The 72,089-nt window shown below is 39.9% G+C and overlaps 1 protein-coding gene across 1 annotated transcript; it reads left to right on the forward strand.

The window, feature by feature from the left end:
* Positions 1 to 5,929: 5,929 nt before the first annotated feature.
* LOC120514883 (butyrophilin subfamily 3 member A2-like) lies at positions 5,930 to 55,270 on the forward strand. The gene is made up of 4 exons (XM_039735518.1): positions 5,930 to 6,010; positions 12,221 to 12,264; positions 40,179 to 40,505; positions 54,978 to 55,270. Exons 1-4 carry the CDS (start codon positions 6,000 to 6,002, stop codon positions 55,115 to 55,117), a joined length of 522 nt encoding a protein of 173 aa, XP_039591452.1. The 5' UTR covers positions 5,930 to 5,999; the 3' UTR covers positions 55,118 to 55,270.
* The last annotated feature ends 16,819 nt before the right edge of the window (positions 55,271 to 72,089 follow it).

A 72,089-nucleotide genomic window follows, 5' to 3' on the forward strand; every position in this document is an offset into this window, starting at 1 on the left:
GGCTCGGCTTCTGATGGCACATAAAAACTGTAAACATTTGTAGCCTAAATCGACCTTAATTAGAATGTTTTCTGATCAGGTCAAAGCAGATTTATTTGTGATTCCAAATCATTCATAATCTCTGGACACTTTTTATATAGGCAAATATGACAGCATATAATGCATAAAAAACTTTATCACAATGTTCACTCAGAGAGTAATCCTACCTGCTCCCTTTGAAATGAAGGCTTTATGGCTGCTGCTTGGTTCTGGCTCTTCAACTTGGGATGGAGGATGCTGCTGAGGGGCTAGAGGACCACAAAAGTGTCTCATTTAGGTGGCATCAGTGTCACAATAAGCAGTGCTCTAAACGAAATACAGCACTGCCTGCAAATTACTGTTTATGTTTATAAATCATGTAAATTAATTATGTGGCGTTAGGGCATATAACATAGTCTGTGTGATATGAACAAATGCTTTGCAAATTTGTAGCTTACTTACTTTTTTCACTGTCTCCACTTAGACTTTTGCTCTCAAACCGAGGGTTTTTATTTAAAGGTCACTCAGTTTTGCACATTTGCTTGTGTCATTTACAAGTGCCTTCCGTTTTTTTGTTCTCGCCTTTTCTGCACCACCTTTGCTTTTTTTTATATCCATCCATCCATCTACTCTCGGGCGTCTCAGAGGAATGTAGCTTGGTAAATGCAGATTCACTCTACTATAAGGATCTGGGTAACAGGCAATCAGCTCTACACTCCAGCCTCCGTGTGATTAGCTGGTTGTGGTCACATGGCCCATGTTAAAGCAGATTACACAGTGAGCGCTGGCTGGCTGGCTGGACCTGTGAGTGCAGAAGCAGTAGGTGCCACGTAGTATGAGACATGTATGTTGATTCTGATTTAACACCGGCCCTTGCGGCCCATAAATCCAGCTGACCCCCAGAATTTTCCCGTTTCTCCAGATTAGCCACTCCGGGCCTGGACACAGCCTTGAATCGGCACAGCACTGTCAACGTCGAAGACGGAAGGAGGGATCTCTGTTACTTCCTAGAAACCTTTGTACAAAAAGATGAAGCATCACCAATACAAACTTAAGCCTTAATACAGTAACATACAGTTTATCTTGATCTCCTCGTTCCATCCATTTTTATGAACAAGATACATTAAAGTCAGCTTCACTGAAAGTCTTTATTTATCTCGGAAACATTGCTTAACTTTAAACATTAATCAGATCTTATTGTATGCTGTTTTCTCTTAATATTACAACAGCTTATTCAACTTTACAGCTTATGAAAAGTTAAATACAGAAATTAATGAAGCAATTGCATACATAGAAATAATTTTGAAATAAAAGTAATATCACTTTGAAGCAACAGCCCTTGCTTTTTATAATGTGTCAGTACTGAAATTTTGTTTTTTTTTTCTTTCTTTCTTTCTTTTGGTTCAATGCCCACATACTATAGAAGGCCCTTCTTATTTAGATTACTGTATGTTGGTATTTTGCACTGTAGATCTGAATTCTCATTTGTTAATTTAGCCACTGTTCTAAACAGTACCTAAGGATTTTTATTATTGCTATCTATTATTGTAGAATAGTATTCTAAGCGAGCTTTAAAGAGAGCTTTTTTGTATTTTTTAATACTCTCTGTCCATGCAATTTGAAAGACATGTAGCTTTGTTGTTTACAAAATGAGGCTCAACTAAGTATTGATGTCATATCTCTGTTGGGGTGCCCAATTTATGCACCTGTCTAATTTTGTTATGATGCATATTGCATATTTTCTGTTAATCCAATAAACTTACTACTGTTTCCTTAAGGCATGTCATATATTGAAAGGAAGTTGCTACTTTGAAAGCTCAGCCAATGAAAAACAAAAATCCAAAGAATTAATAGGGGTTCCCAAATCTTTCATATGACTGTATATATTTTAGCAGACGGCTGGGGATCCTGCCCAGCCAGGATGCCGGGAAGGACTGGGAGAGGGACAATACCTCCCCTGGTCCAAGAGAGGGCAGCCGCCCTGGTCTGCATGGTGACCACGGGATCAGAGCTTAGAAGTTCATCCCTGTTGGGTCCCATGGCCAGCGCCAGGAGGTGCCATGAAGATCATGGAGCCTTGGAATGCAGTACTACTGCCACACCAGGAAGTGCCATCAGTGGATCATCAGGAAGCACCTGGAGCACATCCGGGTGAGGTATAAAAGAGACCGCCTCACTCCATTCGAGGAGCCGAAGCCAGGAGGCAGAGGACGGAGCTTGCAACGGAAGGAGTGGAGGCAGCCAAAGAGAAGAAAAAGAGATAGAAAAAGGAGACATTGTGTGTAGAACTGTAAACAAAAAATGTGTGTGTTTTGGGACATTTGGCATCCGTTTCTGTGTCCAGGATTCAAGTTCCACAATATATACATTAACAAAAACATTTTTCTTTGATTTAGCCCTCTGCTTCACAGTTTAAAATTACAAATCAAACAATTCAGACATCATAATTAAAGTGAACATTTCAAGCTTTCATTTAAGGGCATTTGCGTACATTTCATTCATAGCATGTACAAATGACAACCATTATACTGTATCACTAGTGGCAGGAGCACCTATATAAGTGGCAAGCCTGCAAAATTGCATATTTTTCCAAGTAGTGCAGTGAAAGCTGAGCAGTCTTTTAAAGGATAACAGGCCATGTAAAGAGCAAAGAATTCATCCATCGTGGCGCTCGGCCGTGATGCTGCATTGTTGTCAGATATGAGATGAGAAGACCTACAGTTCATCTTAGTCCTTACTTTAAAATATTACTAAAGTTTGTAGCCTTTGAATTGTATGACCTTAATATCATCATGTCTAAGTAAATGTGGGCAGGGTCTAAAGAGAATGCTGACAACAGGGGCGTCATGCCTTGCCATATCAAAGTGCCTCATCTGCAGATGGAGTCTATTGGCTTTTGCTGTCAAATAATTTTGTCAGTGACCCCACACAAGAATACTGCCAAAGACCATGTGACCAAAAACTTTGCAAAACATACAGCACATACTCAAAATGTAACTCATGCTTATATAATAAGTAGTGCTTGCACAGACTTTTGGCAATAATGCTGCATGAGGAAACTGCCAAAAATCACATGACCAATATTTGCCAACTGCATTGCTAAAGCTCAATTTGTAACTCACTCTCATTAAATGCACTCAAAATTTGACTTGCTCTTGTCAAATGCACTAAGAGATGTAACTCACAGTTGAAAAATATGTGGTATGCAGGCAAGGCCTTTTGGCAGTAGTCAATTTCTATAATTGGTGTTAGTTATGGAAGAAGCCACAGCAGAGAACTGAGGAAAGGGATTCGGGTGTGGTCATTGTATACCACAAACACCTCCACCCATAAACCCCCCAGCGAGCACTGCAGTATTAAAGTAAAATAATACAATTTATCCACTGTGAAGCCAACCCGGATACACACAGGCAGGACATAGGTTTAAACACAACACCCGGTTTATTTACAATAAAGTGTGCACAAATCATCAACACCACAACACACAGTTCAGTCCCTTCCTTGCCACTACTCCTCCACAGACTTTGTCCTCTTCCTCTTGACTCTGGCCCTGAATCGAGTGAGGCAGCTCTGTTTATTCAGATCCCAGGAGTGTTCCAGGTGGTTCATCACTATTACCTGGAATCACTTCCAGGTGTGCTGAAAGTCTACAATAGGGCTCTGCTGCTTTCCCTGGCAGCCCCCATGGGACCCAACAGGGCTGCACCAAACTCCATCTCCTGGCATGGCCTGCAGAATTCAATGATACCATAGCTGCCCAAGATGGCTGCCCTCTAGCATCCCAGGGTAGGCATTGCCTCACTGATTATCTCTCCCTCAGTCCTTCCATACTCTGGGCGTCCCGGCTGGGTAATAGCCCCGGCCAGCTGCCACACCACAAACAAATAATAAGCATATACTCAAAGTAGTTCAAAGTTCAAGGTTTTTATTCAGTCAGGTTTACACAAGAAAACATGAAATTTGCCTTCTCAGCTGCATCCAGTAACAAGACAGAGATTAAATATAACAAACAGAGACAGGATGGGTTAAAACCTAAGTGGAAAATTCTAAAAAATATTTGCATCATTTGACCAAATTTGTACATTTGACCAGAAATGGGACATTATACATAAGAAAAATTCTAATACCTCTGATATTCCTTATTAAAAACATGTATGCAACTAGAGAGAAAGGTATTTCTGAAGCAATTTGTCTGAGTTTTCAAAGTGACTTTGAAGTTGGTGACCCCTGATCTAGGCAAGTTCCTAAATATTTATATTCAGTCACTATTTCTACCATGGATGAACATACAGAGTTCTTTCTCTTAAAGTTAGATTAAGGTCATTTTTATTACACCAATTTACCAAACTGTTAATTTGATTTAAATAATGTCTTACATTTCTTTACAGATATTTGTCCTATCACCACGGTCTTATCTGCATACTTGATAATGGAGCAGTGGTCATTGTCCTGTCTCAGGTCCCCTGTGTAAAGCGTAAATAGTAATGGAGATAAAATGCTGCCTTGTGGACATCCTGTGTATGAATGAATGACTTTTGAAAAAGTATCCTGTACTTCGACTGTCTGTGAACAATTTAAAAGAGTAATCCTGAATTCATAAAGTAATGAATGGGTTAACATTCATACTCAGTCAGTACAAATCAGTATGAATAGTTGCAAGGGCATGCATTAAAACCGGTAACATGGAAACCAAGAAAATATGTCATGTTTACCTCTGTCACCAGTCACAATAGTTTAACTGTGTATTATGAATGATGATGCGAGAATATTGCAATATTTTCATTTAAAAATGAAATCCGTTTATGGAGCAAAAATGTCATCCAGACATTATCAGCAACACCCTTTTGTCGTATCAGTGTACGTGAACAAATGAAATTCTCTCAGGAAGTGATGTTAGTCAATAAGTAACAGTTCATTGGACAGTGTAAAGCACCTTAAAAAAAAAAGTTAACCGGCCTTCGTAGTTTGTGACATATAATATTACGTGACATATGGGGTTTTACTATTTATACTATTTATTATTGTAATAACAAAACTAATATAATAATAATGACAGTTTACAAAGCTACTGACGATAACTTTCTCCCTCCCTTTCTCTCTCTCTCTGTTAAACAGTGTGTGCATCAAACTGGTATGTGTCTGTGGCACCAAATCCTAATCCTCGATAAGAAGGATGAGGCAGACCAGAATTAAGGTAGGAAGATCTCAATTAACTGCTGAACGATGCAAAGCAAAGAATAGTTGCAATGGTTTTGTAGAACTTAATGTTTATTTGAAGACAAATATTTATGTGTGGTTTCTGAAACAGAACAAATACAATAACATAAAATAACTCACAAATAAAGGCTCAGAGAACGCTAAACAGGTAATGCTCAAAATGGTCAGTGGATGGCAGCAGAAATTAACACAGCGCTATGACGTGCTTTCATTGACTAAAGGTACTAAATAAAACTTACGAAATACGTTAGCGCTGTACAGACTCAGACAAATCAATACTTAAGCAAATATTACCAAGTCTGTTTTCTTGAAGCTCTTATATATAATAAAGAAGCAACATTTCTGAATGTACTTATACAATCCTGAACATTAAATTGAACACACCTTGACACAAAGGGCTGTCTGAACTTGTCAGCAAAACAACGTTACGAGCTTTACCATTACTTGCAGAAAATTATTTCTATTAAAATAAACAGCAAAGCGTGACTTAAATCAAACAGAGGCACACAAAGTCAACAAACAATAGAATAAATGCAAGTGCGTGCAGACTCCCGAAAGTACAGCGCATTCCGCATACCAGATGCAGAAAACAACACGTGCACACGCTCATGCATACATAACGCTTTGAGCGTGATGACGTAACAAACAGCGTGCTCTGACTTTTTTACACTCCCCCTCTTCCTGTGTATTTCTCTCTTGTCAGTATTTCAGATGTCCTTTTCGGGCCTGCTGAGTCGACCGAACTACGCCTTCGTCTAATTAAAATGCCTGGAAGGTATGTTGTTCTATTTCTGAACTAGTTGCAGTGTACTACGAACCCATTCCAGTAATCGTTTGGCAAAGACGCGCAATCATATATTATAATTAAAACAGCAAATAAATGTCATTACATGTTGAACAAGTTAAAAAGAAGTGTCAGGTGACGAAGCGTGTAGTTGATGTTATAAAAGTTATTGGCAAATGTGGTCTCAGCTTCAGAGGTGATAAAGAAGAGGCTGCTTATAGCTTAGAAAACATTGCTGTTAACCATGGAAATGTCCTCGAACTGATTTTAGTATTAAGCAAACATGATATTTGCCTTCAGCAGCATGTAAATGCCTGCATAGAAAGTAGCACGAAACTGGCGAGAAGGGCAGAGGCTCTATAGTTACCTTGCTGTCTAAGGACATGTTCAGCAAAGTTGTGAATGTAATCTGTCAACTCATAAAGAGAACAATAGCAGAGGAAGTTAGACAGGCTGGCATGTTTTCGCAGGATATCGGCTCTGAAGACCAGTGGTCTATCATATTTAGCTATGTAACGGATGTCATCCATGAAAGGCTGATTACCATAGAGAAGTGTAAGTCATCTACAGGGCATCATATTGCAGAGATCCTGAAAAAAGTGTTGCAGAAGCTCAATATTAACATCAGCACATGTGTGGGCAACTCAACATAATATGCAGGGTCAGTAGTATCAGGGGTTTCTGCCCTTCTCTTCCTCTCAGATTCATGTATGATGTTATCTGACATCTTTGAAACCTTGTCCTTAGAGACAGAACAGGCAGTGTTGTGGAAAGTTCCTCCCTCTTCTCACTGCTTAACGAAATAGCAGTTTTATTCAGAGAGTCATCCAAGCGCATGCAGAATTGGGAACAGATGAGTCAGGACACACACCACAGAAGACTTTGGCCAATAGATCACACAAGGTGGTGGGCTAAGGATCAGGCACTAAGCAGCAAAGTATTTGGGTTTTTTGGGACTCCTCACGGAGGCTTGTTTTTAGAACTGTTTTTGACTTTACATACCATTGTAGAGGACAGGGCACAAAAGCCAACTGTGAGGGCCAAGGCAAAGGGATTCATAGAAGGCCTTCTGAAGTATGAAACAGTGCTTACTGCTCAAATTGTCCTACGCATTTTTGAGCAGACATCTCCTTTATCAAATTACTTACAAACAAAGGGAATGGATATTATCACAGCTCAACGATTGTTTGAAGGGACAGAGGACAGTCTCAGGAACAGTGCTAGTGGACTTTGAAGGAGTTAACTGTGCAGCAGATAAGTTTGTGTAGTGAGCTTTGAGAAAGCTGCAGGAGGAAGACGAGTGTGAGCTGGTGGTACAAACTGCCATTTCTGAGCGAAGGGTCGGAGAAAAGAAAAAAAATGCCAGGGGAGCTTGCAGAAGATGAGCCAATAGCATCAGCTATCACTTAAAATTACTTTTTTACTAGTAATAAATTGGATTTCATGTTCCTGACAGAGACTTGCCAGCGCGATTCTGATTTTACTAATCTGATAGAATTGTGCCCTGAGGACTGCTCTTTCATTAGCAAACTGCGGCACACCGGCTGTGGAGGTGGGATCGCCATGGTTTTTAAGAAGTTATTTTAATGTCATTCTGTTCCTACCATTTCATATGAGAGTTTTGAACTTCAGATTGTTAAAATTGGGCGTGTAACCCCAATATATTGTATTTTAATGTATCATCCACCTGGTGTGATTAGTCTTTTTCTTGCTGGTTGTCAAGATTTTGTATCCACCATTATTAAGCTGGATAGAGTAATAATGGTTGGTGACTTTAACATCCATGTAGATATTTCATGTAGTGTGGCTTCTTTGTGTGTATCACAAACTCTTTTAATTTTGTACGTTGTTGGCCCTACCTATAGTGGGGGCATACATTCAATTTGTTTTTTTCTTATGGAGTTATTTTGAATGATGTTACTATTTGTAATGTAACCTTTAGTGATCATAAGTTTGTTTTGTTTGACTTGTCTTCAAATTTAGAGCTGTCACCCTGTGTTAACTCTAGGTATACTTGTTTCATTAATGAGTCAGTGATAAATCATTTTGTTGATTTGTTTGTGGCATCTGATGCCGGCAGTAATGTTGATAATTTTGTGTTAGCAGTTCAATGTTTTAATGATCATTGTACTGATATTTTGAATAAGACTGCTCCTCTTAAAATCAGGCAGCATTCTGTTAACCACTAAGATCCATGGATGAATGACGTAATCTTAGGCGTTCCTGCCGAAAAGCGGAGCGCCTATGGAAGTCTACTAATCTGGAAGTTCATCATTCATTCTTAAAGGATTTGCTTGCTTCTTTTATTTCTTTGGTTAGGGATGCCAGAACAGCTTATTTTTCTAATCTTATTCAGACTCACAAGCGTAATCCCAAAGTGCTATTTGATACTATTCACATTATTTCTCCATCTCAATCTATTACTCAGGTTTTTTCTAATAGTCACTGTAATAATTTTCTTACATTTGTTATTGGCAAGTTAATGTTGTTCTGGCTAATATTGTTCCCGCTGTCTTACCTAGTGCTCTCATTCACTCATGTTCTGAGTCTTTTGTGTTCTCCGAAGTTTCACTTTCAGATCTTTCTGACTTGCTCAGGAAGATGAAACCTTCATCATGTCCTACTGACCTGTTGCCAACATCATTAATGTTAAAATCTTTGAGTTTTATAGGTCCGTGCCTTTTGAATATCACAAACTGCTCCTTGAGATCTGGTGTGGTTCCATCGTGTTTTAAACATGCTGAAATTCAAACGCTGTTGAAAAATCTAATTCTGATCCCTCCATTTTGAGTAATTACAGGCCAATTTCAAAACTGCCTTTTACTGTCAAAGTTTTGGAAAAGTTGGTTGAACAGCAACTGTGTGCCTTCTTAGAAAAGCAGCAATTCTTTGATTCTTTTCAATCTGGTTTTCAGAGGCGACTTTCTACAGAAACAGATCTTCTAAAAGGTTTTAATCATCTTTTAATTGCTGCTGATGCAGGCAGGTGCTCTGTGCTTGTACTGTTGCCTGTATTAGACAAGAATGGGAGAGCATTCCTATTTCTAAACTTGAGAAACTGGTCTCCTCGGTCCCCAGACGTCTGTTGAGTGTTGTAAGAAGAAGGGGAGATGCCACACAGGGGTGAAAATGGCCTTGCCCCAACTTTTTTGGGATTTGTTGACACCATGAAATTCTGAATCAACATATTCTTCCCTTAAAATGATACATTTTCTCAGTTTAAACTTTTGTTCCGTGATTTATGTTCTATTCTGAATAAAATATTAGAAGTTGGCATCTTCACATCATTGCATTCAGTTTTTATTCACGATTTGTATAGTGTCCCAACTTTTTTGGAATCCGGTTTGTAGAATTCATTTTAAAGTTTTGTTACTTACTTTCAGAGCTTTGTATGGCCAAGCTCCCAAGTACCTAACTAGTCTGCTCCAACGCCATAAAGCTTGTCGGACTCTCAGATCTGGGCAGCAGGACCTTCTCATTGTTCCACGCACTCGGCTAAAAACCCGTAGAGATCGTGCATTTCAGTCTGTGGCACCGAGACTATGGAATAGCCTGCCTTGTGGTCTGCGTGGAGTCGAGTCTGTTGATTCTTTTACAAAACAACTGAAAACATTTCTTTTTTAAATAAGCTTTTAATCAGTGCTGAATAGTTCCAGTTTGTTTATTTATTATTTTTATGGGTATTGTTAATGTTTTGTTTTAACTGTTGTATTTGTACTGGATTTGTTGTTCAGCGCACTGTGACCTTTTGTCTGTGAAGGGTGATATATAAATAAACTACTACTACTACTACTTACTTCACTTTTAATGTACACAATGTAATTTTCTACACTGTGATTGACAATATCCATATCGGACACACTTGAGACATGGGCCAGATATAATCAGCATCTATAGTCCCAGACCACTTGGCCACAACATCTGCAAGAAGATACGGATGTTCTGTTGAAGAGCAGCTGGATATTTAGCACCAAGAATCCTTTTTGACAGGTGTAGATGGGATGCAAGAGTCTGTGAGTGTGAATAGGGATGAGCATTGCATCCAGTGCACCTACAATGCCAGGGATGGCTACATTGGCATGAAAACTACTATGCTATCTATCTATCTATCTATATTGTGATGGGTGGCCACGGCCATTACATGGCCAGGACTCCAGCTGGATGGAGGGACTGGGGCATAGAGTATCCACAGAGCACTACCTTCCCCATGACATTATAGAGCAGCCTTCCTGGGCAGTTGTGACACCATGGATTCCTGCAGGTCACACTAGGAGCTGGAGTTTGGTATTGCCTTTTTGGGTTCTGTTTGGGCCACCAGGGGGAGCTGCTGAGCCCAGAAGTGGACTTCGACCACACCTAGGAGTGATTCCAGTTAACACTGATGAGTCACCTGAAACACTCTCAGGACCTGCTTAAAAAGAGCCACCTCACTCGAGCAGCCAGAGTCAGGAGTAGGAAGATGAAGCTTGGCAGAGGCAGAACAACGAAGATAAACTATTGTGTGTAAGGGACTGTGCTTTAGAACTGTGCAGTAATGGTGGGAATGAGGGAGAATAAATAAACCGTGTGTTGTGCTGCACTTTCATCTATACCTGTTGTGTCGGGGTCAGTGTGGCTGCAGTGCCCCTGGTTTCAACAATACATTTAAGACTATATCTTTTTTGGTTTTCCCAAAGTTGCCAAACTATCAAAAATGCAGCATCCATACAGAGTAAGGTAAAATAGCATAGTCCAGTAGGCACAAGGCATCAACCAACACAGCAACAAATTATATGAATACAATTATGTTTATATGCACCAGGTCTAATAATATTAGTTGTTAACAAACAGTATGTACAGGACATAACAAGAAACAACCAGACAATACAAATAACCTTATTACAAAATGGTTAGTAACACTGAGTTTTAGGTGCAGCTTCTTTAATTTTGGAGCTGGTCAAGGAAAAGTGTACGATTTAACCATTTAAAATACTGATGGACCAAAACTGTAATATCTTATTTGCTGTTATTTTTTTGATTCTTCACTTGTGTATATTTGCTTTGTCATTGCTTTTTCTTGTAAGGCTTAGTGGGCATTTCATTCATTCTTTGTCTTAATTTAATTTATTTGTAAAATCCACCTGCTGCATTTTAAAGTTTTATGCCATGTACATGGGAAACACCATTCCTTTGTTCATTCATTTGTTCATTCAATTCAATTCAGTTTCTTTTTGTATATTGTTTATTTCTTTCATCCTTCAAGGAGTGTAGGCACAAAGCACAGTGACAATTTCCCCGGTGAATATAATTACAAACTTCACCAATCACTAATTACATAATGAGTACACATAAAGACATGGATTTGTTTAAACACACAGGAAAGCAAAGAAGTTAGAAACTGACTGACATAAATGCAACCCAACAGCCCATTAACATTATTGTTGAATTTGTTAAAAATACAACAGACAGTTATGAAAGGCACTGTAATAAAACTAGATAGATGAATAAAACCAGTTTGTCTGTAGAAATGAATCACTGGAAAGTCTCATCATTGTGTTATGACATTGGTACAGGGCATCTTGTCTCTCTAGTCTTACTAATCGCTGCACCCTCGGGAGAATGTGTGCTCATCAATGGCAGTCATTTTCTAACCCATGTAGTCCTGAAGAGGGTCATGTGGGGTGCTAAAGCCTATCCCAGCTAGCACAGGGCACAAGGCAGGACAGGGCACCAGCCCACCGCAGGGCACAAACACACACACACACCAAGCACACACACTAGGGACAATTTAGGATTGCCAATGCACCTGTCCTGCATGTCTTTGGACTGTGGGAGGAAACCCACACAGACACAGGGAGGACATACAAACTCCATGCAGGGAGGATCCGGGACATGAAACCTGGTCTCCTTATTGCAAGGCAGAAGCACCACCATTGCACCACTATTCTGCCCTCATCTATGGCACATTTATGGTATTTTCATGTTATGTCTACTTTTTGGCCTTCCAGACAATTAAGTTTACTTGTAATTTAAGACTCTGCTTCTGTGAATGCAGTTTTATAATGTGATTAATAAACTGTTAAAATCTTTTTGATTATAGGTTCATCTAAAGAAGAATAAGTCATTAGGTATAAAATGTGAAAGGTATTTTCAAAAAGTTATTTAGTGATACTTACTACTGCTTTAATAACATTTTACATTTTTTCTGTCTTTTTTCAACAGATGTCTGAAGACGCTCCTTTTATTGATGGTGAAGTTAGTATATGGTAAGAATTATATTCATATTTCAACTTTCAGAGCTCAGTGCATTAAAAGAAAGCTCACAAATTGAGTGACCTGTGCACTGCACTCTGTTTGAAAATAGCTACTGTAGATATCTAGATCAAATCAAATCAAATTTTATTTGACAGATGCAGTTAAACACACAGAGCAAATTTTGTGAAATACAAAGTTACAGAAGTTATTTGTTAAAATCCTTAAATGTCATATTAGAGGTAAGGGTGGGAGTTAAAGAAATCTCACCTTTTCTTGTGTGCCTAATAAGAGTTCAGTACTTTCCAATTTAAAACAAAAACTATTTATGCCAAAAAAAGGTTTCTAACACCTGGTCTTCTATAGTTAAGCATTTACTTTGAAGAAGTGGTCTGCTACTATCTAAAACCATGGAGTTGGACGACTGGTAGCAGTTACCATAATTCAAATTTATGCTCTACTTAGCAGCACTCCCTTTATATTAGTGTGGTTATCTGACCAGATGGGACAGCATTCTGAGGTTTATATTTATTTTCCTAGCAGGTGCTTACTTCTAAAAACAAATTCCAAAAGTGGTCAACATAGTTGAGTAAACATCAGTCTTGGGGACTATTTGGGAACAACTGCTACAGGGCAAGTGTATAAAATTGATTATTATAGGTGAAGAGCTCAGAACAAAATGCCAGCCAGTTACAATTCCAAAATTACAAAACCTAACAGCTGATATCAGTCAGACAGAAATTCACCAAACAAGAGAGTCTTCAAATGGTTCTGAAACACATTGAGGGGATTTAAGTCTTTGAATGGAGGTGGGCAGCACATTCCACCCGCCAGGAGCTACACATGAAGAATCTGGTTTGAAATTTGATGCCACACAGAGGGGGCATCACCAGAGGCTGTTCATTAGCAAGTCAGTGTTGGCGAGAAGAAGCACAGGATCTCATAAGTTTCTCCATATGTATAGATGCTGACCCACTGACTATAGCGAGCATCAAGGATCTGAGCGTAATTAATGCCACTACAGGATGCCAGTGTAGAGATTTGAAGAGAGGAGTGACATGTACCCACCTCAGCTGGTTGAACACCAGATGTGCTGTTGCATTTGGAATCAGCTGTAGCAGCTTGGTGTTCCTGCCAGCAGAGAGTTACAGTAGTCCAGATGTGAAAAGACCAAAGCCTGGACCAAGAGTTGTGCTGTATATTCTTGCAGTGGCACTGGTTAGTTAGGCTGCAGCTCCTAAGAACTAGTGATGAGCGAGCATGCTCAGCTGAACATGCGTTCGGCTCGAGCATCGCTATGCTCGGAGCATGGTGCTACTCGAACGAGCACCACATGTGCCTGTGTGCCATGCTCAAGTCTCCGCCCCACACGTTTCGCAGGTTGGAGACAGCCAATCAAGGGGCAGGTAATTACTGCCCTCACTGTAATGCCAGTAGCCATGTCAGGTGCTGGCATTACAGTGATTGGCTGGCCAGAACACGTCTTCTGGTGCTATATAGCACCTGATACCGCGTGTTCGGCTCAGACAGAGACAGGGAGAGACGCGGATAGGCAGGGACAGATTAGTGTGCGCAGACTTTCACAGCTCTCACATTCAGCAAAGACCCAAAAGTCCTTTTAAGGACTCTAGTGTGTGTTTGACAGTCTGTATTTTAGACTACATTCATCTGGGCACAATATACTGTGCATGTTCTGGGCTTTTTTGGGACATATACAGTCGGACATCAGAAAAATTTTCTGTACTTTAAATTCAATTTAATCTGGGACAAATATACTGTCCATATTCTGGTCTTTTTTTGTCACATATAGTGTCCTGAAACAGTGGCTGTAGTCACATTACATTCATCTGGGCCTAATATACTGTCCATAATCACAGTCTGGCATTAATATGAATAAGGTGAACAATAAGGGACAGGGAAGTGGGCGTGATGCTGATGGTGCACGCATAGGCCATCAGAAAGAAACTGTGCCTGCTGCCAGTGCACCAGAAAAAAAAAAAACACTGTACCCAGCTTCATGTCCAAGTTAGCTGGGCAACGCAGGACAACACTGTCCAAGTCGGGCCAGTGCGAACAGTTGGTCGGTTGGATTGCTGAAGATAATGGTTCCAGTCGTTTCAGCACCACCCTCTCTTCCACCAGGTCCAGTCTCTGTAGCCAAGAGCCTGGTCAACAAAAAAATCCTCACTCTTTTCATCCTTCCTCCCACCATGTAGAGGCTTGCCAAACGAGTGATCCCACACTCGGATATTCTGAGGAGCTCTTTACAGTGTTTTGACCAGCTAAACTCGGGCACTTGAAAATTTGTTTAGAGCCATCCCCGGGCACCTCGATTAATTTTTTAAAGGGCAGTCACTGAGCACTTTCCTGAATGTTTTGGGAGGTCAGTCACCTGCAGGCATCCTAATTTTTTAAGCGAGCTAACGCAGCATTTTAATTATTTTTGGGGTAGCCACTGAGGCATGCATTAAATTTTTAGAGCGCATCACTCGGACTGCATGTAATTTTTTAGGCCAGCTCAATCGCCTATGAATGTTTTAAGGCACTACCGCACCGTTTAAAAGTTTTAGAGCGCACTCAACTCGCCCCACTTTTTTTTAAAGGCACCAAACGCAGGCACTGCAAAAGTTTTCGCAGTAACGCAGGCTTTTTCGTGAGGGAAAATGTTTTAGAAAGGCAGCTATTTCGGCCCCCTTTGATTGTTTTGGGGCGCCGTTTTTAGGCACTCCTTTTTTTAAAAGGGCTGAACAATGCCCCTTTTAAGGGTTTGAGGTCATCAACTGCAGGCACTCCCTTAGAGAGCGCCATCCCCCAGGCCTGCTGAATGTTTTAGAGCGGCAACTGCGGGCCTGCATTAATGTTTTAGGGGGCCCCTAAACCGAGGCACTCTTTAAGTTTTAGGTGCCAAAACCGGAAAACTCCATTTTTTTAAAGCGAGCTCCCGCAGGACCCCTTTAATTTTTTAGGGCCCAGCTGAACAGCATGCCTTAATGTTTTGAGCCACAACCCGCCACCATTAATGTTTTAGAGCCAATAACGCAGGCACTGCATTAATGTTTTAAGGTCCCCAAACTCGGCATTTTATTAATGTTTTGAGCGCAGAAAATAAACCCCTGATTAATTTTTAGGGCGTAAACTTGCGACCCAAAATTTTTAAAATCACCCAACAGGCACTCATTAATTTTTAAGCCCCAGCTAAACTGCAGGCACTCCATTAATGTTTTAGGGCCACTAAACTGCAGGCATTTAATGTTTTAAACGCACTCAACTGCAGGCACTCCTTTAAATGTTTTTTGGCGCCAGCTCACTCAGGCACTAAATTAATTTTGGGGGGCAGCCCAACTCAGCCTGGGCCCCTTAATGTTTTAAAGAATGAAAACCCAATCCCACTGCATTTAATGTTTTAAGCGCACTAACCGGACTCCTTTAAATTTTTTGGCGCACTAAACGCACACTCCATTAAATTTTTGGAGCGCATCAACTGCAGGCCTGGGATGAAATGTTTTGGGGGCCAGCTCATCAGGCCCCTTTTAAATGTTTTAAGCCACTGACACTACATTAAGGGAGCGCACTAACGCACCCCTTTTAAATTTTTTTTAGAGCGCACTCAACTGCAGGCACTCAATTAATTTTTAGGGTCATTTCAACGCGGGCCCTCGAGTAATGTTTTGAGGCCGACTGCAGGCCCCATTTTAAGTTTTAGGCCCCACTCACCTGCAGGCACTCAAAATTTTAATGTTTTGAGCCGAAATAAACTGAGGACCAATTTTAAATGTTTTGAGCGCAGCTAACGCAGGCCCCCGCAATTTTTTAGGGGAGCCAACCCGCATTTTTAATTTTTAACGTTTTCCCTACCTCCCTGAGGCACTGGCATAAAATTTTTTGGGCCCACCAACGGGCAGGCACTTTAAAATGTTTTAAAGGCCCAGTAAAGGCACTGATTAATTTTTAGACTAAACCTCACCTGGGCACCCCCCTTTTTTTTTTAAACCACCCAGCTAAAGAGGCACTCGCAAAATTTTTTTAGGCCACAAAACCGCGGGACTCAATTATTTTGACGCCAACCAACCGGGCACTGATTAATTTTAAAAGCCACCCCCGCGGCCCCGGGGATGTTTTGCCCCGCTCAATCAGCACCCTGAAGTTTTAACCCCAGCTAACCCGCAGGTACCCAGGGCCAGCGCCACCCCCCGCAGCAACAGTTGTTTTAAGGCAGCTAAACTGGGGGGCATGTAAATGTTTTGGGCAATTTTAAACTCATTTTAATTTAAGGGGTTTAGAGCGCCACTACCGCGGGCACTATTAAGTTTTAGAGCGCACTCAACTGCAGGCACTCCATTAGTTTTTTGGCCCCCTAACGCACCCTGTTTTAAAGTTTGGGGCCCTACCACATTTCGAATTTTTTTAGAAGCGCACCAACGGAACACTTCCAAATGTTTTAGAGGGGGCAGCCCAACCCACCTCTTGTAATGTTTTGGGCATAACGAGGTTTTATTAATGTTTTAGAGCGCCACTAAACTGCAGGCACTCACATAAATTTTGACCCGAAACTGCAGCATCATTTTAATGTTTTAGGCCCCTTCAACTGCACCTCATGAAATTTTTTAGAGTCAAAAACGAGGACCGGGATTAATGTTTTGACCCGCCACTAAACGAGCACCCCAAATGTAAGGGGGGGGGTTTTTAGAAACTCAAAACTGCAGGCACTTTCATTAATTTTTTTGGGCCCAAACTAACCAGGCACTCATTAATTTTTTGGCCCCATTCAATTTGGGCACCTAATTAATTTTTGGGCGCCAAACCCTCGGCCCCTTCGCAAAAGGGCTCACCACACAGGACTCATTAATGTTTAAGGCCGCACTGAGGACTCCAAAGTTTTGGGGCCAACTCCCCCAGGCCCCCGATTAATGTTTTAGCCGCCAGCTAACGCAGGACTCCATTAATTTTTAAGCCACTCACCCAGCCCCAAATTTAATTTTTAAAGCTCACTATGCAGGCCCCGGATGTATTTTAAAACGCCACCCAACTCAGCACTCCAATTTTTTGACCCCACCCAAATTTTGCAGGTTTTTAAAACCCACATTTGTAAATGTTTTGAGCGCCACCAACCGCAGGCACCCATTAATGTTTTAAGGGCCACTAAACGGGGACCCCATGAAGTTTTGGCCCGGAAAAAAGAGACTCCATTTGGAAGCCACTAACTGCGGCACTCCTTAATGTTTTGGGCGCACCTAACGAAAACACTCCGAATGTTTTAACCCGCCAGTACCGCGGCCCTGCTAAGTTTTGAGCCAGCTACGCAAAAATTCGAATAATGTTTAGAGCGCCAGCTCACCGCGGGCACTTAATAATGTTTTACCCCGGGAGCTAACGCAGGCCCCTAAATTTTTTGAGCGAAAAACTAACGCAGCACTGATTTAATTTTTAACCCCATTTCAACTGCAGGCCCCAAAATGAAAGGGTTTTCCCCCTTTGGAAAGTTTAAGCCATCTCAACTGCAGGCACTAAAATGTAATGTTTTGGAGCGTCACAACTGAGGCCCGATGAATTTTTAGGCAGTAACTGCAGGCCCGATTAATGTTTTAGACGACCCCTATGAACCCTCAAATATTTTAAGCCAGCTACCGCGCCCCTCCTTTTAATAGGCGAAACTAACGCAGACTCAGTGTTTTGAGCGCAACTCGCAGCCCCCATTTAAATGAAAGGCCCCAACTAACGAAACACCGTAATTTTTTAAAAGGCTACCAAAAATCAGGCACTCAAAATGAAAATTTTGGAGCCGCCAGAACTGCAGGCATTCTTAATGTTTTAGGACCCGAAACCAAACCGGGGATTTGCGAAAATTTTTTGAGCCCCCCCTCCCTGCAGGCACTGCATGTAATGTTCTAGAGCGGCAACTGAACAGCATGCACCGCATTTAATGTATCAGAGCCGCCTTCTCAACTCAGGCACTCACATGTAATGTTTTAGAGCGTCAGCTCAACAGCAGGCACTCTGCATGTAATGTTTTAGAGCGTCAGCTCAACTGCAGGCACTCGCATGTAATGTTTTAAAGCGTCAGCTCAACTGCAGGCACTTGCATGTAATGTTTTAGAGCGTCTGCTCAACTGCAGGCACTCAAATGTAATGTTTTGAGCGCCAGCTGAACTGCAGGCACTCGCATGTAATGTTTTAGAGCGTCAGATCAACTGCAGGCACTCGCATGTAATGTTTTAGAGCGGCAACTGAACAGCATGCACTCGCATGTAATGTTTTAGAGCGTCAGCTCAACTGCAGGCACTGTCATATAATGTTTTAGAGCGTCAACTCACCTGCAGGCAATCGCATGTAATGTTTTAAAGTGTCAGCTCAACTGCAGGCACTCGTATGTAATGTTTTAGAGTGTCACCTCACAACTGCAGGCTCATCTAATGTTTTAGGCACTCACATGTAATGTTTTAGAGCATCAGCTCAACTGCAGGCACTCGCATGTAATGTTTTAGAGCGTCAGCTCAACTGCAGGCACTCGCATGTAATGTTTTAGAGCGTCAGCTCAACTGCAGGCACTCACATGTAATGTTTTAGAGTGTCAGCTCAACTGCATGCACTCGCATATAATGTTTAGAGCGTCAGCTCACCTGCAGGCTCTCGCATGTAATGTTTTAGAGCGTCAGCTCAACTGCAGACACTCACGCATGTAATGTTTTAGAGGGTCAGCTCAACTGCAGGCACTCGCCTGTAATGTTTTGGAGCGTCAGCTCACCTGCAGGCACTGTCATACAATGTTTTAGATCGTCAGCTCAACTGCAGGCACTCGCATGTAATGTTTTAGAGCAGGAGCTGAACAGCATTCACTCATGTAATGTTTTAGAGTGTCAGATCAACTGCAGGCACTCGCATGTAATGTTTTAGAGCGTCATCTCACGTGCAGGCACTGTCATATAATGTTTTAGAGCGTGCACTCACATATGTTTTAGAGCGGCAACTGAACAGCATGCACTCGCATGTAAAGTTTTGGAGCGTCAGCTCACCTGCAGGTACTGTCATGTAATGTTTTAGAGCGTCAGCTCAACTGCAGGCACTGTCATATAATGTTTTAGAGCGTCAGCTCACTAGCATGCACTGTCATATAATGTTTTAGAGCGTCACCTCACCTGCAGGCACTCACATGTAATGTTTTAGAGCGACTGCAGGCAATGTTTTGGAGCATCAGCTCACCTGCAGTCACTGTCATGTAATGTTTTAGAGCGTCAGCTCAACTGCAGGCACTCGCATGTAATGTTTTAGAGCGTCAGCTCACCTGCAGGCACTGTCATATAATGTTTTAGAGCGGCAGCTCAACTGCAGGCACTCGCATGTAATGTTTTGGAGCGTCAGCTCAACTGCAGGCACTGTCATGTAATGTTTTAGAGCGGCAGTTGAACAGCATGCACTCGCATGTAATGTTTTAGAGCGTAAGCTCACCTGCAGTCACTGTCATATAATGTTTTAGAGCGGCACTTCACCTGCAGGCACTCACATGTAATGTTTTAGAGCGTCAGATCAACTGCAGGCACTCGCATGTAATGTTTTAGGCGTGAGCTGACCTGCAGGCACTCGCATGTAATGTTTTAGAGCGTCAGCTCGACTGCAGGCACTCACATATGTTTTAGGCACTTGAACAGCATGCACTCGCATGTAATGTTTTGGAGCGTCAGCTCAATTGCAGGCACTCGCATGTAATGTTTTAGAGCGTCAGCTCAACTGCAGGCACTGTCATATAATGTTTTAGAGCGGCAGCTCACTTGCAGGAACTGTCATATAATGTTTTAGAGCGGCAGCTGAACAGTATGCACTCGCATATAATGTTTTAGAGCGTCAGCTCACCGCAGGCACTGTCATATAATGTTTTAGAGCGTCCGATCACCTGCAGGCAGTCACATGTAATATTTTAGAGCGTCAGCTTAACTGCAGGCACTGTCATATAATGTTTTAGAGCGTCAGCTCAACTGCAGGCACTCGCATGTAATGTTTTAGAGCGTCAGCTCAACTGCAGGCACTGTTGTATAATGTTATAGAGCGTCAGCTCAACTCAGGCACTCGCATATAATGTTTTAGAGCATCAGCTCACCTGCAGAACCTCGCATGTAATGTTTTGGGTGTCAGCTGAACAGCATGCACTCGCATGTAATGTTTTAAAGCGCTCACCTGCAGGCACTGTCATATAATGTTTTAGAGCGTCACTCACCTGCAGGCACTGCAATGTTTTGGAGCATCAGCTCACCTGCAGGCACATCATATAATGTTTTAGAGCGGCAGCTGAACAGTATGCACTCAAATGTAATGTTTTAGAGCGGCAGATCAACTGCAGGCACTCGCATGTAATGTTTTAGAGCGTCAGCTCACCTGCATGCACTCGCATTTAATGTTTTAGAGCGTCATCTAAACTGCAGGCACTCGAATGTAATGTTTTAGAGCGTCAGCTCAACTGCAGGCACTGTCATATAATGTTTTAGAGCGTCAGCTCACCTGCAGGCACTGTCATATAACATTATAGAGCATCAGCTCAACTGCAGGCACTGCATGTAATGTTTTAGAGCATCAGCTCACCTGCAGGCACCATCATATAATGTTTTAGAGTGCCAGCTGAACAACAGGCACTCGCATGTAATGTTTTAGAGCGGCAGCTCAAGTGCAAACTCTCATGTAATGTTTTAGAGCAGTCCAGCTGAACAACATGCACTCGCATGTAATGTTTTAGAGCGTCAGCTCAACTGCAGGCACTGTCATGTAATGTTTTGGAGCGCCAGCTCAACTGCAGGCACTCGCATGTAATGTTTTAGAGCATCAGCTCACCTGCAGGCACTCGCATGTAATGTTTTAGAGCGGCAACTGAACAGCATGCACTCGCATTTAATGTTTTAGAGCGTCATCTCAACTGCAGGCACTCAAATGTAATGTTTTAGAGTGTCAGCTCAACTGCAGGCACTCGCATATAATGTTTTAGAGCGTCAGCTCAACTGCAGGCACTCGCATATAATGTTTTAGAGCGTCAGCTCAACTGCAGGCACTCGCATGTAATGTTTTGCAGCGTCAGCTCAACTGCAGGCACTCGCATGTAATGTTTTAGAGCGTCAGATCAACTGCAGGCACTCGCATGTAATGTTTTGGAGCGTCAGCTCACCTGCAGGCACTGTCATATAATGTTTTAGAGCATCAGCTCACCTGCAGGCACTTGCATGTAATGTTTTAGAGCGTCAGCTCAACTGCAGGCACTGTCATATAATGTTATAGAGCGTCAGCTCAACTGCAGGCACTCGCATGTAATGTTTTAGAGCGTCAACTCAACTGCATGCACTGTCATATAATGTTTTAGAGCAGCAGCTCATCTGCAGGCACTTGCATATAATATTTTAGAGCGTCCGATCACCTGCAGGCACTCACATATGTTTTAGAGCTGCAGCTGAACAGTATGCACATGCCTGTAATGTTTTAGAGCGTCAGTTCAACTGCAGGGACTGTCATATAATGTTTTAGAGCGCAGCTCAACTGCAGAGCACTCATGTAATGTTTTAGAGCGGCAGCTCAACTGCAAGCACTCTCATGTAATGTTTTAGAGTGGCAGCTGAACAACAGGCACTCGCATGTAATGTTTTGGAGCGTTAGCTCAACTGCAGGCACTGCATGTAATGTTTTGGAGTGTCAGCTCACCTGCAGGCACTCGCATTTAATGTTTTAGAGCGTCATCTCAACTGCAGGCACTCACATGTAATGTTTTAGAGCGTCATCTCAACTGCAGGCACTCGCATGTAATATTTTAGAGCGTCAGCTTAACTGCACGCACTCTCATGTTATGTTTTAGAGCGTCAGCTCACCTGCAGGCACTGTCATATTATGTTTTGGAGCGTCAGCTCAACTGCAGGCAGTCGCATGTAATGTTTTAGAGCGGTAGCTCAACTGCCGGCACTCGCATGTAATGTTTTAAAGCGTCAGCTAAACTGCAGGCACTCGCATGTAAGGTTTTAGAGAATCAGCTCACCTGCAGGCACTGTCATGTAATGTTTTGGAGCGTCAGCTCACCTGCGAGCACTCACATATGTTTTAGAGAGGCAGATCAACTGCGCACTCGCATGTAATGTTTTGGAGCGTCAGCTCACCAACAGGCACTGTCATATAATGTTATAGAGCGTCAGCTCAACTGCAGGCACTCGCATGTAATGTTTTGGAGCATCAACTCAACTGCATGCACTGTCATATAATGTTTTAGAGCGGCAGCTCAACTGCAGGCACTCGCATGAAATGTTTTAGAGCGGCAGCTCAACTGCAGGCACTCGCATGTAATGTTTTAGAGCGGCAGCTGAACAGCATGCACTCTCATGTAATGTTTTAGAGCGTCAGCTCACCTGCAGAACACTGTCATATAATGTTTTAGTGCGGCAGGTCACCTGCAGGCACTTACATATGTTTTAGAGTGGCAGCTGAACAACATGCACTCTCATGTAATGTTTTAGAGTGGCAGCTGAACAACATGCACTCGCATGTAATGTTTTAGAGCGTCAGCTCAACTGCAGGCACTGTCATATAATGTTTTAGAGCGGCAGCTCAACTGCAGGCACTCGCATGTAATGTTTTGAGCATCAGCTCCCCTGCAGGCACTCGCATGTAATGTTTTAGAGCGGCAACTGAATAGCATGCTCATATAATGTTTTAGAGCGTCATCTCAACTGCAGGCACTCGCATGTAATGTTTTAGAGTGGTAGCTCAACTGCAGGCAGTCGCATATAATGTTTTAGAACGGCAGCTGAACAGCATTCACTTGCATATAATGTTTAAGAGCGTCAGCTCACCTGCAGGCAACTGTCATGTAATGTTTTGAAGCGTCAGCTCAACTGCAGGCACACGCATGTAATGTTTTAAAGCGTCAGCTCAACTGCAGGCACTTGCATGTAATGTTTTGGAGCGTCAGCTCACCTGTAGGCACTGTCATATAATGTTTTAGAGCGTCATCTTAAGTGCAGGCAGTCGCATATATGTTTTGGAGCGTCAGCTCACCTGCAGGCACTGTCATATTATGTTTTAGAGCATCAAATCAACTACAGGCAGTCGCATGTAATGTTTTAGAGCGTCAGCTCACCTGCAGGCACTCGCATATAATGTTTTAGAGCGGCAGCTCAACTGCAGGCTCTCGAATGTAATGTTTTGGAGCGTCAGCTCACCTACAGGCACTCGCATTTAATGTTTTAGAGCGTCATCTCAACTGCAGGCACTCACATGTAATGTTTTAGAGTGTCAGATCAACTGCAGGCACTCGCATGTAATGTTTTGGGCGTCAGCTTAACTGCAGGCACTGTCATATAATGTTTTAGAGCGTCAGCTGAACAGCATGCACTCTCATGTAATGTTTTAGAGCGTCAGCTCACCTGCAGGCACTGTCATATAATGTTTTAGAGCGTCAGCTCAACTGCAGGCACTCGCATGTAATGTTTTGCAGCGTCAGCTCAACTGCAGGCACACGCATGTAATGTTTTAAAGCGTCAGCTCAACTGCAGGCACTTGCATGTAAGGTTTTAGAGAATCAGTTCACCTGCAGGCACTGTCATACAACGTTTTAGAGCGTCCGATCACCTGCTGGCAGTCACATATGTTTTAGAGCGTCAGATCAACTGCAGGCACTCGCATGTAATGTTTTGGAGCGTCCAGCTCACCTGCAGAGGCACTGTCATATAATGTTTTAGAGCGGCAGCTCAACTGCAGGCACTCGCATGTAATGTTTTAGAGCGTCAGCTCAACTGCAGGCACTGTCATATAATGTTATAGAGCGTCAGCTCAACTGCAGGCACTCGCATGTAATGTTTTAGAGCGTCAGCTCAACTGCAGGCACTCACATGTAATGTTTTAGATCGTCAGCTCAACTACAGGCACTCGCATATAATGTTTTAGAGCGTCCGATCACCTGCAGGCACTCACATATGTTTTAGAGCTGCAGCTGAACAGTATGCACATGCATATAATGTTTTAGAGTGTCAGCTCACCTGCAGGCACTTACATATGTTTTAGAGTGGCAGCTGAACAACAGGCACTCGCATGTAATGTTTTAGAGCGGCAGCTCAACTGCAAGCACTCGCATGTAATGTTTTAGAGCAGCAGCTGAACAGTATGCACTCGCATGTAATGTTTTGGAGCGTCAGCTCAACTGCAGGCACTCGCCGCGTAATGTTTTGCGAGCATCAGCTCCCCTGCAGGCACTGGCATGTAATGTTTTAGAGCGGCAACTGAATAGCATGCTCTCGCATATAATGTTTTAGAGCGTCATCTCAACTGCAGGCACTCACATGTAATGTTTTAGAGCGGTAGCTCAACTGCAGGCAGTCGCATATAATGTTTTAGAACGGCAGCTGAAAAGCAGGCACTCGCATGTAATGTTTTGGAGCGTCAGCTCACCTGCAGGCACTGTCATATAATGTTTTAGAGCGTCATCTCAACTGCAGGCACTCGCATGTAATGTTTTAGAGCGGTAGCTCAACTGCAGGCAGTCGCATGTAATGTTTTAGAGCGGTAGCTGAACAGCATGCACTCTCATATAATGTTTAAGAGCGTCAGCTCACCTGCAGGCACTGTCATATAATGTTTTAGAGCGTCAGCTCAACTGCAGGCACACGCATGTAATGTTTTAAAGCGTCAGCTCAACTGCAGGCACTTGCATGTAAGGTTTTAGAGAATCAGTTCACCTGCAGGCACTGTCATACAACGTTTTAGAGCGTCCGATCACCTGCTGGCAGTCACATATGTTTTAGAGCGGCAGATCAACTGCAGGCACTCGCATGTAATGTTTTAGAGCGTCAGCTCAACTGTAGGCACTGTCATATAATGTTTTAGAGCGGCAGCTCAACTGCAGGCACTCGCATGTAATGTTTTGGAGCATCAGCTCACCTGCAGGCACCATCATATAATGTTTTAGAGCGGCAGCTGAACAACAGGCACTCGCATGTAATGTTTTAGAGCGGCAGCTGAACAGCATGCACTCTCATGTAATGTTTTAGAGCGTCAGCTCACTTGCAGGCACTGTCATATATTGTTTTAGAGCGTCAGCTCACCTGCAGGCACTTACATATGTTTTAGGGTGCCAGCTGAACAGCATGCAGTCGATGTAATGTTTTAGAGCATCAGCTCAACTGCAGGCACTGTCATATAATGTTTTAGAGCGGCAGCTCAACTGCAGGCACTCGCATGTAATGTTTTAAAGCGGCAACTCAACTGCAGGCACTGTCATATAATGTTTTAGAGAGGCAGCTCAACTGCAGGCACTCGCATGTAATGTTTTAGAGCGCAGCTCAACTGCAAGCACTCTCATGTAATGTTTTAGAGTGGCAGCTGAACAACATGCACTTGCATGTAATGTTTTAGAGAGTCAGCTCAACTGCAGGCACTGTCACGTAATGTTTTGGAGCGTCAGCTCACCTACAGGCACTCGCATTTAATGTTTTAGAGCGTCATCTCAACTGCAGGCACTCACATGTAATGTTTTAGAGCGTCATCTCAACTGCAGGCACTCGCATGTAATATTTTAGAGCGTCAGCTTAACTGCAGGCACTGTCATATAATGTTTTAGAGCATCAGCTGAACAGCATGCACTCTCATGTAATGTTTTAGAGCGTCAGCTCACCTGCAGGCACTGTCATATAATGTTTTAGAGCGTCAGCTCAACTGCAGGCACTCGCATGTAATGTTTTGAAGCGTCAGCTCAACTGCAGGCACACGCATGTAATGTTTTAAAGCGTCAGCTCAACTGCAGGCACTTGCATGTAAGGTTTTAGAGAATCAGTTCACCTGCAGGCACTGTCATATAACGCTTTAGAGCGCCTGATCACCTGCTGGCAGTCACATATGTTTTAGAGCGACAGATCAACTGCAGGCACTCACATGTAATGTTTTAGAGCGTCAGATCAACTGCAGGCACTCGCATGTAATGTTTTGGAGCGTCAGCTCACCTGCAGGCACTGTCACGTAATGTTTTAGAGCATCAGCTCAACTGCCGGCACTCGCATGTAATGTTTTGGAGCATCAGCTCGCCTGCAGGCACCATCATATAATGTTTTAGAGCGGCAGCTGAACAGTATGCACACGCATATAATGTTTTAGAGCGTCGGCTCACCTGCAGGCACTGTCATATAATGTTTTAGAGTGGCAGCTGAACAACAGGCACTCGCATGTAATGTTTTAAAGCGGCAGCTGAACAGCATGCACTCTCATGTAATGTTTTGGAGCGTCAGCTCACCTGCAGGCACTGTCATATAATGTTTTAGAGCGTCAGCTCAACTGCAGGCACTCGAATGTAATGTTTTAGAGCGTCAGCTCACCTGCAGGCACTGTCATATAATGTTTTAGAGCGGCAGCTCAACTGCAGGCACTCGCATATAATGTTTTAGAGCGGCAGCTGAACAGCATTCACTTGCATGTAATGTTTTGGAGCGTCAGCTCAACTGCAGGCACTCGAATGTAATGTTTTAAATAGTCATCTCAACTGCAGGCACTCGCATGTAATATTTTAGAGCGTCAGCTTAACTGCAGGCACTGTCATGTAATGTTTTAGAGCGGCAGCTGAACAGCATGCACTCTCATATAATGTTTAAGAGCGTCAGCTCACCTGCAGGCACTGTCATATAATGTTTTAGAGCGTCAGCTCAACTGCAGGCTCGCATGTAATGTTTTGGAGCGTCAGCTCAACTGCAGGCACTCGCATGTAATGTTTTAGAGCGTCATCTCAACTGCAGGCACTCGCATGTAATGTTTTAGAGCGTCAGCTCACCTGCAGGCACTGTCATATAATGTTTTAGAGCAGCAGCTCAACTGCAGGCACTCGCATGTAATGTTTTAGAGCGTCAGCTCACCTGCAGGCACTGTCATATAATGTTTTAGAGTGGCAGCTCAACTGCAGAACCTCACATGTAATGTTTTAAAGCATCAGCTCAACTGCAGGCACTCGCATGTAATGTTTTAGAGCAGGGCTATTCAATTACAATTTCAATTGGGCCAGATTTTCAAAGCAATAAATTTAGCTGGGCCAGACATTTTCACCAGCCAGTAAGCAGCAGGTAATGACAAATTTTAAATCAACACAAATTAATGTCTTTAAAAACAAGTAATGTTTATTCCTTATTTCTCTTTTACATTTGGTCATCTCACTTCTGAAATAAAAAATAAACATTTTGCTCACATCTGACTCAGGCAAATCTCAAAGCGCATAAAATCAAAATGTGCACAGTAATAGTAATAACATTTGTCTCCCTTTTGAAATGAGATCTATGAAATGTTTAAGAGCAAGGCATCAGGTATGGTGTGAAAGTAGATTGGTATATTTATTTTAGTGATTTGTCTTCAAAATGTCTTTTTACAGAGTTCTTTGTATCAAGTAATGAATTATTAATTATAATTATTACTATTATTTTTTTTATCTTATTTTTCTTGTTTCTTTGTTGATAAGCTCCCGTTGAAGAATTTATTGGTAACAGAACATATAGTGCATACACCAAAACAACTGAAGTAACAACTAACAAAGTGGCATTTTTGATATGGTAAAATGACTGTAATACACTTGCAACCTTAAAACGCAGACTTCATCACATTGCTGTGTGTGACAAAACATTAGGCAGGTGACTGCTCACACATGTTTACTGATGGACAGGCTGGCATTTTGCATGGAGTATGTGTTAAATCAAAAGAGAAACAGCATGCAAAGATGCGCGAACACAAGGAGATCAGTGACAATCGCACTTTAGTGTGACTGCATGAAATCAGAAGGGACTACTGAATTCCACGGGGCACAGATATCTTCAAAACAAGGGACCTATCTAATAGGCAGAGGAATTTCAAATGTTTTGCATGCCTACTTTTTGTTTTGATGACCAGTTGCGTTATATTCAGCCCTTCTTTCATTATTCTGGCACAAGTGTAACCAGTCTCTCATTGAAATTCACCATTTGGAATACACGGCCATCCCATTAGCAGCACCATGTACTTAGAAATATTTTCCTGCATGCGTGTCCAAGACTTTATTTTTGCCACAACTCCTTTACTCCCAGCGCAGGATATAAACTAGCCTTTATGTGGCTCAGGGATATGCAAGGAAAAGCCCATACTGACACATATGTTAACAAAAAATGGTCTTTGAATCTGTTACAATATAATTTGTTTAAAGTTTCAATGATTTCATTCCCAAATGGTGAACTAATCACCAAAGCCTATTTTGGTTGAATTTGGGATCAATTTTAGTTGCAGTCTGGAGCTCTGGTGGGACCACAGGCTGGGCCACTCAGCAGTTGGTTCTGGGCCACCATTTGAATAGGCCTGTTTTAGAGCGTCCAGCTCAACTGCAGGCACTCGCATGTAATGTTTTAGAGCGTCAGCTCACCTGCAGGCACTCGCATGTAATGTTTTAGAGCGTCATTTTTCCTGTAAAATTGATTTTTGGGGGTTTTGGGCGTGTTTTTGTCAGTCTTTAAAAGTGACGTACAACTCGGACAAACTGAGAGTCAAGATGCATCCAGACATCGTCCCCATTCTGTTCCTGGTCCATTTGGGTGGTGTTTCTGTCACTTTCTGACCTTTTCAATGGACCAGGCACCCTCCCTCTTCAGAGCAGGGGTGCCTGGTTGTCTCCCATTGATTTACATTATACTCGGGTGCTCGGTAGAGCACACGGACATCGCGATGTGTTCGGACCGAACACCCGAACACCCAAACACTTTGGTGCTCGCTCATCACTAATTTTACTGTGTCCCTGCTGGGTTGTGTTTTCAGTCCTGCAGTCCTTCCATTATGACATCCAGTCTAGGAAAGAACTCTGTCTCCATCCTGGTCATGATGCCTGTGTGTCCTCTGTGGCATTTACAATCCTTTATCACAGAAGTACAAAGTTATACAAATTTAAATAACTGTACTGAAAATTGCAAATTTCCTTCACTCAAATACTGAATGAATGTTTATTTTTAATGAAGATGATACTGCCCCAACTTGAATTTTATTAAAATAATTTGTTATGTCTGGACCAGGAGATAGATAAGTAAATGAAAAAAAAAGGGAGAGCAGAAACATAAGCATCTTAGTCAAAACAAGAGACAAAATATGTGATCAAAAAGTCAGAACCAGGAAATGATAGAGCAGAAGTATCTTTTACGGAGAGTAATTTGAAAAGGGTTTTTTAATCCATAATTTAGATAAAGAAGTGAATTCCTGAAAGACCTTGTATCCTATCACATCATCACTCAACAGTCACAATAAAAACTTTTATAAACAATTGTGGGACAATATGCTGCCGACTACAATTTTTTGAGAGGGAGAAGTAACAAATCTTTGTATTTTTCAATTTTCCTCTGAATATCTGGATTATTTAAAGCTATTGTTCACCTTTCCACAAAATCAGGAAGTTTTTCCCACTACTGAAACCACTGGTTAATTCTTCACATTTAGGAGGTTCTGTGATTGCCAACTAGTGTGTACCTCACATTTCTTTTCATATGATGATAGTCATTGAAACAGTTAGATTGCATATATTACAACTATTATTTAAACATTATCTACATACAGTTACTACTACTAGAGGTTTACTTACCCAGTGACAACTTTTAACACAACTTGTCCCTTTCTCTAATTAGTTCTGCAATTCCAAATTTACTTTTCACTTTTCTTTTTGTCAACAGCTTCCTGCATTTTCCTTTACAACACCTTGGCTGGAAGTGACACATTAGTTAAATCTGTTAACATGCAATCGAGGACATTTTAGCTACTGTAAGTAAGTAGCAAGAGCAGACAAATAATTGTAATGTAACAAATGACAAAGCTACTCCAAAAACACAAATAAGTACACAGTATAACCAATACTAAGCAGTTTGATTCATATTGAAGTTATTTACACGTGCTTGGCATAGCCTTGTCATCAGAGTGTTTTCCTTTTAGACCCCGTTTCAATGCCTGATTGTTTAATCTTCCTCTTCCCTAATGAGTAACATGACAAGCATCATCCATAATACTGTTACAGTTGGCTACTTCTCATTTATCTATGAACGATAGGTAGAAAGCACCACTCCAACAGCAAAATCTTTGTCTCGCAAGATTTAGTTAAATAATTCCATTAGTTTAGAACAGGCGTGAAATATGATGGCCATTTGTTGTTAGTTTCATATGCCAATATTATTGTTAACTATTTTTGAAACCAAAACTGTTAGAGAGGTCTGTTATATTTTTCCTGGAGATGTAACTTGAAAGATATAAAATCTGATTTTTTTTTTTTTGTCTTATATAAACAATCTAAAGATATTTTTTTGTATTACAAAGTCTTAGCATTACTATTTCTTTATAATGAAAGAGGGATATAAGTTGTTTTAGAATGTACTGTATTAAAAATCTCTTATTGAGGCGATAAACATGATATGTTAATTCAAACTGAGTTGTTCCTGACTTTAATTTCTGTTACAAGGATAAAACTAAACTGTTCGACTAACTACTTGTGGTATAGCGGGTCCACAGCTCATGTTAAAAGGACCAGTTTTAAATTAAATAATTGCTGCACTCGTGGCTCAGCGTGAAGGTGTGGTGTGTTTGTGGCTGATTGGTTCCTGGGGAATTCGTGATGTGGGCGAACCTCACTTAAGTGCACAGGTGAGAAGTCGTTGGCATCCGTAATTGTTCCTGGGAGCTGCTGATTGCCACAGCTGATCCATGTCCCCGTGATATATAGAAGTGTGAGGCGGCTAGTAGAGGAGGAAAAGGAAAGAAAAAAGAAAGAGACGGAAGTTGCAAAGAAGAAGGCGTCAGGAAGCAGGGAGACGATAGCCGGTGCGAGAGCAAGTGAGCGAGCAGTCTCGATGGAGAAAAGGCAGACAACTGGGAGGTGAGCCCCTGTAGTAGACTGTTTAGCCGACACTCGGTGGGGCTGAAGGAAGTGGTCGTTCCAGTTGAGCTATCACGGAGCTGGAGTGACCGGTATTGAAGACGACTGGCCATCGAAAGGCAGCGACAGTCGTGGAGGCTTTGGACTGGTTTAGCCCCAGTGTGAGAACCCTGGCCGCTGGGGAAAGAACCCAAGTCTCGGTTTGGATTAGAGCCCGACACAGCCAGAAATCGGAGGGCTACTGGACCAGAATGGAAGGCAGCTGCACCTGCGGGTAGGGTGACTCCCCTGTTGTGAAGCCCGATGGGAGAAGCAGGGAAGCCACCAGGTAGAAAGAAGGCACTGTGCTTTGGGATTCTAAAGAGTCTGCTTCATGCCATTGTTTTAACCTCATTGTTTATTTAAAGATTTTTTCTATTGGATTTTAAACTCCACTTTTCACCTCTGTTTTTACTGGATTATTTATTTAATGACATATTTTGATACACTGCACTATTTATTTGAACACTTGTTTTTGTTGGTTTTAAAATAAAAGCACTTTGCACTTTTACACCATCCCCTTGTTTCATTGTTATGCCTCACTGCCAAGCTCATCGGTGACATTACAAGGGCTCCTGGTAGCAAGATGGGAGCGTGGAGCAGAACCTGCATCGTCACACTTCTCCTTATATCACATTGCTTTCTTCAGCAGGGTGCAAACCTGGTCATGCTGCAGTGCTGTGCCTATTAATGTATCAATTACTCATTTACACACCTTTACAACGCATGAAGAGTTGCAACTTTAGATTGGGTACTGCAAAAACATTTAAAACTAGTGAATAAATTATTTATAAAAATGCACAAATGATTACAATGGACAAATTGTTTAAAACATCTACGATTCATGAATAACTGAATTGAAAACATGCAAAGTGTGAAAGCTGGCAAACATTCTTGCAGTGTTATAAGCAGGCCAGAACATTAAATGATCAGTTTTAAAGACTGTACGCTCATAAACCACAGACTTGCATATGATAAACACAACACGTGTAACTAATATTTATAGACATTTGTCCCTAATCCGCTAGACCAAGAGTTCCCAAAGTGGTCGATATCGACCCCCTGGGGTCGATTTGAACATTCTAGGGATCGATAGTTTCAAAAAAAAAATTTGGGGTCGACGACAGCAAAAATAGACCCCCTTACTACTGCTGTTTGTTTGTTACTTCAAAATATCTATGATTCATAATTAAGGAGTAAAATAATTAAAAACGCTTTTTGATAAAAACACATTACAAACCAAACTTGCGAACTAAAAGATAAAACGTGTCATTAAAAGAGTCACACATAAGAATTCATGAAAATACATGTAACACAAACATGTCTGTGCATTGTCTTATTGAACGTATCAAAGCAAGTGTGGGCATGAAAAACCGTTACATGTCTGCACTTACTCGCGGTGGGATGAGATGACGGATATTCGATATTAGCAGAATCCATCAGTCTTGTATGGTCATGCTTTCATAAAACACTATAAATTGGTTCGCTTGATATGACATGTACTTATTTGTGATTTAAACTTTAAATATAATTATTTATTGTGGAGCAGTACTATGAAAAAGAAAATTAGAGGACACAGTTTATTTATTTGAGTTTGAACAAAAATCTTCTGTTTTAAGTAAGTACATACTTTATTTTTTTTTTTTTTTATCACAGAGGCTGTGAAATTGTTTGTTAATAAAAGTTTTTATTCAGGTTTTTCAGATAATAATATGACTGAACCAAAAAAGAAATGCAGACAGTACAGCTTGGACTATTTGTACTTATTTTGAATTTACATATTTATTTCAAAAATGTCAAAAATGTAAAAATAAACTCTGCTCGTATTTTTTTGCTTTAACTTTCGTTAGCACAGGTTTCGAAATTAAATGTTGCACAAGATAATGCCATATTCCGTAGTCCTTTTATCTTTTTCAATCAATAATTACAAGTAATTAAAATGAAAAGTTTGATATCTAGTGAAATATTTAATATCGAGTACTATACAAATGTATTAATTTGAGTAAGTAAAGTAAATGACTAGGGGGTCGACGGTTTTAAAAGTTTTTGGTAAAGGGGTCTGTGGCCGAAAAAAGTTTGGGAACTCTTGCACTAGACATAGTGAATGCAGTGTTAACATGAGTAATGTGCTAACAAATGGTAAAAAAATGCCTTACTGACCATTTGCTAAATCACTTTTAAATGTTTAAAAGTACATTACCTAATGTATGAGTTATCATTTAGTAACATTTATAACTATTTGAATGAACATGAACTCATCATCTGTTAAAACATTACATAATGTTTGTTAATGCTTTATTGATGAAAGTTATATAAAGTGCTACCAAAAAAGTCCCCTGTTATTTATTTTTCCAATTTTTGGTTGCCAATTTCAGTTTAGTTCTGATTGGTTTGATTTCTGGGTTCGACCTTTACTTACTGTAACTACAGTATGTTTATGTCCAAATCCTGTTCACTAAATATATATTAAGTCAGTTCTGCACTTCCGAGACTTTAAATATGGCCTTATTAAATGTTAAAGCATTAACCAACAAGACGTTTTCCATCAATGATCTTATTAGTGATAGAAAAATCTTTTTTATTGCATTTAGTGAAATGTGGTTTAGCTCTGATGGTGCGGCTGTTTTAATCGAATCTGCTCCTCCAAATTACAGCTTTACTCATGCGGATCGCCAAGGTAAGAAAGGCGGCAGTTTAGCAAACTTTTACTCGAGCCGGTTAAAGTGTAAAGATGTTTGCTTTGGTACATTCAGGTCCATTGAGTATCTTGCCATTGTTATTCATGGAATTTCTCAGTCTCTAGTATTGTTATTTTAATACTAAAGTGAGAGCTGCCGCTGACATAGACACTTAGACAGTTAAAAAATCCTCTAGCACTGTTACACCATGGAAAACCCAAAGAATGTCTAATCTAAAGAAAACATGTCATAGAGCTGAGCGTAAATGGGGAAAAACTAAACTGATTATCCACCATGAGATATTGAATGCTAAAATAACAGAATTGAGAGGTGGTGCTACTTCTCTAAAATTATAAATATCAACGCTGGTAATCCAAAGAGTTTTATTCTTTACTAATAATAGTCTGCTAAACCCAGGTCACTGAGTGGAATGCCACCAAAAAATTTCCAGTGAAACTTGCGAGGCTTTGTCTGTATTTTTTAATCACAAAATGAATAATATTAGAAATAATATAGTACATCCACCCAATACTGATCCTCCCAGTACTCCATTGTTAAACAAATTAAATTCTTTCACCAGGATAGATTTAACCGATTTATATAAAGTAATTTCTCAACTGAGACCCTCCACCTGCGTTGCTGACCCAATACCAACAAGTTTTTTTTCAAAGAAGTTTCTGATGTGTTAACTGAGAGTGTTCTTGGCATAGTAAATTCATTATTAGATACGGGGGTCTTCCCAGACTGCCTTAAGACTGCTGTAGTTAAACCCCAGCTCAAGAAAAATAATCTCGACTCCTCTGGTTTTGAAAATTTTAGACCCATTTGTAAACTGCTTTTCTTAAGTAAAGTTCTGGAGAAGGCAGTCATTATGCAGCTAAATACCTCAATAAACCTGCTATTCTTGATAAATTTCAGTCGCGTTTCAGAACAAATCACAGCACAGAAACTGCACTCGTTAAAGTAGTAAATGACTTGCGGGTAAATGCACACAGATATTCTTATAAATCACTTTAATCAGCAGGTGGGCCTCTCTGGCAGGGTGTTAAATTGGCTTGAGTCCTACTTGACAGGTAGAAAATTATTTGTTAGTTGTGGTGGTGATTGTACTTCAAAGACACATGATACTCTATATGGTGGTCCACAAGGCTCTATCCTGGGTCTGCTGCTCTTTTCGATCTCCATGCAACAATGAGGCCAAATTATCTCAAGGCATAACTTGAGCTACCATAGCCATGCTGATGACACACAACTGTATTTATCAATAGTGCCTGATGACCCCAACTCTCTTGATTCACTGACCCCAATGTCTCACTTGTGTTTCTCAAGAGAGGAGTAGTAATTTTCTTTAAATAAGGAAAAGTCAGAAATCTTAGTTATTGGTGAAAATGGATATAGTGAGGGTATTAGAAATAAACTTGAACTATTAGGCTTGAAAGTAAAGACAGAGGTAAAGAATTTAGGGGTAACTATTGACTCTGACCTGAATTTTAAATCACATATTAATCAGATTACTAGGACAGTATTTTTTCACTTAAGAAATATAACAAAAGTTAGACCTCTTATAACATTGCAAGATGCTGAAAAATTAGTTCACGCTTTTGTTTTCGGTCGACTAGATTACTGTAATGCACTCCTCTCAGGACTACCCAACAAAGACATCAATTGATTGCAGCGAGTGCAGAATGAAGCTGCCAGAATCTTAACTTGGAAAAGAAAATCCAAACACTTCACACCAATTCTGATGTCACTACACTGGTTACCTGTGTCATTTAGAATTGACTTTAAAATACTGCTTATGGTTTACAAAGCCTTCAATAATCTGCTCCATCTTATATTTCATAATTTTTGACATCTTATATTCCAAATCGTAACATTAGATCTTCAAATGAGGGTCTGCTTAGAATTCCAAGAGCTAAAATTAAAAGAAGTGGTGAGACGGCCTTCTGCTGTTATGCACCTAAAATCTGGAATAACTGACTGACAAAAATTTGCCAAGCTATTATGGTGGAACGCTTTAAAAAACTGCTAAAAACACATTAGTTTTACATGACTTACTCATAACTTCATTTTAGTATAACCCTGATATTCTGTATATGCATTTAATTTTCTTATTTTTTTTTTCATGGCTCCGTAATCCATACTAATCCCTACTTTCTCGGCTGTTCTTTTTCTGGTTTTCTGTGGTGGTGATTTGCGCCACCACCACCTGATCGAGGCACCATGCAGTTCCTACATTGATGGATTGAAGGCCAGAGCTCTACATGCCAAAGATTTTTATTTTCTTTCACATGAAGCCTTTTTTTTTCTGGTCTCCCGGCAATTGGACCTTACTTTATTTTTTTTAATTAGAATTGCTTAATTTTTTTCTATTTTTTTTCTTTTTTGAATTTTTATCAAGTTAAGCTCTTTGAGTTCCATCATCTGTATGAAAACGTGCTCTAGAAATAAATGTTGTTGTTTCACCCCAAGTCAGTAAATCCATGACATGAAGATCACAACTGTAGTAAGAGATCAGGTGAAGAGCTTAGCAGTACAAGAGGTACTTGGAGTTGAACCACTGTTTATTTCAAGGCATCCTTTTATTTGATACTAGCAAAATACCGCTTCGCAACGGAGAAGTAGTGTGTTAAAGAAGTTATGGAAAAAAAAGGGAACATTTTAAAAATAAGGTAACATGATTGTTAATATACAGTAATTGTTTTGTGAGTGTTATTGAGTGTTGCTGTCATCAAGGATTTGATTATCATTATTTCTTTCAATCAGGTTCGTATTTGTAGGATGTGTTGTGTTCAAGTTACATTCCGTGTTTGTCAATCGTTGTAAAGATGACAGGTTTCATTTATCGATTCATTTCTTACTGCATCAATAAACAGCTTGTCTTCCTCTTTATCTGAGACGTGACACACTGCATGCACAGGTTTTTTTTTACACTGTCTTCCTTTAGCGGGACATTGACTTTTTCCACCGTTTGCTTTGTTTTCGCAATAGCTGAACTTATGAATATGTTTGTATGTATCAGACACTTCATACTTTTTTACTGCCTTCTCAATTGTGTAATTCGGTTTTTGTTCAGCACTCTTTGGAACGGTTGCTTTTTGTCTGTGCACTGCATCAGTTCACGTGAGCCGCTTGGTGTACATGCATCGAAGCTTCCCAGCTGTGCTGGTGCCATCTCGTGTTATGTCCAAGGCTATATTTAATGTTAGCTAAGACCCGGCACTTAAAAGTTTCTCTCGCAGTTTTGCTGAGTTTGTGGCAAACACCACCCTGACAATCTCATCTTAATCTGCATAAGCACAGTCCTTCACCCGTGAATATTTAGCAGCAGTGTTTGTATTGGATTGCCGCTGAGGGACGGCCTTATATGGGCAGGCACTAAATTACTTGGGAGGCGTAACACGGCCATCGAGCAGAAGTCTATTATAGTATATGGACGAAAAAATAGGTTCCAGTTGTGACCATAACATGTAGAATTTCGAAATGAAACCTGCCTAACTTTTGTAAGTAAGCTGTAAGGAATGAGCCTGCGAAATTTCAGCCTTCTACCTACACGGGAAGTTGGAGAATTAGTGATGAGTGAGTGAGTGAGTGAGTGAGTGAGTGAGTGAGTGAGTGAGTGAGTGAGTGAGTGAGTGAGTGAGTGAGTGAGTGAGTGAGTGAGTGAGAGTCAGTCAGTCAGTCAGGGCTTTGCCTTTTATTAGTATAGATAGGCAAAGTAGTAGTTATTCCATCTAGATGTCTTTCAAAGTAATGCATTTTACCAGGAGACAACCCAGAGACACACCTAGGACATGAGTGATGCTATCTTTAGGATGTCCTTGGAACTGGAATGTACTGGTAGGTGTTATAAAACCTCCCATCGGAAACAGTAGGTAGGTGTGAGGTGATTTGCTCTGTTGACCTTTGCACTGCAACCATTTTCAAGATAAGCATTTTTATTTTCTTCAGAGGATTATGCTCCTAATGACAACAGCACCACACTATGGTTACCCACATCTCTCACTGCCCCACATATCAATCAAAATCTTAAAACAAGTATTGATGACATCAGTAATTTATCAAGCCAAACTAATGTCATTTAATCCTGCATACTGCAGAAACATTTTGTCCAAAATGCCCTTTTGATTATTTTGTGTAGTATGCACTGTTTTTTGTTATCCATTATCATTTACTGTATTTTGTGGAAACCACTGTTCAGTGCCATAAAACCACCTTAAAAGCATTTCCATCATTATAAATTCCCCTGGCCAACTCAACGGGATGGTTTATTAGACTGGTGCCCTGGCAGTGTAGAGGGTAGCATTGCTGCTTCACAGATCTAGCATCCCTAGTTTCTTTTTTTGTTTTCCTCCCTGAGGGCATAGACGTTAGATGACTTGGCAATTAAATATTAGCCCAAGTGTGGTAGGATGTGAACAATTGCACAAGTGGGCTCTGTTCTAGACTGGTGGCCTCTCTACGGCTATTTATTATCCTTACACCCAGGGTTTATGGGACAGGCTCTACCACAGTTGCCTCCCTGTAGGCTGTCATTGACTATAGGGTAGAGGGGTGTTGTGAATGGTGTGTTTGTTAGTTGTGTTTGTTACCTCATCCACACTGTCTGTGTGCCTGTCTGGTTGCTATGTCTCAGTCATTCCAAAAGATGGCGCATCGCAAACATTTTTAGCAATAAAATGCATAGCTGTTGTCACTCCAACAGATGGTGCATCACAACCATTATAACTTGCTCTTATGAATCCCATGAGGTCTACGTTGATTATGTAGATTTTTGTCTTAGGCGGGTAGCACAGCTTGTGCTTAAGAGTCAGTGAGGGAGGTTAAAGACACACCTCAAGTAATCTGCCACATTCAATGGGGAAAGACAGTGATTTACCTTTTTAAAATGAGTTAAGAAGTGATACTGAAAGATTGATGTTATTATCCTATATTTTTGGCTAAAGCAAGCAGGTTTAACTACTGTATTTGTACAGCATGTGAATAAAAGTGTCTACAAAATAACATGAATGTTGTTACCATATTTTATTGCTAATGAGTTGTCCCCTTGAACTTTGGCAATCATCTATTCAATATATAAAATACAAGAGCTGGTTGACCCCTTGGTGATTCTTGTGGGTCATACATGTATGTGAGATCAAAGATTGGGAAGAAGGAGTCAGGAAGATCGGGGTCTTGGTGCCAGAGATCATGGGCTTCAGCATATAACCAAATGCCACTGTAAATTCATGGTGGTCACAAGCTGGTAAAGTTTAGACCTTGATTATTCTGTTTCTGTTGTTGTTTATTAAGAGGACACAAGCCTGCTCCCCTCTTCCTTTCAACCAAAGACAAGTAGTGAGCAGTGATCTACTTTTTATTACCACAGGGACACCATGAGTCCACTGTGACCAGGGGAACAGACCAAGGACACCAGAGGAAAAATTGACTAGTGCGCACTGCAGTCCAATTGGCATGGTACTTCAGTGGTAGGTCTGACACTGGTTGAGGCCAGGTCCAAAATGAACACCTCCTTCTGGGTACTATCTGTTTGTATGGCATTCTGGGTGGAAGGGGGTGGAGCTTTTTCTGGGTGCATTGTAAGCAGAGAAAAAATGGTTCATGCTAGCACCCCCAGTCACCCCAAGATGGTACTGCTTACCTTCTCAGAGCCTGGGAGGTGTCCCACAGGCATGCATGCATAACACCACATGTTTGCAGGGAAAGTTATACTGCCAATTCAAACAGAATTATCACAGGAATGAAGATCGTTATTGACTTATTGTAGCAAAGGACCACTTTATCTTTAGTATGTTCAGGACTTATTGTGTTCACTCCGGAGTGTCGATCAGGACACTGGTAAATGATGCAGAGAATTCCACACAGCAGCTTACATTGAAACTGAACTCATTTATTTTGAGATATATACCTGTATTCGAATAGTTATAGGTGTATTCGTATGCGTGGTCTACAATAAAAAAAGAATGCATAAAACGTATTGATAAAGTACCAAAAGTCCACTAGATGGCAGTATTACTGAAATTAAGCACTAGCTTACGGCAGTATAGAATCTAAATCAATAACGTAATCAGTACATGTAAACGACTTTACATCTTAACATATAAAAAATATAAAATACAAGTAAAATGCAAACGACCCCACCTCTGGTCATCAATGCACACTTATCTTAACTCGGTACACTGCTGATTCTTACTTATAACAAACAAATGCGGAATTGACTATTGCGGCACTCGTGCACCTTCTTCGCTTTTTTTAACATCCCATAATAGACACTCTCGTGCCTGCTGGGAGGTGCACCTTTTAATATGATCCGTGTCTCTTTATAATTGATATCTCTCTAACACTTATTTTTATGTATTTTTTTAAGGATTATCAGGAGATATTGTCGGAAATGTTGGAGAAAGTTCAATTCTTCCTTGTGTTTCACAAGACTCCAGTTCAGGGAAGCAAGTAAATCTGCAAGAAATTAATTTTGCATGGAAGAAATTACCAAATACTGATGTGCTTGTTTTCTCAGAGGGAGAAGAGATTGTAGACCCTGGGTATGCAGGGCGTGTTAATCTATTTAAGGATCAACTAGCTCATGGAAATTTTTCACTGTTGTTTTTAAATATAAAGAAAACAGATGAAGGTGATTATAGGTGTTACCTGCCTCAAGGACAACCATCACAGGATATTAAGTTCACTGTTAATGGTAAGTAGTATAATCAGAAATAAACTGTGGAGCCATACATGCATAAAACTATGAATACTTGTTTGTCTTATTGGCATATTGAAAAAAATGAGAAGGGCTGAAAATATCAGGCACACTGAGAAGTATGCCTTAATAAAAAAACATGTTAGTTTGAAGAAAAAACAGTCATGTGACCTAAAAAACATGTTGCACAATGTACGAGTTATTTGTGGTGCAAATCTCTCATTTGCTCTGATATGTTTCCAGATAATGTAAGTACCGTATATACTCGCATTTAAGTTCTCCCGCAGATAAGTCAGGGCTTGATTTTACCGTATAATTTCTGATATTTTATAATGTCAGTTGTATAAGTTGAATGTGGAAAACTCACATTATTGGTCCAAGAGATTATGATATGCTAACGACCACCTGAGAGAGAAACCACGGAGCACACGGCCTTTTTTTCTATGTGGGTGTGGCAATGCGCTGTTTCACCGCGTCCTCCTAACCTCTCTCTCACTCACATATTGTGCCTACGTAACCACACGGTAATACCCGAACTATTCCGAAGTGACGTTTGCACTGTTTCGTGTTTTTTGTATCTCATACACCTTTATCGTATGAGCATCCCTTATCTACTATGGAGGGATATTTCGGACAAAATCAAATAAATAAATGCGTAAATAAATAAAAGTACTGTGAAATGTGAGCATAAATAAATAAATGTGTCATGAAATGAGAGCCTAAATAAATAAATATGTCATGAAATGAGAGCCTAAGTTCCAGATTGGCCCCATATGGGATAATGATGGATACCAGATGGGTCACAAGAGGGAACCTTGTGAGTAAATACAATTGCCCACATGGGTTTTATGTGGGGTAGAGTGAACTTCAGTACAGGGTACACATAAGCTCCTGCAAGAGTTCTAAGTGGTCATTTCAAGGGTGTCTTGTGAGCTGCATGAGCTTTCTTGTTTTACAGTAACCACTTCTAACCCCCCCTCCCAAAAAAAAAAAAAATAGCACAAAGAGCCCAATCAAAAAAATACAATTAATATTGTTTATTACATATACTAATAACAAAACAACTAAAAATAAATTACATTCATTACAGTAGTATATACACTTCAATATTATTTACATAATGTATGTATTAATTAAATCATGCAATAACCCTAACTATCACAAATTTAATTAAATAAATTATTTGTATGTAACAATGTTTAATAACAAGTTAATAATAAACAATACCGGAAGATAAAGGTAAACATGCATAAAACAAAAAATGAGAAAAATTCTGCAAAACACAGGGATCCACATTCGTGCTGCTCGAACATCCAAAAAAAAAAAAATACAGTTTGTCAAGCTTGGGCACCTAATTATATCTTTAATAAAAACAAAATCGATCTTATTTGACGTCTAAAATTGTACATTATCCACTTGTCTATCCTGTATAGTTTTGACAAGCTCTTCAGAATGTCTAAAGGAGGAGCAAGAAAAAAAAAAAAAGAAAAACCTCAGTTATATTGTGTAAGTGTGCCCTTAAAAAAACACAAACATATAATGGCCTTCTCTTTCTTCCAAGTCACTAATATAAATAGTCAAAGATCAAATTGAATGGCTATAAATCATTACATAAAGTCTTGCTCATCAGGTTCGACTGTTTTTTAGACTCAAAATCACATTGCACGTTAATGCAATATAACAGATTTTTAGTTAACTATTTGCTTGACCTATCATATTTGCTTAACATTTTAATTTATGCTTAATCTTAATATTTTAGAAGCTTTTAATTACTTTTTATGGCTCTTTATGTTAATTTGCTATTCTCTATGCTAATATAAAAATTTTCCTTCTACATTCCTCCCTTTAGAGGCTTAATCAAGCCTCAGCATCTAACCTGATTCCAAAAGAAAGGCAGGGGATGTTGGTTCAATTCTTCTTTGGACCCCAATACGGACCCTTCACAGTTCTTCTTAATCTTCAACACCCATACCCCTCCTCTGGTGGCACAGGAGCCAAGCATCACCCCCTTCAATCAACTAAGAGGAGTAAAAGACTTCCTGGCCCAACCCTAATAGTCAAAAATATGCATAATCAATCACAGTGCAGATAATATTGAATAACAAGGGAATATAACATAATCCATGATGGTTACAAAATAATACAGAAGGCTTAAAATAATAAAACAATTGTCCATAATAATCGGTTTTTCTTCGCTTGGAGAAATATATTTCCAGTGAAATAATCATTTTTTCTTCAACCCAGGTACTTTGCGCACCGTAGAGGTTCACCTCCCTGGGGAGCGGTTACTAGCACTTTACCCAAGTAGTTTCTTCTGGTTTAGTATTTCATTATCCACATTGTCATCAAAAAGAGAATAAAAATCTGTAATTGAAGATGTCCACGGCTCAAGACCTTTATCACATTAATCCAGCAATTTTGTGGACAGTAGGTGTCAATCCTCCCTTCGGAAGACATCAGCACTACCTTCCAAAATGCAAATCACTGGTTCATTTTTGAAGTCACATTCATTTCAATTTCAATTTCAAGGGTTATACCCAAGCTTCTCATTAAGGATTCAGATCTTCAGAGATGTTCAGACTTCATTTGGCTTTTTAATTCACAGACCACACATTCACCACTGTATGTATAAGACACTCCATCTCATATGGGCCAAATTATTACTTAATTTCACTAATTTTACAATACATATACTTAACAAGCCATAATGTGAATCATTTGACCCATATCGCCATCAACATGCTAGCCTAAACTGTATCATCCTATTCTAATTCAAAGGTTATGAATGTTCTGACCTATAGTAGGTGTCTCTTATTCCCAAAATACTAGTTATGTGTGTTACCCCATGAGCTATTATTCTTTTCAATTAAATAAATGTACCTAAATGTTAAGCTCTACATTATTTGTTATAATACTACAATTAATAACCTAGAATATCTAAACTGGACTGGACTGACCCTAACTAACACTGATGGAATGCCCCTGCAATGACAATCACTTAACAATCTCTAATAGATCCCTTATGTTATAGTAGATTGATTCTGATTAACTTTACAAATAACAAAATCATTGGTCCTTAAAGGTAACTTATTATCTCATACTAAATATCAGAAGGCATATCAAAACATTTATCTAAAAATATCTATTCTTAACCACTTTTAATTCATAATAATCATGTTCATTAAATACATATTATTTAGGAGTCCCTATATTCTGTTTTACTTGCAAATAATTAGCTTTCCCTTCTATAGCTTTCATAACTTTATGGCTCAAATACTTTTAATTAAAAAGATGTTACTAGTTGTCAAACAAGTGAACAGTCAAAGTAGGCTCCGGCAAGAACATTGAACTCTGCAGAGTAAAAGTGTGACAGATTTTCTTCTCTGATAAGAATTAAAGCAGGTGTTGCGGTCCAATATCCCAGGTAAAAAGGACCCAAGTAGGCAGATGTCATCTATGATTCGGAATCCACGATGATCTTTTGGGCTCAAACATCACCAGCACAGTTGAGCTCTTGGCAGCAGGTATCCATGATGCCTGGAACTGGAATCGAAGTGCGTTGTCCAGTAGTCAGCTGATCGATGGCCTGATTCATGACTTGATTCCCTCTTTGGTATGGCTGGGTTCTCCTTGGAGTCAGATGATTAGTTTAACTGCAGACCTTCATCACAGCCCAATCTCTGGTTCAACTTCAAATGCTGTCATCTACGATGTACTAGGAAAAAACAGCTTTCACCTGCAGATGTAAAGACTTAAAAACGCTCATTTAAATAGTCAGCATATTAATTCTTCATTGGTAGCTACTTATGGATCCAAAAATAATATGTCATAAGATGTCAGATCAGTTTCGTTGGGGGTACCCCTATTAAAAATATTGCTAACAGTGAAACAAACGGTCAGTTCAATCCAGTCTGTGCTTGTCTGAGTCAGTGTGCCTTTAAACAGTCAGAGTAAAATTTAAAATTAATGAGCACAAAGTTCAAATTTTCCTTTATAACTGTTTCCAGTTTGGCTGCGATTGCAATTTCCACTCAATTAAAAACATGTCCCAAGTCATTATAAAAAATAAAGTCGATCTTAATATATAACAAGAAAAATGTACTCAATCATAAATCATTACAAAAAATTGGTCCCAATAATATTGGCATAATATTCAAAGTATCTGCACTTGTTCCATAATGATTGAAAAATAGCTCAAAAATTAAAAAATGGTTTCAAAATTTAAACTGGTTTCAAAATTAAAAATTTAAACAAAATTAAACTTATTTATTATATACCAATCCTTCCCCACTTATTGACACTTGTTTCAATATTGCTGTTTTTATTTTTACAGGTAGAGGAGATGTGGAGCAAGAGGATATCTGAAACTGATCCCATTAATATAATTATTGAATAAAAGTCAAATTTTATAGCTCCCTTACAGGGAAGACAAATACGTCCAGGGATAGAGAACAAACAGAAGCAAAGAGAAGGTTGAGTATTTATTAGTTAAAGAGCCATGCTCTGTGGAGGTTGGTGTAAAAAGCTAGAAGACTTCAGTCAATTATAATAAATTTGTCTTAGTGTTCATTGTACCCTCCCTTATATGATCATCAAGTATACCAGCAACCTCCAGAGAACATCTCATAGTTAGCATAGCAAGCAGAGTCAAAAAAGAAATCCACAATCTGGACGGGTAAATTCTTAATCTTTTTCCTTTTTGACAATAAATATAAAAAAAACAGTTGAACTCCACATTTCCTCTCCCATGTATCTAATTATAAAGCATTGTTCTAATGTGCAAAGTCCCAAAAACATTTTTCTTTTTACACAAGATGCTCATATTTGAGTATATTTGGACCATATCTAAGATTAACAAGGTCAGTGAAGTAAAATATTTTATCCCTTCCCACTCAAAGTCCCTTAAATTATTTCAAAGGTTATTTAGCAGCAAAAATAATCTTGGACTTCATCTCTAACCCCTTATAACTTGTTATCTAAAAGCTTAAAGTCTCTATACATGCACCCTAAGTATTTCTTTTTTTTTTTTTTTTACTAATTATTTAATTAAAGTACCACATACATTTGGATCTTAGCTTTTAGAATCTTAATAAAATGTCTCATTCAATATTTCATTAATGCATCAAAAAATAGAAAAGTGAACCTTCCATTAGCTTTGTTGTGATACTAGTATTCCACTCTGTTTCACACAAACATGTCAATGTTACACACAGAGGAAATGGGGAAAGAAATCAATATATCAGAATGCCCTATAATGCAAAATGTGCCTTTATTTATTTACTATGATGTCTTCTTTAAAATTAACACATTCCCACCCATTTTTAGAATGAAGAACCCACTTCTTTGTCAGGTAAATTTTCGAACTAAGGAAGTACTTTAAATCTATTTCAGTTACATACACTGATTTTCTTTTCCCCATAACCTTCTGTCAAAGACACTTGATCTCGCACATTCTTTCATTGTTATCTTTCAGATGTTTGTTACACGTTTTTCAAAATGTTAACTCCAAAGAGCACAGTCTGTTTTTCTTCTTAGTTAACCCCCCTTTTTCTCTCTTTTTTATAGCATATTTTAGCATGGACCACTGTCTGGACTGGAAACCATTGTTTTTCTTCAGATTCATTTACTATTTTAAAGAATGTCTCCTTCAATTGAATTTTTATTCCTTTTAATTCAAATCCTCCCTTATATCAGAGTCTGGCCAGTACTCAAATGAAAGGGGTTGCTCATATAGTATCATGCCTAACCTGGAGACTTTTTTGCACCACCTGTTCATATTTTTTTTAAATTTAGAATTAAGAGCTCTTTTAACTTCAACAAACATTTACATTCTCACCCACATTAATATCAATTATTCCATCCTCTCAAACAACGTCACGTTTTTACACACACTCTCAAATACACTGAAACTTATTTAACATGCACACATAGGGATCCCTTTAATACACTATATAACATACATAAAATCACCCAAACCATTGTATCACACATTCGACCTTACCCCAGTTTTATTACTTATTATTTATTATTACACACTATATTTGGAAACAATTCAGCAAAAGAAAAAAATGAATTCTAAAGAAGAGAAAGTTCCATTCTTGCTTAACATTACCAATCAGGACAAACGAACATAAAACAGCCTCTCATGACGCTAGCTGGTGTTAACCCTAGGAAACATAACACGATCCTGCGAAGCTCTAAACAGCGCTGGTTTCTAGATCAAGGAGACTCTATTGGCGAAATGACTCAGCTACAACGAGGAATTGCTTCCGTGGCGATCCATTCCTGCGACAATGTGGGCAATTCCAACTATCGAGAAATCACGCAGTTCGATACCACAGCAAGACGACACTCCCCAGAAAAAAAGGCTAAACTGTCACTGAGAACATTAACTCAAAACAAATAACATGTAAGCTTCAACACAAATCACATATAAGCTTGAATCTTAGCATAAGTGCTAACCACTGCGCCACCACACACTCCACTGTATAATCCCCATGATGCACAATGTCACATACACACATCACAAGAAAAAGAGAAGGACAGAAGGAAATTGAAAGACATTGTTTCCCTTATATGTTATAGTCATCAAAAGAACATTTTTCCTTAAGACTTGATCAGGGTCTGAAGGAAAGATGCCTCGCATATTTTATAAACATTTGTATAATTAAAAGTGGATGCATTTTTTATTTTATCAAATGTTACACATACTCAAATTTATTTTAACCCATATTCTTACTCAGAGCCCTGGAAATTTAGATACAAAATTCATTTTAACGCATTTTTTAGTCACAAGCTCTGGAAATTTATATGCACAAGGCAGTTTCAGCAAATCATAATTAAACTACATTACCCAGAGGTCTCCATGTTTCGCTTTCTTACTCCCAAACACACACGCTCACACATTTTTAGCACAAACATATTTACACACACACACAGAGAACATTTATTGCTCATGTACACACATAATGTACACGCACACACATTTTCACACGTACAGACATTAGCGAGCGCCAGGTACCTTTGAAGTTGTGCACTGTGCACATTTCTTTTTAGCGCATGTTATTCTTTCTCCACAAATATACGTACAGATATATACATATTTACACACAAATCTATATACTCACACATTTTTCTATCGCTTAATCTTTCATTTGGTGCTTTCCTCCTACATTTTTCTGAAGGCTGCTTTACTTATCAGACTATAAAACGGCTCGAGTTGTTTTTAACAGGGAGTAACATGAAGCACAAGTATGTGAATCAAGGTAACCTTTTCTAAACTTCACATTTTAATATCCGAATTCTTATTATAGTACTTTTCTAATTTACCAAATGCTCGCACTTCTTCTAATTGTCTATATTTACGTTAATTATGCTTTCTTGATAATTTTACGAAATCCTACTGCTGCAAGGAAGGAAACCCATGCCAACTGAAAGTACTTAAATCATGGGATTAAATTTATTTTAAGAAATCTTGGCAACTGAACTACGTTAACGCTTTTCTGGATATATTTTTGTAAGATACTCTTTCTCTGATCTTTAATTTATATTCGTCTTAATTAACTACTTTGGCTTTCATATATTTATTTGCTGTACCTCCTAACGGTGACATCGTCTTGATAAAAATCTTCTCAATGTATCTTCCATGAAGAAATGCTTTGGTTACAAAATCTCCCTCACACTCGTTATGTGCTTGATTACTTTATTGTGTCTCCCGGTACCCACTATTTGGGTCCGGAGCTCGCTCGCATTCACATTTTTGTTCTTTTTTGCGGCTTATTTTTACTACCACTAAGAAATAACGGAGCTTATGCAGTCACTCACTCAGTCATTCATTCCTTATTCGGGGTTGGGGCAGTTGAAATATATATGTGTGTCTGGCTATACTTCACCTACTGTAGCTGCTTTTGCTATTTAATGGTGCAACCCGAATTACTGTTTTTCATTGCTATTTCTAATTTGGTCACAAAATCAGTTTCATCCACTGTACTCAAATGCTCTTCCTGTCCCGTTTCTTTCTTTTCTCCCAATTCTTCCCCCTCATTTGTACTTTAAATTCTATTTTTCCTTCTATTACTGGGAGCTCATGTGATATACCCGACAGTGGTGCCGGAGGGATTTTATTCTCTGCCTCTCTGTCAGTAAAGCACCGATTCATTCTTCCTAGTGTTGTGCCTCTTCTTATTGCTTCCCCCAAAAACACTTGCATTATGTTTAGTTCCGCTTTTCTCTTTACGGACATCTTTTGTTTTATAATTATTTATGTGATTTATCATTTCTTCGCACAGTTCCAGATTAAATTAACCTTTCCGGGGCCATCGGTTTTGAAAACTTTTTGTTCTCTTATGCCATTTTTGAGATAATTTTTCAATGAGTTCTTTGTGGAGGAGATCGTTACGCCCCAATATATCCACGAGCAACTCGCTTGCAGTCATTTTAACTCCCTGTAGCCGTGGGTTTCCTATCGCCAATCTTAATTTTGAATTTCTGTTTAAATTAGGTTTGATTTTACACAGGACCTTTCTTGTTCCATAGATTTTGCTGCCTAACTTTTCCACAACTTACAACCACAGTAATAAATCTTGTACTATCTTTCTCCTGAGTCTCAACCTTCCAGTATTTTAACAGCACTCTTCCTGTAATTCGATCTACAGCTCCTGCTGTTTTTCTTGTTTCTCTTTAATAATCTGTAATATTTTATTTCTCCTCCACTCTTATGTATATATTTATCTATTTTTTAGCACTTGTTCTTTTATTCTCCTCCGAATACACGTCGTAAAAGATGTTCAATCCTATTCTGTCTTTTTTCCTGCTCTACTGCTCCTCCCACCAGGCGAAATTTATTTACAGCTACTTTTATACGCTTAAGTTTCTCTATTTTTCTTCAGAGTAATATAATTATTTTACACACAAAAAGTTATATTCCCTTCTTAAATATATACACTTCATTCATTCTCTATATTTCGCACTCGTACTCAATCACACTTTTTAGCACATAATGTGCTAACCCTAGTGCCCATTCTCTCCTTATGCTAGTTATCGTAGCTCTGTACCATACACTCTTCCAATCTGCACCGGTGTGCTTCACTCACCGCGTCGCTTTTTAAAGCGCTCCAAGCATTCTGCGCACCTGTACGTGCTTCAACAATTGCCGCGACGCTTTTTTCTAAAAAAGCGCCCCATTCACACAGCACTTGATTGCATAGCACTTGTGTGCCTCCCTAATCTACCCCAAAGGTAAAATAAAGATGAAATAAAAATGATAAAATAATAAACAAAAGTTCTATTCCCTTATCTGACACTTAAAACTAACACACTCACTCCACCTGTTCCATCGAGCAGACCTTCCACTTGCTCTCCCTAATGGCATGATGGAAGCGGTACCTAAACAGGAATTTCACCTACCATGTCAGACCCCCGTCTCTACTCCGGGGCGGTAATGATAGGCCTCCAATCACACCTGAATTAATTCTTTTACTGAGGCACAACCAGAGGAAATTGCCGTTAGCCTTTCCCAAATATTGGCTCCCTCTTGAGAAAAACGGGAATTTTACGACATCACGCTCGTCTCACTGAAGAGCATATACAGCCACAGCAAGATAGATAGATAGATACTTTACACTGTGTGCACAATTATTAGGCAAGTGAGTATTTTGACCATATCATCATTTTTAATGCGTATATTCCAACTCCAAGCTGTATTAACTTGAATGCTTATTGGATTTCAGCACGTCAGGTGATGTGTATTTGTGTAATGAGGGAGGGTGTGGCCTAAGGAGATCAACACCCTATATCAAGGTGTGCAGAATTATTAGGCAGCTAGTTTTCCTCAGGCAAAATGGGCCAAAAAAGAGATTTAACTGACTCTGAAAAGTCAAAAATTGTAAAAAGTCTTTCAGAGGGATGCAGCACTTTTGGAATTGCTAAGATATTGGTGTGTGATCACAGAACCATCAAACATTTTGTTGCAAATAGTCAACAGGGTCGCAAGAAACGTGTTGAGAACAAAAGACGCAAATTAGCTGCCAAAGATTTGAGAAGAATCAAACGTGAAGCTACCAGGAACCCATTATCCTCCAGTACTTTCATATTCCAGAGCTGCAACCTACCTGGAGTGCCCAGAAGTACAAGGTGTTCAGTGCTCAAAGACATGGCCAAGGTAAGGAGGGCTGAAACCCAACCACCACTGAACAAGAAACATAAGTTGAAACGTCAAAACTGGGCCAAGAAATATCTGAAGACAGATTTTTTTCAAAGGTTTTATGGACCGATGAGATGAGAGTGACTCTTGATGGACCAGATGGATGGACCTGTGGATCAGTAATGGCACAGAGCTCCACTCCAACGTGGAGGTGGGGTACTGGTATGAGCTGGTATTTTTAAAGATGAGCTAGTTGGACCTTTTGCATTGAAGATGAACTCAAAATCAACTCCCAATCCTACTGCCAGTTTTTCGAAGACACTTTCTTCAAACAGTGATACAGGAAAAAGACCATGATTTGTATGCAGGCCAATGCTCCATCACTTGCATCGAAGTTCTCCACTGCGTGGCCAGCCAGTAAAGGCCTTAAAGATGAAGGAATAATGACATGGCCCCCTTCCTCATCTGACCTAAACCCTATCGAGAACTTGTGGGCACTTCTTAAACGCTAGATTTACGGGGGAGAAAAACAATACACCTCTCTGAAGAGTGTCTGGGAGGCTGTAGTCACTGCTCCACAAAAGCTGATCGTCAACAGATCAAGAAACTGACAGACTCCATGAATGGAAAGGCTTATGACTGTTATTGGAAAGAAGGGTGGCTATATTGGTCATTGATTGATTGATTGATTTTTTTAAATGTCAGAGATGTTTATTTGTAAATTTTGAGGTGTTTGTTTATTATTCTCACTATAACAGATGAAAATAAACAAGTGAGATGGGAAAATTTTCATTTTTCCTTTAGTTGCATAATAAATCTGCACACTAATAGTTGCCTAATAATTGTGCGCACATATGTATTCCCCTGATGATGTTCACACTCACATTTCCGTTGTGAAACATTCAGGTTTCAGGTTTATTAACATTTTGGATTGACTGATAGCACTGTGTTTGTTCCATATTAAAATTAATCCTCAAAAATACAACTTGCCTAATAATTGTGCACACAGTGTATTAATCCCAAGGGGAAATTCACATAATCCAGCAGCAGTATACTGATACAAAGAAACAGTATTAAATTAAATAATAATAAAAATGAAAAGAATTAAAATAAAATTAATGTTCACATTTACTCCTCCTGGTGGAATTGAAGAGTCGCATAGTGTGGGGGAGGAACGATCTCCTCAGTCTGTCCGTGGAGCAGGACAGTGACAAAAGTCTGTCACTGAAGCTACTCCTCTGCCTGGAGATGACACTGTTCAGTGGATGCAGTGGATTCTTCATGATTGACAGGAGTTTGCTTAATTCCCGTCGCTCTGCCACAGATGTTACACTGTCCAACTTTAATCCTACAATGGAGCCTGCCTTCTTAACAAGTTTGTCCAGGCGTGAGGCGTCTTTCATCTTTATGCTGCCTCCCCAGCACACCACCGCGTAGAAGAGGGCACTCGCCACAACCGTCAGTATTGGCAGTCCAGTCCAATTTGTCATCCAGCTGCACTCCCAGATATTTAAAGGTCTGCACCCTCTGCACACAGTCACCTCTGATGATCACAGGGTCCATGAGGGGCCTAGGCCTCCTAATATCCACCACCAGCTCCTTGGTCTTGCTGGTGTTAAGGTGTAAGTGGTTTGAGTCGCACCATTTAACAAAGTCTTTGATTAACTTTCTGTACTCCTCCTCCTGCCCACTTCTGATGCAGCCCACAATAGCAGTGTCATCAGCGAACTTTTGCACGTGACAGGACTCCGAGTCATATTGGAAGAGATGCTAGCTCAGGAATTCCACACCTATCTATACTCGGAAAGCTGTCGTTACGGTAACTTTAGTATACTCTCGGATTGCCGGTTACAACAGGAACAATAATTCGATTACCTTGCTAATTTAACACAACAGTAAACTTTACATAAATTACCCACAATGCATCATGCCGCCAGCACTGGCTGCCGGGTCAGCCACGAATGCTCCCACGCTTTCACCTTCACGCCGGCGTCGGTTAGTCCGCTCCTCTCTGCTGTGCTCTTGGATGGCACGCTCTAATTCTTCAAGACTCTGTTCCATAACGGCGTCTTCTAAACAGCCTGGGATCCCACTTCTGACACCGATGTAGCGACCCGTGGTTGAGTCTCAAAGTTTTCAGAGCCGTACTCAGCCATGCACTTCCCCCAAGCTGGTACCTAGCTCATAAAGCCAGCAAGCACTCGTGTCCCATACACCGCATGACTCCGAGTGTCTCGGCAATCATTGCTTAGATGAAATCTTAGCAATAAGCAGCTCTGTCCTGTTGTATCTCTTTATTAAGCAGATAGTCAGAAAACAAAGCTCAAACTCATTGCATAGCCATTGCCAGGGTCATTAACGAAGCCACCTTTCTCATTGATGGTAACTATTTACAATTTAGTAACCCGACGCAATAACCCAAACCCATCCCACCAGTTGAACACAAACACATACAACAATTACAACAGGAACAATAATTCGATTACCTTGCTAATTTAACACAACAGTAAGCTTTACATAAATTACCCACAATGCATCATGCCGCCAGCACTGGCTGCCGGGTCACTACAATACCATTCATACACACGCATTCATATAAGCCGTACAGTCTCCACACATTCTATTTAAGTCTGTCTGTTCATCTTTTATTCCTACCTGTTCGTTTTAGAAAGGCCAAATGCTGCTTTTCTCCGTTGGAGGGGCGGATGCTCTCTGAAACTTTACACAAATTAGTTTAGCGAAAATATCGCTTACCTTATAGGTGGCCACCAACTGTGCCCGTTTCGTAGAGCATTGCCCCTGCCGCTGGATTCACGCAGTTGCCTTGTTATTCTATCACGTGGAAGTCACCAATCTGCCGTGGTGAAAAATTCATCATCGGAAGGCTTTTTACCTAAAAATAAAGGCTATTAGGACTCGAGATAGACAGACAGAGTTTTAAGGCTTTATTGCAATAAATCAACAACACGGACTCAACCCAATTCGGCCGAATGAGATTGAGCCCTGAACATTGCAGCAATTGAAGTTTTTATAACAATTTCTTATAATTTTTACCTCGTTCGATTAGCTCATTCTGCACCTGGCTTTACTGTCCATTATTCCTCTCGGTGTCTGTTCGGCTTGGTCTAAGACTGGGTGGATGGCTTCCTCTTACCATCTTTGGGCTTTTCTTGTGTCATGTCCTATCTTTTCTGACCTTTTCTGACTCCCTTCTACTCCTGTACGGCCGAACCTTGAGTTTCCATGGGAACCCTTATTATCTCCTTACTTTCCTATCACTGGCCCCCTTGTGGTATTTTAATTTTTCTATGCTGTTCCCTTTTCTCTAACTGGCCAAGGCTTGAATTCCATATATGGGTTTCCTCTCATCATTTTCTTTCTTAAACCTTCCAAACTTTTTTATAATAGTGACCTGAAGCTTAAGCTTTAATTAAAAAGAAATATAGTATGTGCTTTTATTTAATCATTGCGTGGCATGCTTGATTTGTCTTAATTTCTACACTAAAGTTAATTTCTGATATATTCTTCTAATATTTTTGCTAATGCCTGAATTTACTAAGATTTTCTCTTCATGCATTATGTCAGTGTGACCCTGCTTACAGCGAAAGCCTTTTGTTCCTTTTCTGCTGATTCACCAATCCATCTGGTTTCGATACGTGCATCTTCTCTGTGTTATCACTTCCTAGCCTTGAACCACAGGTGTTCTCAAACTCTTATCCTGTTCTAAACTGGTTTCTGTGCATCAATTTTCTGTTCTTTTCTTACTCTGGAAATTTTACTGTAAGCTTAAAAAATAATGCAATATAACAGATTTTTAGTTAACTATTTGCTTGACCTATCATATTTGCTTAACATTCTAATTTATGCTTAATCTTAATATTTTAGAAGCTTTTAATTACTTTTTATGGCTCTTTATGTTAATTGGCTATTCTCTATGCTAATATAAAAATTTTCCTTCTACAATAGATAGATAGATAGATAGATAGATAGATAGATAGATAGATAGATAGATAGATAGATAGATAGATAGATAGATAGATAGATAGATAGATAGATACTTTATTAATCCCAAGGGGAAATTCACATATGTCAGCAGCAGCATACTGATAAAGAACAATATTAAATTAAAGTGCAACCTGAAAATAATGAAATTGGAACCCTGTTATGATATTGTGTGGAATAAATACCTTATTTTTTATTTATAAAACCAGGACTATGTATATATTAGTTTTTCAACCCACAACTGTGTCGTATATTCATTTTTATTTATTTGTTTGTTTAATCTTTATTTATTTATTTATTTGCTTGTTTATCTATCTATCCTACAGAAAAGGAAAGATTCACCGGAGTTACTGAAAAAGGCAGGACTTCAGGAGAAGAAACTGGAAATAGTGGTGCAAATTTAATGCCCCAGAAATATGTAGCCTTCCTCATTTCTGTATTGTTTCTACATCACTATGTGGAATGAATATGTTAACTTAGTACCACTCAAAACAAAATGTATCATTTTGCTTCTAATGTACAGTTTATTCAAATTCAGGGTGTTGCTGAGCAACTCAAGAACATTCCTAGAAACTGTGTTTCCTAACTGCTTTTAAATAAAATGTGAATTAGAAAGATCCTCGTGCAGACAGCAGTGAAGTTCACTCAGTATTTCAATCATTACTGTGATATGTGTATTGAGATAAGCTTTTTACTCATATGATCTGCTTAAGAAATGTTATTTTTTCATGTATATAAAGAGAAATAACCACAAAATGACAATCACTCACTAACACACCATGAGCGAAAAACATATAACTTATCAATGCAACCTGCCAAGTTGTAATCAGAATAAAAGTTTAATATACAATACAATACAATTTATTTTTGTATAGCCCAAAATCACACAAGGAGTGCTGCAATGGGCTTTACCAGGCCCTGCCTCTTGACAGCCCCCCAGACTTGATTCTCTAAGAAGACAAGGACCAACTCCCAAAAAAACCCCAGTAGGGAAAAAATGGAAGAAACCTCGGGAAAAGCAGTTCAAAAAGAGACTCCATTCCAGGTAGGTTGGGCGTGCAGTGGGTGTCATAAAGAAGGTGGTCAATACAATAAAATACACAGAACAGAACAAATCCTCAATACAGTATAAAAATAAAAATTTTACAAGTACGGAGCAGAATTTAATAATGAATGACATTACATAATACGATTTGGATTTGTTTATAGTCCTGGAGACCTCAGCCATCAAGCTGCCTCCCCATTTGGCCATTCCACAGCTGAAACAGCACTGTGCCAGCCAATCCGATGAAAGGCCCCTCTTTCCCATGATTCCTGCGATCCTCCATCAGGGATGACTTTACCATAGGCAGGCAAACAACTTGGCAGGTGGGCCATGGCACCAAGTGCCACATTTGAGTGCCGAGAAGAAAAACAGAATAGGTGAGGGTTAGTATTCAATTCTGTCATGTTACTTATGTTTTAGTGCTAATGACTAACAACAGAGATGCAGTCTGTACAGTTAATCAGCAGCTCTAGTCAGGATATGCTAAACTGAAGTAGTGAGTCTTCAGCCGGGATTTAAAAGCTGAGACCAAAGGGGCATCTCTTATGGAAGCAGGAAGACCATTCCACAGTTTAGGGGCCCTGTAACTAAAAGCTCGACCTCCCACTGTTATTTTATTAATCCTTGGAATCCTAAGCAGACCGGCATCTTGAGATCTTAATGTGCGCTCAGGTTTGTAAGTCATGATAAGTTCAGACAAGTAAGTCGGACCTTGGCCATTTAATGCTTTATATGTTAAAAGGAGGATTTTGAAATCTGCCCTAAACTTAACTGGGAGCCAGTGTAAAGATTTAAGAACTGGAGTTATGTGTTCATATTTTCTTGTTCTTGTAATAATTCTTGCAGCAGCATTTTGGATTAACTGGAGGCTGTATAAAGAACAGTTTGAACAGCCAGTGAACACCGCATTGCAGTAGTCAATCCTACTAGAGATAAATGCATGAATTAATTTCTCAGAATCCTGTTTATTTAGAAAGCGCTTTAATTTCCTAACATTTTTAAGATGGAAGAAACATGTTTTGGACGACTTTGTAATATGTGCTTTAAATGACATGCTAGAGTCAAAGATAACTCCTAGATTGCGGGCTGATTCAGTAAAATTAATGGGGATTCCAACTGAGTTAAATGATGACAAAATATTGCTGTGATCAGCGTCATTCCTCCAACAATTAACATCTCTGTTTTATCTGTGTTTAAAGACAAGTAGTTCTCATTCATCCATTCCTTTAATTCACTAACACAACTAATTAAAGACAACATCGAGAAACTTCATTTGATTTAAATGAAAGGTATAACTGGGTGTCATCTGCATACGAGTGAAAATTAACATTATGTTTCCTAATGAGAGATCCCAGTGGAAGCATGTAAAGTGAAAACAGTAAAGGTCCCAGTACTGAGCCCTGCGGGACACCATATTGAACTTCTGTGTATAATGATGGAGTACTGTCAGCACATTTCTGTACATATTGGAATCGATTTGATAAATAAGAACTAAACCAAGCGAGCACGGGCCTGTAAGCCCAACATTGTTTTCTAGCCTGTGCAGTAAAATAGAATGGTCAATGGTGTCAAATGCTGCACTTAAGTCCAACAACATAATTACAGTGGAGTTTCCTTCATCAGAGGATATCAGAATGTCATTTACAACCCGTGTTAGTGCCGTTTCTGTACTATGACCAGTGCGAAACCAGACTGGAATTTCTCAAATAAATTGTAATGCGTAAGGTGTGACTGAAGCTGACTGGCGACTACTTTTCTAGTATTTTAGAGAGAAATGGTAAATTTGAAATAGGCCTATAATTATTTAGTATGTGTGGGTCTAGGTCTGACTTTTAAGTAAAGGTTTAATGACTGACACTTTTAGTGCATCAGGTACTGTGCCATGCAATAATGAACTATTGATAATGTTTACAATAGGCTCTGCAAGAACATCCATTGCACTTTTACTAGTTTTGTTGGCACTGGATCTAGGGAACAAGTAGTGGGCTTCATTTTCGAAATTAAAGTTAAGACTTCCTGCTCAGTTACAGGATTAAAATTATTAAAGTGCTGAATGCAATGTGCAGGGTCTGCTAAGCTAGTATTTGGTTTGTACTGTGATGCTGAGATCTGGGATCTTATATTTTTAATTTTCTCATTGAAGAAGTTCATAAAGTCTGTACTGCTAATATCTGTTGGTATTTTGCACTGTTGATCTGAATTCCCATTTGTTAATTTAGCCACTGCTCTAAAAAGTACCTAGGATTTTTATTATTGCTATCTATTAATGTAGAATAGTATTCTGAGCGAGCTTTAAAGAGGGCTTTTTTATATTTATTTACACTCTCTGTCCATGCAATTTGAAAGACATGTAGCTTTGTTGTTCTCCATCTGCGCTCCAGTTTTCGACACTCTAATTTAAGAGCTCGAGTGTTTTCATTAAACCAGGGAGAGTTTCTATGTGCTTTGATCACTTTTGTTTTAAGGGGAGCCACTGTGTCCAGAGCATCTCTCAAGGTCACATTATAATGTGCTGTTAGCTGATCTAAATTGTTTTCCACGATTGCATTTGATGTTAACTGATCTAAATGGGTTTCCACAATATATGTGGAATATGTCACTCTACTCTGTGCAAATATTATAAATCTGCTTTTCTTTTCTTCTCACATGTAGAGATAACACAAAGCTAGATTTAGCACACAGGGGCTCATCATTTAAAACTGCTAGGCAAGCTTTAGAAGTGAAGAAAAGGACAAACTGCAAAATGGGCATTGTGCTATCTCTGTGTGTTAGAGTCAGCATGACATTGGGTCTTCTTTTCTTTGTTTGGAATGGCATGATTTACCTAAGTGAGGGCCTGCACATGGAAAAAAGGTGTAAAGCCTTGGAACATTGCCTGGCACATTTACATCCTGAAAATCCTTCCAGTGCAGTGACAAAAATGGAAGACTATATACATAGAGCTCCCACTTTGGTGATGGTCTTGTCATGGCTTCCTTCATCTGAAATGCAGTATAAACTGCCTTTAAAGAAATCTGATTTATTTCCCCTATGTGATTTTTTTCCGCCGTATCACTAAGGTAGGGGTATCACCTTTTAATATCATATTTATATATATAGTTTTGGGTTATGTAAAATGTCGTAATTACAAAACAACCTATTTCAACCAGGGAGCTAGCGCCCCCTGCTGGATAGACAAACCCCCACCTGAACCCCAGAGACAGATATGATTTACCCTCTGTAGAGGCGCCAGGACACCATTTATAAAAAAATAAATCTATACTAATAAAAGGCAAAGCCCTCACTGACTAACTGACTGACTCACTCATCACTAATTCTCCAACTTCCTGTGTAGGTAGAAGGCTGAAATTTGGCAGGCTCATTCCTTACAGCTTACTTACAAAAGTTGGGCAGGTTTCATTTCGAAATTCTATGCGTAACGGTCATAACTGAATCCTACTTATGTACGTATATACGGCCATAGCCTGCAGCTCAGTTGCCGTGTGAGGCAGAGTTGCATCCCCCATCACCACGCCTCCCAAGTAGTTGGCTGCCTGCCTATATTGCGTCCCCCATACCCACGCCTCCCACGTAATTGACTGCCTGCCCGTATAAGGCCATCCATCAGCAGCAATCCAAGCTGTGAGAAAACAGTAAAAAGGAGGCGTGTCAGACATCGTGGTACATTTTCTGATGCAGCTAGATGGAAACAACTTCACGACACTGCCGCCAAATACTCGCAGAAAAATCCACAAGTTCATAGAGACACTGTCGCTAAATACTCGCAGAAAAATCCACAAGTTAATAGACACGGTATCACTAAATACTCGCAGGCAAATCCAAAACTTCATAGAGACGCTGCTGCTAAATACTCGCAGGCAAATCCACAAGTTCATAAAGATGCTGTCGCTAAATACTCCCTGTCTAAATCACAAGTTCATAGAAACGCTGTCGCTAAATACTCGCAGGCAATTCCACAAGTTCATAGACACACTGCGCTACATATTCGCAGGCAAATCCACAACTTAATACCGGGAATGCCTGTTAAACATCTTAGATTCACGAGCAGCGATTTGGGTGGTGAGATGTCTATCGAGGTGATCACCAACGATCAAAGAACTGTCACTTACCGAGTGGTTTCCATGCCCAGAGATACCACTTACCTTTTTCATTCTCTTTGTTACATATTGCACGGCCATATCAGGCTCACTCTTGATATCCGGAGGAACATTATGTCTTATGTATTGAATGACTGGGACAGGTTCAAGGTGTGGACTGATGACGGTACAGGAGATAATTATACTACACAGGAGCACTAGAACAGTGAACTGCTTAAGCCCTTCACCTATGGATCTGCATGTGAGTTGATGGCTGGCGCTGAATATTTTGGTTGTCGCTTTCAACTGTACCGAAATGGCCAAATATTTTACACCTTTGGAGAATCGTCAATGCCTCTTAAACATCTTAGATTCACAGGTGATGATTTGAGTAGTGGACACTTTGATGTTTATAAATGTTTCAACTCTCAAAATCTGGATGCAAAGTTATCGATGAAGCCGGTTGTATGCTTACAACGCTTGACAGATGCTGAATGTCACTTCAACACAAGTCCTGCAAATACTAACGTAATTTAAGCAAACCATGAAACTCAAACCAATTATGACAGCTGCAATCCAAGCTGAGAGAAAACAGTAAAAAGGAGGCGTGTCAGACGTCGTGCTACATTTTCTGATACAGCTAGACGAAAACAACTTCGTGACGCTGCCGCCAGATACTCTGAGAAAAATCCACAAGTTCATAGACACGCTGCACGTGCACGTCACACCCTATTTGCAAACAATTTTTAAACAAGTTTACGGACATCTGAAAAACCAAAACTAAATATAAACAAAAAAGAATGAAAAAATAATATAACAATGGTAAAAAACTAAAACAAAAAGAATGAAAAACTTAAATTAGCAGATAGCGATGAAGTAAAACTAAAAAATATTGTAAAACTGGAAAAATACTCGAATGATGGCATGATGAGGGTAGAGAATTTTTCATTGATATGTGAAAGTTATTTCTCTCATTTGAAACATTTCTTGCCTTTTTTTGGGATTCATCAAAGCAGCTAACAATACCGTCCCACCGTTCTTGGTGTCTGCTTCGTATCCAGATTCATTTATGATTGTAGAAAAATGTAATGCCATATTTCTTCTCTTCTGACACACCCTACTTCAAAAACAAGCTTTTCTAAATTGTGGAAAATTGAAAAACCTAAGCAGAAATTACATGCAAGAATCTATTTAAAATATTCCCAACTCATGTGCAATGCATACTCCACTTAATAAATGGGTCCATAAACGGTCAGGCCATGTCTAGGCTGTGTGATGTAAATGCCACCGATATCATATCAGATTTCTTCATCAGGTCCAATTCATGTGTTGAGTCCTGAGGTAGCAGCACTCTCCATCTTTATGAGAAACTTCATTCCTGTTACATCATTTGTTTAATTTTCATCTTGTTATTTGCTGTTGGTATCAGTGCAGGATTTACGTATAAGCTACACAAGCTATAGCTTAGGGCCCCCACCTTCTTCGGGGCCCCCAAAACAAATTGTCCGAGTGAGCAATTGTCATATATACTTAAATATACTACAGCATATCTGGACTTATAAAGGGCCCCATGTCTCAAATAGCTTAGGGCCTTATCAAGTCTAAATCCGGCCCTGGTTGGTATGGAAACATATAACCTTAATAAGTTATCATGCATCAAATGATGCAAGCAGCACAGTGGTTGGAGCTTCTGCCTCCCAGCTTGAAACATCATGAGTCTGAATCCAAGCTTGGGCACTTCCTGTGTTTGTATGGCTTCACTGTGTCTCTGTGTGTCTTTCCTCCTACACTGCAAAGGCAATCATGTTAGTTAATGGCCAATTCTACATTGCCATAGGTTGGACTGACACCTGCCCAGCCTTGTTCCCTCCATACATCTAATGCGCCTGGGCGACTCCTCCTCAGCAAAACTCAATTTGAAAAGCCTGGATAGAAAATGGAAGGAATTTAGAGTCACCAGTCTGTCTTTCGCTAATTAAAGGATGTCATTCTACTATGATCTCCATACTCTATAGAAGTGGTGTTTTTGACATGAAACTTGTGATGTACAGTGCCCTCCATAGTGTTTGAGACAAAGACAGAGATTTCCTTGATTCCCCCCTCTGCTCCACTGTTTAAAATTATAAATCAAACAATTCAGACATTGTCAATCAAGTGCATACTGCAGACTTTCATTTAAATGGATTTGCAGACATTTCAGTCACATTGTGTAGAAATGATGACACTTTTTCTACATACAGTAGTCCCCCCGTTTCAGGCCACCATAATTAAAACCATCACATTTCTGACTTTATCGCATATCCCTTGCGTGTATTGACTGCTTGATGTCTGCGATTCTCTTGTGATGCTCTGCCAAGCTTCTAATGCAGTCTTCTTCAGCTCAGGGGGCTTGTCCACTTAAGTTTTCTCTTCAGCATATGGAAGGCCTGCTCAATTGGATTGAAATTGGGTGACTGGCTTGGCCATTCAAGCATTTTCCATTTTTTAAGTTCAATAAACTCTCATGTGGCAGCAGCAGTCTGTTTGGCTCATTATCTTGTTTTAGGATGAAGCACGGTCCAGTGAGTTTGAAGGCATCTACTGGGAATTGAACAGATCAGATGTTTCTAGACACCTCAGAATTCACTGTGCCACTGCCATCATCAGTTCTGTCATTAGTAAAGAGAAGTGTGCCAGGTCCTGTAGCAGCCATACATGCTCAAGCCATAACACCTCCATCACCACCATTTTTAACACATGAGGTTGTCTGCTTTGGATCTCAGGCAGTTAGTTCCTTGTGGCCTCTGCGCTTTGCTCTTGCCATCACTATGATCAGGTTCGTCTTTATCTCGTTTGTCCACAAGACCTTTTCCAAAATTCTGCAACCCTTTGAACTTTTTTTTCACAAACTGTAATCTGGCCATTCTGTTTTTGTGGTGTTCATCTTGCAGTGTGTCCTCTGTATTTCTGTTCATGAAGTTGTCTCTGACACACATACATCAGCCTCCTGATGACTGTTTGTGATCTGTTGGACAGGAGTCTGGGGCTTTTTCTTCACCATAGTGAGGATTCTTCTGTCCTCAGCAGTGGAGGTCTTCCTTGGCCTACCAGTCCCTCTGTTATTTCTGAGATCACCGGTGTGTTCTTTCTTCTTCGTGATATTCCAGACAGTTGATTTTTGTCATCCTAAGTTTTTCCTGATGTCTCCAATGATGGTTTATTCTTGTTTTTCAGCCTCATTATGGCTTCTTGGGCTTTCCTTGTCACAGCTGTTGCCCTCACATTGGATAATAGCAACTACAGACTCCAAAGGGAAGAAGCAAGCTGATGTGTCTTATGAAGCAAGAAACCCACCTGAGGAATCACAAACACTTGTGACACAAATTGTGCCAAACATTATGGTGACCTGAAACTGGGTGGACCAAAAATAAAAAGTATTGTCATTCTTACATGGTGTGACTGAAATGTATACAGCGGCCTTTAAATGAAAGTCTGCAGTCTACACTTTAATCACAAGTATGAATTGTTTGATTTGTAACTTGAAACTGTGGAGCAGAGGAGGAAATCAAGGAAGAATTTGACTTTGTCCCAAACATTATTACTATCCATTAATTTAACTCACTATTAATGTCTGCTCAAACTTTGCCAATGATTTGCAAGACATGCACCTTTCATGTCACAAATAAAAGATCAATCAGAAGGTGGAATGCTGATGCCTGGTCTGTCTTGATTGGCATCAGATCAGTTAGTTACACTCTGACTTGATCATCATCTGACAAAATACAGCCTCAGAGATTTAAATGTTAGGTAAAGCGAGAGCCTCATGTTTTTAATCAAGCAGGTTTGAGTTGGAGAAGGGCAAGTCACCCTAACATGGTAGAATACACAGACTACACAGTGCACAGCTGAAACTCAAGCCACTGGGGCAGTCTAGTAACAGCGCTGATACCCAGGTGTTTACTGCACAGGGTGAGGTGGGTAAACAATTAAAAATGTGATGTTCTGTGTACGTACCTGTTGCTTCCACACCAGCACCCTGCACTCTTTTGAAACATTGACAACAACAAAGTGCTGGCAACTGGAAGTTGCACAGGTAGGCTTCCTTGGTGACCTTTTCAAACTTAGCACCATCAGGCAGTCATCCTCAGTGGTGGGGGAACCTCAAGGTGCCACTCCGTCCCATTCTGATTAATGCTAAATGCTGATTAATGCAGAAGTTCGGTTGGTTTTAAAAAAGGGGGTGTGGGGGTCCTTGTTTTAATACTGAGAGTAATTGACTCTCTTATTCAAGCTCCACAGAACAGTTCAATTTGCACAAGCACACACATAGCCAAGGAAATAGAGAACACTGCAGGGCCAATGGATTGACTTCCATGAGCTTGACACAGGCTGGTAGTACCCAACACCAAGACAATTTCACAGACTCAAACAAGACTTGGTGTTTATGAAAAAGAAAATGGAAAAATGCTTAAGATGACAAAGTTGAGGACTGTTAAAATAAGTTAAAACTACTGAGGAGAGCTTTATACTTATTTTTCAAGCACAAGTACAAGACTTCTCTAGAAAGGATTGGAACAGTCCACTAGATGTCAGCATTGTATGACTATTGTGCAGCACCCACTTACTGAAGTCTTTATTTCTTTAATTGTTGGTATATCATGATACTATTAATGACAAAGAAAAGGTAATATGATGGTATCTGTGACTTCTTACAATATTAATAGTCCATAACAGATTCAATGTGTGAGAGAGGAAGGACTGACATACACACTCACACACATACAAGTTACAGTTACTGGCTCTTAGAAGTACCGTTTATTACCGAATGTGTCTGTTTATCTCACAGTGACATTTTTGGAAAGCTGCAACCTTTTTCAGGCCATTGTGTCTCATTGTGGATTTTGTGCTATGCTTCAGTTCAGTCCTTCCCGTGAATTTTTCAATTGTCTATCCTCGTTTCTCTCATTCAGTGCAAGGAATGTACATTGAGCCCAATTGACATGTGAAAGTTAAAACAGATTTTGGTAAGGTGAAAAAGAAATGAGGCATCATTGGGGAAGCAGCAAATGGAGTAAATTGGAGCACACAATTCTATGACACGATTATGGAAGAGCAGAGAAACAGACTCTGTGCTTGAAGCCCAAGTGTAGATGAGGGTGACTCCTTGTTTGAAAACTCTGAAGTGTTTTGTTCATTTTTCCTTCCTTAGTCTTGGGGTGCAATGTGGCAGAATCGGGCATACTGAGCAGTTTTCAGTTGTTACGTCATTGAAAATGTGGCCTGACTGAATTTTGTGTTTTTGCTGTTTTTCTGCCCAGTAATGGCTCTTCTGTTTTCATACTTTGAGGTCAGATGCTGTTCACTGATTGACTTTTTTTGCCACTGCCAGCAGTGAAGTACGCATGAATGTCTTCAGGTTTCAATGAAAGACGAAATGGAGTATCATCTACATTTGAGTGGAAATGAATAATATGGTATTGTCTCCATTTGGTGTTGCTTTGTGGCACCCTTTCCAGATCACATTGGTCGCCAGGTGACACTGCAGCTCAGTGGGCTCTGAGGGGACTGGGCGGTCTCATGGTCTGGAATCCCTACAGATTTTTTTTTTTTTCTCCAGCCGTCTGGAGATTTTTTTTGGTTTTTCTGTCCACCCTGGCCATTGGACCTTACTCTTATTCTATTTTAATTAATGTTGACTTATTTTCTTTTCTTATTGTGTCTTTTATTTTTCTATTCTTTATTATGTAAAGCACTTTGAGCTACTGTTTGTATGAAAATGTGCTACATAAATAAATCGTGTTGTTGTTGTTGTTGGTGGGTGATCCTGCCTTTACACCTCCAGAGATCTTGGACTATCTGGATTATGGAATTTTACTCTTTCTATTTCCATGTAGTTTTTATTCAGTGGATGTTAATTCCTCCCCACATCCTAAAAGACGTTCATCTTAATGCAATCTGAATTGACGTGCTGTGAGTGGGTGTAGATGTGCCCCTGCTTGTGCCCACTGATGGGCTGGTGTCCTCTATATAGTTGCCATTGACTGGAATGAAACACACTCATTAAAAAAGGACAATAAAGATCCAAAAACATTCACAAAAGGCCACATGCCGTACCTAAAGCACTCAATAAGAAACTCTGAGGTGCTAAAAACAAGTTTTAAATAGGGTGAGATATGTATGATTTAAGCCAGTTTGAGTGTCAGGAGTCAGTGAAGTTGACTTTTACTTTTGGACAGTTGGGTTGAATGAAAAATAAGTGTTCTAGTTCTCTGCATAACCCCCTCCAGTTACACTCCTCCATCTTGGATTCTGACAATCCAGCAGGGGTTCCCAACCTGGGGATATGAGATGGCATTTCAGGGAGGTGTGACAAAGAGGTGCGTTGTTCAAATTTATCATGGTGCAAAAACAACATTTATTTCTATAGCACATTTTCATACAAATAATGGAGCTCGAAGTGCTTTACAGGATGAAGAAAGAGAAAAAAGACCAAATATAAGAATAAAATTAGGCAACACTAATTAACATAGAATCAAAGTAAGGTCTGATGGCCATGGAGGACAGAAAAAACAAACAAAAAAAAAAGTTTGTTAGCTGGGGAAAAACAAAAAAACAAAATCTGCTGGGGTTCTGATACCGTGAGACCACCTGACCAGCCCCCTCTAGGCATTCCTCACAGGTGGCGTAGTGGTAGTTCAGCTGCTTTGCAGTAAGGAGACTGTGGAAGATTGTGGGTTCGCTTCCTGGTTCCTTCCTGTGTGGATAGCGCTTTGAGTACTGAGAAAAGCACTATATAAATGTAATGAATTATTATTTTTCTACCTCACATCAATGACCTCACAGTCATCATTATATTCAGGGTTCTCATGGAAGAATTTGATGATGACGGTCATGTTGACTTCTGGCCTTTAATCCATCAGTGAGGGACAACACGGTGCTTTGATCAGGTGGTGGTGGCACCACCACAGAAAACTGGAAAAAGAACAACAGAGAAAGTAGGGGTTAGTACAGATTATGGAGCCACCAGGAATGATAATGATAATTAAATGGATATACAGAATATCAGGATTAAACTAAAATGAAGCTGTGAGAAAGCCATGTTAAAGTAATGTGTTCTTATCAGTTATTTAAAGGGCTCCACTGTATCAGCCTGGTGAATTTCTCTCGATCAGCTATTCCAGATTTGAGGTGCCTAAAAACAGAAGGCCACCCACCTCACCACTTCTTTTACTGTAAGTTTAGCTCTTGGAATTCTAAGCAGACACTCATTTGAGGATCTAAAATTACGATATGGAGTGTAAGGTGACAGACATTCTGAAGTATAAGATGGAGCAGATTATTGAAGGCTTTGTAAACCATAAGCAGAATTTTAAAGTCAATTCTAAATGATTCTAAATGAAGTAATCAATGTAGTAACATCAGTCAGTGTCTTACAGTGTGCCTTTGTTTGTTGGCCATTTATTAGTCAGACCTTCTGTTCTATGATATAAAAAGAATCAAGCATTGCATATGCAATTGTCACCTGTGAATGAGTCTCAGAAATGCGCGTTCTTTGCTGCAGGTGGAGCGTTTGTAAATATGAATAACTTTTATTTTTTTTTAAAGAATGGAATTTTGACCTTGCAATGATCCATAGAGGAGGACCATGTCTAGTATTGATTTATGTGCAAGCCCTGATCGTGAAACATCAGTGAGGTTTGGCTGACATTTTTCAAGGGGGACTGAATTAAATGCAACACCCACAGCTTACAGTCAGCCCATTTATGCTGCTGGCGGTCCTGGCAGTGTTTCACCGATTTTAACTCTGCGGCACCTCTGCTTTTGAAGTGTAGTGCAGGTGTGATTGGACGACAAAGCTCCTCGATTGTGCTTCATTGCTTACTGGCACTCTGGCACCCATTTTTTCTCAGAGGTCTCCAATCTCCAAATCCCTCGATCGTTCATCGTATATCATTTTGATACATTTGATGCTTCACGGGGTATTCCAACCTTCAGATAGTCAATCAGGTGTTTATGCTTCACAGGTAATTCATTTACAAGATTATTGAGATTTCTAAATGTAAATTACTCAATTTAAATTTAAAAACTTACTATTTATGCTAAGTTTTTTTCACCTATAGTATTCTGTATGTAGTTCAGTTTTTGGTGGAAAAATTAGAAGTTTCACTTCTTCATCTTCAAATGCGATATTACTTTTGTACGAGGTGCAAACATAAACATTTTCTAGAGATGTAGGGTATAGGAAAGGTTTGGAACCACAGCACTATAGGCTCATAATGGAACCAGTCACCAGGGGGCACTGTTGGCCCTATTTCGTCAATTGAGATGTTCTGTTTAGTTGATAAACGTTTTAAATACACTTTATTGCCAAACGTATTGGGACACCTGCCTTTACACACACATGAACTTTAATGACATCCCATAGACCTTAATATGGAGTCTGTCCACCCTTTGTAGTTCTAACAGCTTCCGCTCTTCTGAGAAGGCTTTCCACAAGGTGTAGGAGTGTGTTTATGGGAATGTCTGACCAGGAGAGCATTTGTGATGTGTGGTCAGGCATTGAAGTTGGATGAGAAGGTCTGGCTTGCTCTCAGTCTCCACTCAAAATCGTCCCAAAGGTGTTCTGTCGGGTTGAGGCCAGGGCTCTCTCTGTGCAGGCCACTCAAGTTCCTCTACACCAAACTCATTTCTCCATTTCTTTATAGACCTTGCTTTGTGCCCTGGTGTGTGCGCAGTCATGTTGGAACAGGAAGAGGTCATCCCCAAACTCCAAAATGGCTTTGTATTCTGAAGCATTAAGAGTTCCTTTCACTTGAACTAAAGGGCCAAGCCCAACACAACACCATAACCTCCCCTCCACCAAACTTTCCACTTGGCACAATACAGTCACGTGAGTTCCGTTCTCCTGGCCAGACTTTCCATCGGAGTATGTGATTCGTCACTCCAGAGGACACATCTGCCCTGCTCAAGAGTCCAGTGGTGGGTGGTGGGCTTTACACCACTGCATCTGGTGCTTTGAATTGCACTTGGTGATATCAGGCTTGGCTGCAGCTGCTCGGCCATGGAGACCCCAATACATGAAGTTCTTGATGGAGACCCCAATACATGAAGTTCTTGAGCTTTTGGAGGTCTCTAGCTATTGACTCTGCAGAAAGTTGTCGACTTCTGCACACCTCACCATGCACTATCCCTGCTCAGTGATTGGACGTGGCCTACCACTTCATGGCTGAATTGATGTTGTTCCCAATTGCTTCCACTTTGTTATAACACCACTAACAGTTGAGGAAATGTCACAAATGGACTTCTGGTACAGGTGGCATCCTATCACAGTACCACGCTTGAATTCTCTGAGCTCCTGTGTGTGACCCATTCTGTCACAAATGTCTGTAGAAGCCATCTGCATGCTGAGGGGCTTGATGTTATACACTTGTGGCCATAGCAGTGATCGGAATACCGGAATTCAATGATTTGGAGGGGGGTACCAATATGTTTGGCAATACAATAAATCAATAAATGGAAATGCAGCAGATGACTTAGCAGACTATCAGCTTTTGCAGCTCAGATGTGCTGAAGTGCCATTATAGGTTGTTCCCATCTTTCTAACTCTTGTGTTGTTTTCAGTTCTACTGGGTTTATTTTGGTATTGTTTCCTTTACATTCAGTTTATCTGCAGTCCTAGGATAAGCTTGTGATGTTCCACTTTATGTAGATCTAAATGGTACTAAGCTTTTTCCCTAAACGTTGCTGTTTATAAAATGATTTTCTTTAAAGGATTCTTTTCCTTTAACTCTGAATAATAATACATATCTTCACATACTTCACAAACTCTTCAGTGGCATCATTGTGTTCAAACAAATCCATTCACTTCGGATTATCTCAGAAACAGGTAACGCAGTGATATTTTTTTAGTAAAATCATTAAATGTTTTTACTAAAATCTGTGACTTTGAAACTGTATGAGCTTTTATCATACAATACAATAAAATACAATTTAGTTTTGTATAGCCCAAAATCACACAAGAAGTGCTGCAATGGGCTTTAACAGGCCCTGTCTCTTGACAGCCCCCCAGCCTTGACTCTCTGAGAAGACAAGGAAAAACTCCCAAAAAAAACCTTGTAGGGAAAAAAAATGGAATAAACTTCAGGAAAGGCAGTTCAAAGAGAGACCCCTTTCCAGGTAGGTTGGGTGTGCAGTGGGTGTCAAAAAGAAGGGGCTCAATACAATACAATACAATACAATACACAGAACAGAACAAATACTCAATACAGTACAAAAATAAAAAATATTACAAGTATGGAGCAGAATTCAACAGTAGATGATATCCCATAATATGATTTGGATATGTTCAGAGTCCTGGAGACCTCATTCATCAAGTTGCTTCCCCCATTTGGCCATTCCACAGCTGAAACAGCCAATCCGATGAAAGGACCCCTCTTTCCCACGATTCCTGTGATCCTCCATCAGGGATGACTTTACCTTAGGCAGGCAAAACAACTTGGCAAGTGGGCCATGGCACCAAGTGGCACATTTGAGTACCGAGAAGAGAAACAGAATAGATGATGATAGATGATAGCCAGGATTTAAAAGCTGAAACCAAAGGGGCATCTCTTATAGTAGCAGGCAGACCAGTCCACAGTTTAGAGGCCCCCTGTAACTAAAAGCTCGACCTCCCACTGTTATTTTATTAATCCTTGGAATCCTAAGCAGACCGGCATCTTGAGATCTTAATGTGAGCTCTGGTTTATAAGTCATGATAAGTTCAGACAAGTAAGCCGGACCTTGGCCATTTAATGCTTTATATGTTAAAAAGGAGGATTTAAGAATCTGCCCTAAACTTAACCGGAAGCCAGTGTAAGGATTTAAGAACTGGAGTTATGTGTTCGTATTTTCTTGTTCTTGAAATAATTTTTGCAGAAGCATTTTGGATTAACTGGAGTTAATCTGTTAATCATGTGTGGTAGCTTTTGCAATTTAAGTTGCAGCTAACAATATAAGATGGCAGAGGCCTCCAACCTTTCCACTGCAGACTCTATTGTGATTCTAACATACAGTAGATAAACCATCGAAAAACAGACAGTTAAGCCATCAGTGCAGCCACATGAGCATTGGGGCCTCCTTTCTTGCTTTGGCTTTCAAGATAGGGTGGACTTTATTATGCTTATCAATATGAATATTCATCTTTTAAGAAAGTTGCATTATTTCGTCTTAATTACATCTGCATGACTTTTTTCTCACATTGTTTTTTGACATTGCTCTCCATAATGATTGAGACAAAGAAGTATTTTCTCTTGATTTCCCTCCTCTGCTTCACATTTTAAAATTACAAATCAAACAATTCAGACATTGTGATTAACATGCACATTGCAGACTTTCATTTAAGGGATTTGCATACATTTCTGTCACACAGCACTTTTTCTACATGATCCACCCATTTCAGGTTTATTGGGTGATTACAATCATGTGTAAAGTGTCCAGTGAAATTCTTCATAAACTAATCAACCAGTAACACATCACCACTGTCCATATAGACTCACATGGAGTAAGAGACCATCCTGGGAGAATCAAATGTTAAACAGAATCCAGCCCTCGGTGGGGTACAGTCACACAAACAGACTGGTGGATGAAACAATGTGATGGGGGGGATTAAATGGAAACACATAATTGTCTTTTTGTATCACTTACTGTACTAAACTACTGTACTTATCTATTTCTATAGAGAGTGTTTGCAATGAAGTCCATGGAAAGGCCTCATGAACACATTTTCATACATGAAGCAAGGTTCAATCTGGTGAAAAGGAGGTGGAAAGGAAGGAACATAACTGGTAAACATGCCATTGTGGAAGTCCCTGGCCGGTGTGGTGGCAATGTCACCCTTTGTTTAGCCATAAATAACTGGGTGTGGTTTGGCATTCTCCATCATCATACACAACTGGGGCCATATAACACCAAACTTCTCCTTCGATTTCTGGGTGGTCTACAGGATATTATGGCAGCACATGAGCATCAAGCAGTGCAACCTGTATACTGTATATCATAGTTTGGGACAATGTGAGCTGTCACTGTGCTGTTGTGATACTGGAGTGGTTCACAGACAACCAGTGCTTCATAAAGGTCTTCCTTCCACCTTATATTCCTTTCCTGAATTCAATAGAGTTCTTCTCTGCATGGTGGTGGAAGGTCTATGACCGACAGCACTAGAACAGGGAAACTTTATTAGAGGCAACGGGACATTTCTGTGATGATAGAACTGTGGAGGCTGGTTAAGGCAGGACACACCACAGATAGATAGATAGATAGATAGATAGATAGATAGATAGATAGATAGATAGATAGATAGA

This window comes from Polypterus senegalus, chromosome 1 (assembly GCF_016835505.1).
Source record: "Polypterus senegalus isolate Bchr_013 chromosome 1, ASM1683550v1, whole genome shotgun sequence".
Taxonomy (NCBI): Eukaryota; Metazoa; Chordata; class Cladistia; order Polypteriformes; family Polypteridae; genus Polypterus; species Polypterus senegalus.

What these genes read in the sequence shown, in the direction of transcription:
- LOC120514883 (XM_039735518.1), top strand. An exon ending in GATGGTGAAGTTAGTATATG is followed by an intron (nt 12,265 to 40,178) that starts GTAAGAATTATA and finishes TATTTTTTTAAG; the next exon opens with GATTATCAGGAGATATTGTC. An exon ending in TATTAAGTTCACTGTTAATG is followed by an intron (nt 40,506 to 54,977) that starts GTAAGTAGTATA and finishes TCTATCCTACAG; the next exon opens with AAAAGGAAAGATTCACCGGA.